The sequence below is a fragment of the Rattus norvegicus genome, chromosome 2 (assembly GCF_021556685.1).
Source record: "Rattus norvegicus strain SHRSP/BbbUtx chromosome 2, alternate assembly SHRSP_T2T, whole genome shotgun sequence".
In the NCBI taxonomy this organism is placed as follows: Eukaryota; Metazoa; Chordata; class Mammalia; order Rodentia; family Muridae; genus Rattus; species Rattus norvegicus.
This window is the reverse complement of record NC_141535.1, coordinates 112,937,695-113,009,783: the sequence shown is the minus strand read 5'-3', so window position 1 is coordinate 113,009,783 and position 72,089 is coordinate 112,937,695. Positions and strand designations below refer to the sequence as shown.

Below are 72,089 nucleotides of genomic sequence, written 5' to 3'. Positions count from 1 at the left end.
CCACCGTGTCCTTTGCCTTACAGAAGCTTTGCAGTTTTATGAGATCCCATTTGTCGATTCTTGATCTTAGAGCATAAGCCATGGGTGTTTTGTTCAGGAAATTTTTTCCAGTGCCCATGTGTTCCAGATGCTTCCCTAGTTTTTCTTCTATTAGTTTGAGTGTGTCTGGTTTGATGTGGAGGTCCTTGATCCACTTGGACTTAAGCTTTGTACAGGGTGATAAGCATGGATCGATCTGCATTCTTCTACATGTTGCCCTCCAGTTGAACCAGCACCATTTGCTGAAAATGCTATCTTTTTTCCATTGGATGGTTTTGGCTCCTTTGTCAAAAATCAAGTGACCATAGGTGTGTGGGTTCATTTCTGGGTCTTCAATTCTATTCCATTGGTCTATCTGTCTGTCTCTGTACCAATACCATGCAGTTTTTATCACTATTGCTCTGTAATACTGCTTGAGTTCAGGGATAGTGATTCCCCCTGAAGTCCTTTTATTGTTGAGGATAGCTTTAGCTATTGTGGGTTTTTTGTTATTCCAGATGAATTTGCAAATTGTTCTGTCTAACTCTTTGAAGAATTGGATTGGTATTTTGATGGGGATTGCATTGAATCTGTAGATTGCTTTTGGTAAAATGGCCATTTTTACTATATTAATCCTGCCAATCCATGAGCATGGGAGATCTTTCCATCTTCTGAGGTCTTCTTCAATTTCTTTCCTCAGTGTCTTGAAGTTCTTATTGTACAGATCTTTTACTTGCTTGGTTAAAGTCACACCGAGGTACTTTATATTATTTGGGTCTATTATGAAGGGTGTCGTTTCCCTAATTTCTTTCTCGGCTTGTTTCTCTTTTGTATAGAGGAAGGCAACTGATTTATTTGAGTTAATTTTATACCCAGCCACTTTGCTGAAGTTGTTTATCAGCTTTAGTAGTTCTCTGGTGGAACTTTTGGGATCACTTAAATATACTATCATGTCATCTGCAAATAGTGATATTTTGACCTCTTCTTTTCCGATCTGTATCCCTTTGATCTCCTTTTGTTGTCTGATTGCTCTGGCTAGAACTTCAAGAACTATATTGAATAAGTAGGGAGAGAGTGGGCAGCCTTGTCTAGTCCCTGATTTTAGTGGGATTGCTTCAAGTTTCTCTCCATTTAGTTTAATGTTAGCAACTGGTTTGCTGTATATGGCTTTTACTATGTTTAGGTATGGGCCTTGAATTCCTATTCTTTCCAGGACTTTTATCATGAAGGGGTGTTGAATTTTGTCAAATGCTTTCTCAGCATCTAATGAAATGATCATGTGGTTCTGTTCTTTCAGTTTGTTTATATAATGGATCACGTTGATGGTTTTCCATATATTAAACCATCCCTGCATGCCTGGGATGAAGCCTACTTGATCATGATGGATGATTGTTTTGATGTGCTCTTGAATTCGGTTTGCCAGAATTTTATTGAGTATTTTTGCGTCGATATTCATAAGGGAAATTGGTCTGAAGTTCTCTTTCTTTGTTGTGTCTTTGTGTGGTTTAGGTATAAGAGTAATTGTGGCTTCGTAGAAGGAATTCGGTAGGGCTCCATCTGTTTCAATTTTGTGGAATAGTTTGGATAATATTGGTATGAGGTCTTCTATGAAGGTTTGATAGAATTCTGCACTAAACCCGTCTGGACCTGGGCTCTTTTTGGTTGGGAGACCTTTAATGACTGCTTCTATTTCCTTAGGAGTTATGGGGTTGTTTAACTGGTTTATCTGTTCCTGATTTAACTTCGATACCTGGTATCTGTCTAGGAAATTGTCCATTTCCTGAAGATTTTCAAATTTTGTTGAATATAGGTTTTTATAGTAAGATCTGATGATTTTTTGAATTTCCTCCGAATCTGTAGTTATGTCTCCCTTTTCATTTCTGATTTTGTTAATTTGGACACACTCTCTGTGTCCTCTCGTTAGTCTGGCTAAGGGTTTATCTATCTTGTTGATTTTCTCAAAGAACCAACTTTTGGTTCTGTTGATTCTTTCTATGGTCCTTTTTGTTTCTACTTGGTTGATTTCAGCTCTGAGTTTGATTATTTCCTGCCTTCTACTCCTCCTGGGTGTATTTGCTTCTTTTTGTTCTAGAGCTTTTAGGTGTGCTGTCAAGCTGCTGACATATGCTCTTTCCTGTTTCTTTCTGCAGGCACTCAGCGCTATGAGTTTTCCTCTTAGCACAGCTTTCATTGTGTCCCATAAGTTTGAGTATGTTGTATCTTCATTTTCATTAAATTCTAAAAAGTTTTTAATTTCTTTCTTTATTTCTTCCTTGACCAGGTTATCATTGAGTAGAGCATTGTTCAATTTCCACGTATATGTGGGCATTCTTCCCTTATTGTTATTGAAGACCAGTTTTAGGCCGTGGTGGTCCGATAGCACGCATGGGATTATTTCTATCTTTCTGTACCTGTTGAGGCCCGTTTTTTGACCAATTATATGGTCAATTTTGGATAAAGTACCATGAGGAGCTGAGAAGAAGGTATATCCTTTTGCTTTAGGATAGAATGTTCTATAAATATCCGTTAAGTCCATTTGGCTCATGACTTCTCTTAGTCTGTCTACATCACTGTTTAATTTCTGTTTCCATGATCTGTCCATTGATGAGAGTGGGGTGTTGAAATCTCCCACTATTATTGTGTGAGGTGCAATGTGTGTTTTGAGCTTTAGTAAGGTTTCTTTTACGTATGTAGGTGCCCTTGTATTTGGGGCATAGATATTTAGGATTGAGAGTTCATCTTGGTTGATTTTTCCTTTGATGAATATGAAGTGTCCTTCCTTATCTTTTTTGATGACTTTTAGTTGGAAATTGATTTTATTTAATATTAGAATGGCTACTCCAGCTTGCTTCTTCTGACCATTTGCTTGGAAAGTTGTTTTCCAGCCTTTCACTCTGAGGTAGTGTCTGTCTTTGTCTCTGTGGTGTGTTTCCTGTAGGCAGCAGAATGCAGGGTCCTCGTTGCGTATCCAGTTTGTTAATCTATGTTTTTTTATTGGGGAGTTGAGGCCATTGATATTGAGAGATATTAAGGAATAGTGATTATTGCTTCCCGTTATATTCATATTTGGATGTGAGGTTATGTTTGTGTGCTTTCATTCTCTTTGTTTTGTTGCCAAGACGATTAGTTTCTTGCTTCTTCTAGGGTATAGCTTGCCTCCTTATGTTGGGCTTTACCATTTATTATCCTTTGTAGTGCTGGATTTGTAGAAAGATATTGTGTAAATTTGGTTTTGTCATGGAATATCTTGGTTTCTCCATCAATGTTAATTGAGAGTTTTTCTGGATACAGTAACCTGGGCTGGCATTTGTGTTCTCTTAGTGTCTGTATGACATCAGTCCAGGATCTTCTGGCCTTCATAGTTTCTGGCGAGAAGTCTGGTGTGATTCTGATAGGTCTCCCTTTATATGTTACTTGACCTTTTTCCCTTACTGCTTTTAATATTCTTTCTTTATTTTGTGCGTTTGGTGTTTTGACAATTATGTGACGGGAGGTGTTTCTTTTCTGGTCCAATCTATTTGGAGTTCTGTAGGCTTCTTGTATGTCTATGGGTATCTCTTTTTTTAGGTTAGGGAAGTTTTCTTCTATGATTTTGTTGAAGATATTTACTAGTCCTTTGAGCTGGGAGTCTTCACTCTCTTCTATACCTATTATCCTTAGGTTTGATCTTCTCATTGAGTCCTGGATTTCCTGTATGTTTTGGACCAGTAGCTTTTTCCGCTTTACATTATCTTTGACAGTTGAGTCAATGATTTCTATGGAATCTTCTGCTCCTGAGATTCTCTCTTCCATCTCTTGTATTCTGTTGGTGAAGCTTGTATCTACAGCTCCTTGTCTCTTCTTTTGGTTTTCTATATCCAGGGTTGTTTCCATGTGTTCTTTTTTGATTGCTTCTATTTCCATTTTTAATTCCTTCAACTGTTTGATTGTGTTTTCCTGGAATTCTTTCAGGGATTTTTGCGATTCCTCTCTGTAGGCTTTTACTTGTTTATTAATGTTTTCCTGTGCTTCCCTAAGTGTGTTCATGTCTTTCTTGAAGTCCTCCAGCATCATGATCAAATATGATTTTGAAACTAGATCTTGCTTTTCTGGTGTGTTTGGATATTCCATGTTTGTTTTGGTGGGAGAATTGGGCTCCGATGATGGCATGTAGTCTTGGTTTCTGTTGCTTGGGTTCCTGCGCTTGCCTCTCGCCATCAGATTATCTCTAGTGTTACTTTGTTCTGCTGTTTCTGACAGTGGCTAGACTGTCCTATAAGCCTGTGTGTCAGGAGTGCTGTAGACCTGTTTTCCTCTCTTTCAGTCAGTTATGGGGACAGAGTGTTCTGCTTTCGGGCGTGTGGTTTTTCCTCTCTACAGGTCTTCAGCTGTTCCTGTGGGCCTGTGTCTTGAGTTCACCAGGCAGCTTTCTTGCAGCAGAAAAGTTGGTCTTACCTGTGGTCCCGAGGCTCAAGTTCGCTCGTGGGGTGCTGCCCAGGGGCTCTCTGCAGCGGCAGCAACCAGGAAGACCTGTGCTGCCCCTTCCGGGAGCTTCAGTGCACCAGGGTTCCAGATGGTCTTTGGCTTTTTCCTCTGGCGTCCGAGATGTGTGTGCAGGGAGCAGTCTCTTCTGGTTTCCCAGGCTTGTCCGCCTCTCTGAAGGTTTAGCTCTCCCTCCCACGGGATTTGGGTGCAGAGAACTGTTTATCCGGTCTGTTTCCTTCAGGGTCCGGCGGGGTCCTGCCGCTCCTGGGCCCTCCCCCACGGGAGCCCAGAGGCCTTATACAGTTTCCTCTTGGGCCAGGGATGTGGGCAGGGGTGAGCAGTGTTGGTGGTCTCTTCCGCTCTGCAGCCTCAGGAGTGCCCACCTGACCAGGCGGTTGGGTTTCTCTCTCACCGGGTCTGGGAGCAGAGAGCTGCTGCGGGCCGGGATCCGCGGGTGGGGGACTTCTGGTAAACACAGAACGTGCTGGGTCCTAGAGAAATTCTGCTTCCGTGTGTCCCAAGCTCACCAGGCAGCTTTCTTGCAGCAGAAAATTTGGTCTTACCTGTAGTCCCGAGGCTCAGGTTTGCTCGTGGGGTGCTGCCCAGGGGCTCTCTGCAGCGGCGGATTTTGCTAATTTTTAATGTGTGTGTGTGTGTGTGTGTGTGTGTGTGTGTGTGGTGTGTGTGTGTGTGCGCGCGCGCACGCAGGGAACCATAGAAGGGTCATTAGATCCCTAGGAACTGGTGTTTCAGGGGGTAGTTACCAACATGGGTGCTAGTAACCCAACTGCAGTCCTCGCAGGAGGAGGAAGCTCTTGTAATTGCCGACCCATCTATTTATCCCTAGAAACAACATCTCAAAATAACCAAACAGAAATCCTGGAGCTGTAGACTATAGCATGGCATGGAAAACATACACTGGACAATGCCAACAGGAGACTTGATTAAAAGAATGTGTGAACTAAATTCAAGCAAGTCGTCTAAAGGAGAGGGAGGAAGGGATAAATAGCAAGAAGGGTATTTGAAAAACACCACGGGGAAAACAGATTCTGTAAGCTTTTAAACATACCATGTGAGGGTTTTGGCTAGGTAGGACACGGCAGCTTTGGTGCATGAGAGGGAACAGTATTATAGTTGCTTGCGGCTCTATCCTTTGAGACTGATGAAGATTGCATGGATCCTGGGTTGCGAAGGCTGTGGGTGTCCATAGTGGTGTGCACAGCAGCAGGGACACTGCCGGCCTTTAATAGAGAAGGCCACTGGAATTCTGATTGCCTTTCTCCCATAGCAGAATTCATGATTGGGGTGTCTCTTGGTGCTGGGTCCAGCTCATGGGCAGCAATTGTGCTAGCATCTGATGAGTGATTCTTATGCAGTGGCTACAGAGCCACGGCATGGGGCATGGATATGCACAGATGAGCTGTAGAGGGAGGTGGTAGTACACGTGTCTGGAAGGCAGGCTCCCTTACTGCTGAGCTTGTCACGCTGTGCAAAGACCATGTGCTCATAGGGATATGGTTGAACAGCGTAGGTGCACACAGCCAACAGCTTTGGAGGCTAGAATGGGCTCATGCCTCATGTGTTAGAACATTCAGTTCAGCCATCGATTCAGAGTCTGGGTCACATAAATGGGCAGAGACAACGGCTCTAGGCACCAGGTGCAGGCTACCTTGCCGCAGCAATGATGACGATGTCTGAGGACCGTGGCCTGTAGTCTGGGCATTTTCCGAGTGCTAACGGTTGTATGGCCCAGGGTAAAGCTCTCCCGGAGCAGCAGTAGCTCTAGTGTCTGCAGCATGGGTGTGTGTAGAAAAGCGAAGCTCCGGGTCCCAGGCTCCACATGGACCTGGGTAAGGTGTCCGTTTCAGTGGCACAGAGAGTGGCTTCTTCAGATAGCATCAGCTTCTTTGTGGAGCAACAAAAGCTTTTGGTTGTCTCAGGCCATGAAAGCTGCCAGTTCTTTGCTGTAGACCAGGCCACTGGGGACTGTGGTGACATGGGTTGATACCAACAGCCCTCCCTTTCCTCTGTTCTTCACCAGATATCATTATCCACAAGGACAGCCCCATCAGTCTGTTCCACGCACAGCTTCCGCTTCTGCTCCACTCGATTGCCGTGATTCTTAATTGGACCCTTGAGCCCTTCTGTGATTATTTTCATTCATGGATAACTATCTAATTGCTTTGTTTTTGAAAGGAGTAAAGCTGGTGTCTCCCACTGTGCCATATGCACGTCTTAAAAATCATAGTTTGTATGTTTAGTGGAAAACAGGGAGGGCTAACTCCATACATTGAGAGGTAGATATAAATCAGATATCGTACTTTCCGTATGGCCGCTAAATATTAACTCAAAGAAGTATAAATAAGAGGCGGTAAGATTAAATTTTAAAATTAAACATTTTTTTAAAAGTACATTAAAAAGAGGCCAGACGATGAGGTGATCATAGCCAGTAGCTAGGAACGTTGGACACGGAAACCCTGGCTCTGGGCAGGACCAGCAGGAGGGAACAAACAGGAAACCATGGAGTCGTATACCAGTGTTCTTGTTTCAGTTTCTCTGTCTCTGCTGCATCATCGAGGGGCTGGGGGAAGTGGAGAAGAGATGGAACATGTCCAAATGAGAACTCTTTTGGCTGTGGGTTCTCCACAGAGCCGTGATGTTCATTATTTTCTCCCTCATTTGCTCACACCCTGCCACTCAGAGGCTGGGAACAGCCTTTTGGCCACTCCACTCCTCTTAGCCAGAGCCTAGCTTCGGGGTAGAGGTAGCTTTCAGATACTCCTGCTCCCTGGAGGAGAACCCAGTAGCAGCAGGCAGTCCTACTCTCTGGAGGAAGATGTCCCCAATTCCACCTCTGAACAAGGACTTCTGTCCTTCTATGACAGACGTGTTCCCCAGGGCCTGGGGGAAGTGATTTTCTCCCAGTTGTCAATGCCACTAAGAGCACAGGGTTGCCACTCCCACCTTAGTGCCCGCTATGACTGCTATCCCACACCCACCCAGAGCTCAGACCTGTTACTGCTGATCACCAGAGCACCTAGCACCTCATAGCCAGAGAGAGCTCCGTTTCCCTTTTATGCAAAATATATGTGCGCATATATGTATATGTATATACATATATATGTATATATATATAATTCTATTAGTTCTTGTATTGGCTAGTTTTATGTTGGAGATCCAGCTGTAAGGCATTTTCTTAATTGGTCACCAGTGGGGGAAGGCCAGGCCCATGTGAGCAGTGTCTCCCCTGGCTTGGTAGTCCAGGATGAGCAAGCCACGAGGAGCAAGTCAGTAAGCAGCGATCCCCCCATGGCCTCTGCATTAGCTCCTGCCTCCAGGTTCCTGCCCTGTCTGAGTTCCTGCCCTCACTCTTTGATGATGAACTGCTCTAGGGAAATATGAGTGAGCCCCTAACCCCCAAGTTGCAGCAATAGTAACCCTAACTTTGACAGTTCTGTTCCTCTATATTATGACTAATATACAGGACCCACCAGGTAGGAACTGAAGCAGAGGCCATAGAGGAATACTTCTTCCTGGCTCTTCTCCATTGCTTAAGCCTGCCTGCTCAAGGATGCCCCTTGACATGGGTCCTCCCATACCAATCATTAATCTAGAAAATGTCTCCACTGGCTAATCTGATGGAGGCGGTTCCTCAGTTGGGAGTCTCGCATCCTGGGTGCCTCTACTTTGTATCAGGATGGAAAAACCAAAGCAACACACCGATGTGAGGAATGCAGGTGATGCATCACCACAAACTTTAATATGAGGAAGACAGCCAGAGAGTGCTTCTGAGCGGCTTCATGGTAAGCAGAACAGATGCTTCCTGTGATAACCCATGTCCTTTATTTGTATCAGTGTACATTTGTGTACAAAGCAGTGTGACTACTCACAATCATAATCATGCTTTGCCGAAATACGTCAGGTAATTCGGCTATATTTGCGCCCCATGACTTTTATTCCACACACTGACAGTTCTGTTCCCTTCCTGACAGACCTGGTCTGTGTGTAGTCTTGATTTCACAGACCAGGGAGAGGTTCTTCTGGCCAGGCTTGTCTTGCTTAATATGAGGACCTCCAGTTCTATCCATTTTCCCGGGCATGATAGGATGTCACTTCTCTTCATAAATGAACAAAATTCCTTTGTGTTTCTATCCCGCATTTTCATTATAAATTCACCTGCTGATAGATGTCTGTGCTGGCTGTTGTGAGTGGTGCTCTGAAAGACGTCAATGGATAAGCATCTCTAGAGGATGCTGATGGAGGCTCCTTGGAGGATATTCTCACTAGTGGTTCAGCTAACTCACATTCAGTTCTCTTAGCTTTTAAGGAGTAGACGTTGGGCACTTCTGTTCTGTTCATTGTTTTGAGACAGGGTCTTATTATGTAGCCTTAGATGAAATGGAGCTTACCACAGAGACCAGAGATCCCTCTGCCTCTGCCTCCCATGTTCAGGGACTGCAGGTGTGCATCAGCATGTCCAGTGCTTGTTCTTGCCATTCTGAAGAACCTCCGTACTCATTCTGGTGGTGGCTACACTAGTTATGTTTGCTCCAGCCATGTAGTGTGCAAATGTCCTTCTCCCACATCCTCACCTGCACTAAAACAACAATAACCATTCTGATAAGTGAAGGTGGAGATCAGTGTAGTTCCCATTTGCATTTCCCTGACACATAGGATAATGGTGGATTGTCCATGCATCAGTTGGCCATATCCGACTCTGTCTTTTGAGAAATGCCATGTCGTGTGCCCTGTTTGTGGATTAGAATTCAGGGTTTTGGATTCTGCATTCTGAATATTAATCCTCCATCAGTTGTGTAGGAGGCTCTCTCACTTTTTGTTTCCTTTGCTCTACTGGGGAAATTTTAATTCTATAAAATTCCATTTGTTACAATTGGAATTGTCTCCTGACCATTAGAGTGCTTTTCAGGAAGCTCCTGCCTGTGCTATAACCTGAAGTGGTTCCCTGTGTTTTCCTTCAGCAGTTTTAGCCTTTCAGGTCTCGCGTTTAAGGCATTTGCTCATTGTGAATTGATTTTTGTTCTTAATATGGACGCACTTTTGTTCTTCTACATGTGGAAATTGAGTTTCTGCAGCAGCGTATGTTGAAAAGGCCATCTTCAGTGCAGGCTTTTTGTCTTCATCAAAAACCAAGTGGTTATAGCTTCACGAGATTACTTTTATGTCTTTTATTCTAGTTCATTGGTCTAGGTGTCCCTGCCATGGTGACTTTGTCCTATATCTTTGTAATGTGGCTTGAAACAACATACTGTGACAGATCCTGAAGGACCCTAGTTCTTACTGTAGTGTAAGAGCTATTAAGAGGCTTGGCCTGGTAGAAAGCAGGTAGGTTTTGGAGTTCCTGTGAAGGACCCTAAGGGCTTTTGCCAGCTTTACACTCACCACCTCAGGTCAAGGTTAGGCCGAGTTTCATTTTCTACCCACAGCTCTCGGGAGTAACAGGGACATTCTTGAAAATCCAAAGAATGTACTGATAGTCACCTGACCCTCTGGTCCCAGATAGAGTTCGAATGCATGTCCTATGCTTGCTGGCCAATAGATTCAAAGGTCAATATGTTTAGCCAATAAGTTTAAACTGTAACCTTGCTGATGCAACTTGTACCTCTAAAACATATAAAAACTGCTTGTTTATAGCCATTCAAGGTTGCCCTCCAGACACTTACCACTGATTGAAGGTCGACCCCAGTGCACCGGAAAATAAACCTCTTGTGTTTGCATCGAACTCCATTCTCCTGTCTCACTTTGGGGGTCTCCTGGTAGTTAAGACTCATTTCAAGCCTTGCACTCTAGTGTTGGCTCTTTTTACTCAGGAGTTCCAGGGTGAGCCTCAAAGCCTGAGAGGCAGGAAAGCTGATAAGTAAATTCTAGTCTTGGGCTGAAATGCAAAGCAGAAGAAAATCACCCTCCAGATCAGAGACAGGCAGAGAGCAAAGATTTCCCCTAATACAGCATTTGGTTAGAAAGCATCTTGGGTAATTATGTAGAGCTGTGTCATGTTGAGATAAACATTTCAATCAATAACATTGAATAGAGAAGATTTCCCTCTGCCTGTCTCATTCAACCCCACAGAGACACACATTGATATTCAGACCCATCTTGTGTCCTGTGGAGTCCTTCTGCATAGGAATCAGTAGGCAAAGAAGGCTATTAGTGTTGCCATAGTGATTATTCCTAAAGACTGAGAGGAAACTGAGTGCTGCTCTATGCTAGCTGCAAATGTTTTGTCTTAAATTCACCGGGCCATGACTTACACATAAAGAGTCCACCTATAAATATTTGGAAAGTATTTAAAAAATGTCTCGAGCAGGGAAAAGCTTTGGGGGTAAAGTTGGGAAAATTGATAGGCACTAAACACAGATAAATGGATTTTGTATTTGATGAAACATTATCTAGGTATGTTTATGACTATGTCTCTGGGTATATTAATACTTGAAATATTAGAATGATTTGTCCTCCCTGAGGAGGGTGCATCTCACCTAATTGAAGGCCTGACTAGAGCAAAAATGTTTCTGACCGTCTTTGAGTGGAGACATCCGTCTCCTCTGCCTTTAGACTTAAAATTGGCTTTCCAACTTTTCAGGCCTATGGATTCTAATTATCATTATCCCTTTGATTCTGCTTTTCTGGATAACCATTGTATATATTCTTCCCAAACAAGTTTACAAAGCTAGCATAAACCTAACATGCTACGTATAAAGAGCTTTAATCTCTTATAGAGTAAGAGTCACAAACATCTGTAATACAATATTAACACATCAAACCCAGCATTATATGAAAACCTGTGTATATGATGTGAAACAATCTCACAAAACATGAGAAATCATTTTTTATTTTAGGATTAAAAGTCGGTCTAATATTTTAAAACCCATATAATTCACCATTTTAGGAGAGAAAGAGAACACTATGAAATAGAAAAAGCATATGTCGACACACTTCATTTGTTGCCAGTGAAAAACTATTAGAAGCTACAAATGAAAGAGAACTTCCACATTATTACTGACATATTAACATCTTGGAGCTAGCACCCCTTAATTATACAATATTAATGTTTTCCCCAGAGAGAGATAACTAGGCAGGTAGTATACCCACTGTCCTTTCTAGTCTCTCTAAGGCTTCCACCATAGCAATAAGGCAAGAAACAAATGTTAATGATAAAAGGACAAGAGAAAACCTTTGTGTTTTCTGTCCTCTGTCTTTCCCTCTCGGCTTGCCCCACCTCTTTGTGTTGGACATGTGACTGTATAGAAATTGGAGGGAATTTACAACACCACTATCATCAGGGTTTCAATACACAAAGCTTGTGTGTAAAGAATCATATGTGAGCTGGGAAGATGGCTCAGCAGTAAAGGTACTTAAGCCTGGTTACCTGAGGTTTATTATTCCTTCTGACCCAAATGGTGGAAGGGGAGAACCAACCCCTGCTATTTGTTCTCTGTCTGCCACATGTATGCTGTGGCATGCACACACATATAGCTTAAAATGTATTCTTATATAAGCAATATTTCTGGAAAATTAATTTTATTTATATATTCATTTATTTATTTTTGTTGGCTATTTTTTTTCCGGAGCTGGGGACTGAACCCAGGGCCTTGCGCTTGCTAGGCAAGCGCTTTACCACTGAGCTAAATCCCCAACCCTGGCTATTTTTTATTTACATTTCAAATGTTATCCCATTTCCCGGTTTTCCCATCCATAAACCCCCTTATCCCATCCCCCTCCCCCTTCTTCTATAGGGGTGGTCCCCCACCCAACCATCCCCCTTCCTGCTGCCCCACCCTGACATTCCCCTACACTGTGGGGGGGTCCAGCCTTGGCAGGACCCAGGGTTTCTCCTCCCATTGGTGTCCAACAAGGATATCCTCTGCTACATGGGTCTGACCATGTGTACTCTTTGAGTGGTGGTTTATTCCCTGGGAGCTCTGGTTGGTTGGTATTGTTGTTCTTATGGAGATGCAAACCCCTTCAGCTCCTTCAGTCCTTTCTCTAACTCCCTCAATGGGGATCCTTGTCTCAGTTCAATGGTTGACTGCTAGCATTCACCTCTGCATTTAGCTGAGCCTCTCAGGAGACAACTATATCAGGCTCCTGTCACCATGTACTTCTTGGCATCAGCAATATTGTCTAGGTTTGATGGCTGTATGTATATGGCCTGGATCCCCAGGTAGGGCAGGCTCTGAATGGCCATTCCTTCAGTCTCTGCTCCAAACTTTGCCTCCATATCTCCTCCTATGAGTATTTTTGTTCCCCCTTTTAAGAAGGACTGAAGAATCCACAGTTTGGTTATCTTTCTTGAGTTCCATGTGGTCTGTGGATTGTATCTTGGGTAATTTGAGCTTTTAGGCTAATATTCACTTATCAGTGAGTACATATCATGTGTGTTCTTTTGTGATTGGGTTACCTCACTCAGGCTGATATTTTCTAGTTCCATCCATTTGCCTATGAATCTCATGAAGTCATTGTTTTTAATAGCTGAGTAGTACTCCATTGTGTAAATGTACCACATTTTCTGTATCCATTCCTCTGTTGAGGGACATCTGGGTTTCTTCCAGCTTCTGGCTATTATAAATAAGGCTGCTATGAACATAGTTGAACATTGTCCTTGTTACATGTTGTATGTTGGAGCATCTTTTGGGTATATGCCCAGGAGTGGAATAGCTGGGTCCTCAGGTAGTACTATGTCCAGTTTTCTGAGGAACCTCCAGACTGATTTCCAGAGTGGTTGTACCAGCTTGCAATCCCAGCAACAATGGAGGAGTATTCCTCTTTCTCCACATCCTCGCCAGCATCTGTTGTCACCTGAGTTTTTCTTCTTAGCCATTCTCACTGGTGTGGGGTGAAATCTCAGGGTTGTTTTGATTTGCATTTCCCTGATGACTAAGGATGTTGAACATTTCTTTAGGTACTTCTCAGTCATTTGATATTTCTCAGCTGAGAATTTTGTTTAGCTCTGTACCCGGTTTTTTAATAGGGTTATTTGATTCTCTGGAGTCTAATTTCTTGTGTCCTTGTATATATTGGATATTAGCCCTTTATCAGATCTAGGATTGATAAAGATCTTTTCCCAATCTGTTGGTTGTCCTTTTGTCCTAATGACAGTGTCCTTTGCCTTACAGGAGCTTTGCAATTTTATGAGGTCTTATTTGTTGATTCTTGATCTTAGAACATTAACCACTGGGACTCTGTTAAGGAAAATTTCCACAGTGTCCCTGTGTTTGAGGCTCTTCCCCACTTTTATTTCTATTAGTTTGAGTGTATCTGGTTTGATGTGGAGGTCCTTGATCCATTTGGACTTATGCTTTTTACAGGTCAATAAGAATGGATCGATCTGCATTCTTCTACATGCTGACCTCCAGTTGAACCAGCACCAATTTTTGAAAATGCTCTCTTTTTTCCACTGAATGATTTTAGCTCCTTTGTCAAAGATCAAGTGACCATAGGTGTGTGGGTTCATTTCTGGGTCTTCAATTCTATTCCATTGATCTGTCTGCCTGTCTCTTTACCAATACCATATATTTCTTTAAATCACTATTGCTCTGCAATAATAAAGCTTGAGGTCAGGGATAGTGATTCCCCCAGAAGTTTCTTTATTGTTGAGGATAGTTTTGGCTATCCTGGGTTTTTTGTTATTCCAGATGAATTTGCAAATTGCTCTAACTCTATGAAGAATTGAGTTGGAGTTTTGATGGGGATTGCATTGAATTGTAGATTACTTCAGGCAAAATGGCCATTTTTACTATATTAATCCTGCCAATCCAGGAGCATGGGAGACCTTTCCATCTTCTGAGATCTTTAATTTCTTTTTTTCAGAGACTTAAAGTTCTTGTCATACAGATCTTTCACTTGCTTGGTTAGAGTCACACCGAGGTATTTTATGTTATTTGGGACTATTGTGAAAGGTGTCATTTCCCTAATTTCTTTCTCAGCCTCTTTATCCTTTGGTAGAGTAAGGCTACTGATTTGTTTGAGTTAGTTTTATATCCAGCCACTTAGCTGAAGTTGTTTATCATGTTTAAGAGTTCACTGGTGGAGGGGCTGGGGATTTAGCTCAGTGGTAGAGCGCTTACCTAGGAAGCGCAAGGCCCTGGGTTCGGTCCCCAGCTCCGAAAAAAAGAACCAAAAAAAAAAAAAAAAAAAAAGAGTTCACTGGTGGAACTTTTGGGGTCACTTAAGTATACTATCATATCATCTGCAAATGGTGATATTTTGACTTCTTCCTTTCTAATTTATTTCCCTTTGACCCCCTTTTGTTTTCTGATTGCTCTGGCTAGGACTTTGAGTACTATATTGAATAAGTAGGGAGAGAGTGGGCAGCCTTGTCTAGTCCCTGATTTTAGTGGCATTGCTTCAAGTTTCTCTCCATTCCGTTTGATGTTGGCTACTGGTTTGCTATACAATGCTTTTACTATGTTTAGGTATGGGCCTTGAATTCCTGATCTTTCAAAGACTTTTAACCTGAAGGGGAGTTGAATTTTGTCAAATGCTTTCTCAGAATCTAGTGAGATGATCATGTGGTTTTTTTTCCTTGAGTTTGTTTACTTAGTGGATTATATTGATGAATTTCCACATATTGAACCATCCATGCATCCTGGGATGAAGCCTACTTGATCATGGATAATTGTTTTGATGTGTTCTTGGATTCGGCTTGTGAGAATTTTATTGAACATTTTTGTGTAGATATATATAAGGGAAATTGGTCTGAAGTTCTCTTTCTTTGTTGGGTCTTTATGTTGTTTAGGTATAAGCCTAATTGTGGCTTCATAGAGGGAATTGGGTAGTGTTCCTTCTGTTTCTATTTTGTGGATTAGTTTGGACAATATTGGTATTAGATCTTCTATGAAGTTCTGATAGAATTCTCCACTAAACCTATCTGGTCCCGGGCTTTTTATGGTTGGGAGACTTTTAATAACTGCTTCTAATTTTTTTTAGGAGTTATGGACTATTTAGATGGTTTATCTGATCTTAATTTAAGTTTGGCACCTGGTATCTGGCTAGAAAATTGTCCATTTCATCCAGATTTCCCAGTTTGTTGAATATAGGCTTTTGTAGTAGGATTTAATTTTTTTTAAATTTCCTCAGATTCTGTTGTTATGTCTCCCTTTTTATTTCTGATTTTGTTAGTTTGTCTCTGCCCTTTGGTTAGGCTGGCTAAGGGTTTATCTATCTTGTTGTTTTTTCAAAGAACCATTTCCTGATTTTGTTGATTTTTTTAATATAGTTTTTTTGATTTCTACTCTGTTGATTTTAGCCCTGAGTTTGATTATTTCCTGCTGTCTAATCCTCTTGGGTGTATTTGCTTCTTTTTGTTCTAGAGTTTTTAGGTGTGCTATCAAGCTGCTAGTATATGCTCTCTCTAGTTTCTTTTTGGAGGCACTCAGAACTATGAGATTTATTCTAAACACTGCTTTCATTGTATCCCATAAGTTCATCGTATCCCGTATGTTATGCGTTCATTTTCATTAAATTCTAAAAAGTCTTTGATTTCTTTGTTTATTTCTTCCTTGACCAAGTTATCATTGAGTAGAGCATTGTTCAGCTTCCATGTATATGTGGGCTTTCTGTCATTTTTGTTGTTATTGAAGACCAACCTTAGTCCATAGTATCTGATAGGATGCATGGGATTATTTCTGTCTTCCTGAATCTATTGAGGCCTGTTTTGTGACCAAGTATATGGTCAGTTTTGGAGAAGATACCATGAGGTGCTGAGAAGAAAGTATATTCTTTTGTTTTAGGATGAAATATTCTATAGATTCTGTTAAATCCATTTCATTCATAACTTCTTTTAGTTTTTCTATGTCTCTGTTTAATTTCTGTTTCCATGATCTGTCCACTGATGAGACACAATAAATTCTCCCACTATTATTGTGTGAGGTAAAATGTGTGCTTTGAACTTTAGTAAGGTTTCTTTTATGAATGTAGGTACCCTTGCATTTGTAGCGTAGATATTCAGGATTGAGAATTCATCTTGGTGGACTTTTCCTTTGATGAATATGAAGTGTCCTTCTTTATTTTTTTTGATAACTTTTGGTTGAAAGTCGATTTTATTTGATATTAGAATAGCTACTCCAGCTTGTTACTTGGGACCATTTGCTTAGAAAGTTGTTTTCTCCCCTTTTACTTTGAAGTAGCATCTGTCTTTGTCACTGAGGTGTGTTTCCTGTATACAGCAAAATGCTGGGTCCTCTTTTTGTATCCAGTCTGTTAATCTATGTATTTATATTAGGGAATTGAGTCCATCGATGCTAAGAGATATTAAGGAATAGTGATTGTTGTTTCCTGTTATTTTTGTTGTTAGAGGTGGAATTGTTTTTGTGGCTATCTTCTTTTGGGTTTGGTGCAAGAAGATTAGTTTCTTTTTTTCTAAGAAAGAAACCCTCTTTATGTAGTTTCCCTCTTTATGTTAGTTTTCCATCTATAATCCTTTGTAGGACTGGATTTGTGGAAAGATATTGTATAAATTTAGTTTTGTCATGGAATATCTTGTTTTCTCCATCTATGTCAATGGAGATTTTTGCTGGATGTAGTAGCCTGGGCTGGCATTTGTGTTCTCTTAGGGTCTGTATGACATCTGTTCAGGATCTTCTGACTTTCATAGTCTCTGTTGAGATGTCTGGTGTAATTCTGATAGGTCTGCCTTTATATGTTACTTGACCCTTTCCCTTTCTTTGTTTTGTGCATTTGGTGTTTTGCCTATTATGTGACAAGAGGAACTTCTTTTCTGGTCCAATCTATTTGGAGTTCTGTAGGCTTCTTGTATGTTTATAGGCATCTCTTTCTTTAGGTTAGGGAAGTTTTCTTCTATACTTTTTTTGGAAGAAATTTACTGGCCCTTTAAGTTGGGAATCCTTGTTCTCTTCTATACCTATTTTCTTTAGGTTTGATCTTCTCATTGTGTCTTGGATTCCTGGATGTTTTGGGTTAGGAGCTTTTTGCGTTTTAATTTTTCTTTGATGAGTGTGTCAATGTTTTCTGTGGTATCTTCTGCCCCTGATATTCTCTTCTTCTATGTCTTGTGTTCTGTTGGTGATGCTTGCGTCTATGACTCCTGATCTCTTTCCTAGGTTTTCTATCTCCAGGGTTTTCCCCCTTTTTGATTTCTTTATTGTTTCTATTTCCATTTTTAGATCCTGGGTGATTTTGTTCAATTCCTTCACCTGTTTGCTTGTGTTTTTCTGTAATTCTTTAAGGGATTTTTGTGTTTCCTCTTTAAGGGCTTCTAAATGTTTACTTGTGTTGTCCTTTATTTCTTTAAGGGAGTTATTTATGTCCTTCTTCATCCTCTATCATCATCATGAGATGTGATTTTTAAATCCAAATCTTGCTTCTCCTGTGTGTTGGGGTATCCAGTATTTGCTTTGGTGGGAGAACTGGACTCTGATGATGCCAAGTAGTCTTGGTTTTTGTTGCGTAGGTTCCTGCAGTTGTCTCTCACCATCTTGTTGTCTCTGGTGTTAGCTTGCCTTGCTGTCTCTGACAGTGGCTTGACCCTGCTCTAAGCCTGTATATCAGCACTTCTGGAAACCTGCTTTCTCCCAGCGGGATCTGGGTACAGAGAGCTGTGGGACCAGATCTGCTTTGGGCACAGGCAGAATCTGGAAAGGTCCTGTCCCAGACTGCTTCTGGGTTCCTGTGTCCTGAGGACTCCACTCGGGTCCTTTGGAGCAGAAGTGGTGGTCTTACCTCTGTTTTCAGATGTGTCATTACTCCTGGTGACTGGTTTTCAGCTCTGCATGCAGGCAGATACCAAAGGTATTCTCTCCCTGATTTCCTTTTATCTAGAGGGCTCTAATTTTACTTATAATAACATAAAAACATAAGTACTTAGGAATTAATTTAATAAAGTCATCGAAGACTTTGGGAAATGAAAAAAAATTGCTAAAGTTAATTTACATGGAAATACATCTTATGTTGGTGGATTAGAATACTAAATATTATTAAAATGTCAATTCTGTCCACACTGGTAATAGATTAAATATAATTCTAGTCAATTCCACCAAGCTTTGTGTAGGATTAGCAAATACTTTCTGAAATGTATTTGAGGTTGCAGAAGATCTAGAATATAAAAAAAATCTTGAAAAGGAGCAAATTGGAAAACTTTCTGCTTAACTTTCATATTTTTTATAAGGTAATAGTAGATCATGTTTCTGATATAGATTTACAGGTGACTGAAACACCAAGTACCAGCCTTGACTTGGGGAGGGGTTCCTGAGAGAAGGGGTTCCTGGGAGCGGTGAAACAAATGACTCAAAATCAAATTGTGGGTCCAAGCTGATGGCCTATGTGCTGCTCGAGACAGCTTTCTAGATTGAGTCCCTCTCCCCATCTGTTCTGCTCAAGACAGCTTTTCACACTTCTTTGTCTTTGTTCTGCTGGAGATAGCTCTCTCTTGTTGTTCTAAAATATCTCTGGATAGCTATTCAGTCATTACCCCAGGTTTCCTTTTATCTATCCTATGTATCAGCATCCTATGACCCCAGCCCCTTGAATCTTAGAGACAGACACAAGCACAGACAATAAAATACTTGGGTGACACCTGCCCTGAAATTACCATTCCTACCATACCTGGGCCTGGACTGAAACTCCTTCTGTCCCAGGCTGACCTTGAGCTCAGGAATCTGTCTGCCTTTGTAAGCATAAACAAAAAAATTTAGCTGGGTGGTATCTTACCTTGCAATCACCACTCCCCAATCTCTCTCTGTTCTTAGTACCTTTCGGACCAGCTGACTCATAGTGCAGCTGCCTCTGTTCCTTTACATCTGTGCGGCTCCTTCTACAATTCATACTGCATCCTTATATTTTGCATAGTTGAGAAGTTATATATTTTTGAACTCATGTTTTTAGCATTCTTTCCCACAGCCATGAGGGCTGTCCTAAAGATCTCAGTGTTTATCATTTTGCTGAGACATTAGACACACTCTTACCTCCCAGACTCTTGCTGTCTCTGATTTTTATAATCTTAATAATATAAAAAAATGTACCTTATTATACAAACAAGCCTTATATCCACAGCAACCATTGACACTTATGGAGGTCCACACACCGTTGGCCAGAAACCATGTTATGCCATCCCTTACACAAGGTAAAGCAGGTCTTGGCACTGAGGCAACACAGAGAGAACTCGCCCCATCCCCCTATTTTGAACGAAGTTGCCAAAATAGTTTTTAAAACCTACACTTCAAATTTGCTTTTTATTTCATGTGTCTTGAGTATTTTGTCTGAATGTATGTATGTGTATCACATTTGCAGTGTCTGCAGAGGCCAGCAGAGGGCATGAAGATTTCTAGAACTGGAGTTAGAGACGTTGTGAGTTGCCACGAGGGTGCTCAGAACTGAACCTGGGTCCCCTGCAATGTGCTTTTAACTTCTGAGCCATCTCTCCAGAGATATTGTTTTAAAAATGTGTATTTGTGTGTATCTGTGAGTGGGTTTGTGCCTGTGAGTACAGGAACTTTGAGAGAGGCATGGGTTTCCCTGGAGCTGCAGTTCCAGGTGGTCCTGGATTGCCTGGCCTGTCTGCAGAAAATCAAACTTACTTGGATCCTCTGCAAGGGCAGTGTGTGCTCTTAACTGCTGAGCATTTTTCCAACTCTCTTAGGGCAAAGCTTTCAACTACTAATTTTGTAATTACTGAATATTCACAAAACTGTAGTGCCTGTCTCACATCAAATACAGAAATTGAGACCAACCATTCATAAGCCTTATACATGAACCTATAAAAACTTAAATTTAAATATAATATTAAATTTTAAATATATTTAAATTGTCTTTGGGGGTAGACAAAGGCTTTTTGGGAAGGGTATGGAAAAAGTAATTGCCATTAAAACAGATTAATTCAGTTACATCGTAGTTAAATGTTTATCACTGAGAGTATAGAAAAAGTAGTATAGTTTTAGATGAAAGAAAACAATCGCATGCATCTATTTGATAATTAATCACATCCCTCAAGGTCTGATAAAGTAGTCCCCTGTCCCAGAGGCCTCTGTGATCTCCCCTGTTTTCAAGTACAATATGTCATAACATTTTTCTCTACATCTTTTTATGTGCACTTTAGAAGCACATGTATTCATTTGCTTTGTTCTACAGTACATGTAAAATACTCTCCGGATTATAATATTGATGAGATTACACACAGTACACCAAGCTCACCAAGGGTGCTTAGAGTATTGTCCATACTGCAGTTGTCTGCTCTGTTTTATCACCCTGGTTGACAGTCAGGCTAATCTGTTTCAATTTGATTATACATCTTAAAGGAATGCCGGTAAGAGAAAACACTTGTTTTGCAATTCCCAGCATTACGGCTGACTCAAGCAAGACTCATCAACCAATGGTAAAACCTTGTATAAAAATGTGTTAGCTGTCCTATTCCTTTGGTAACACACCTCTTATGACACTAGTTTACAAGTTTTGAGGTCACACCTTAGCCAAATGACCAAGTAGCAGCACCGGAAGTAGAACAGCCTAGCACTGCATTTCCTGAGATGCTGCAGTTAGAAGTGCACAAACTCAGTTGTGGAAGATTCTTGACAAAATCTCCCACACTGATTTAATGTGGGGTGGGGGTGGGGTTACTGGACAGATCCATAAAACAGGCCATTTTACAAGATGGCTGACCTTAAGAACTTTAGTGTCGCGGGAGGCCCATAAAGTAGTGAGAATATTCTAGATTGAGAGAGACTTCCAGAGCACATCAGCAAGTACCAAGGAGGAAGCTTTACTGGATCCTGGTTTACAGCTCTCAAGCAAAATGATAGATGTCCTGTTTGTGGCTGAGCATTCCACAGATACTTAATCTCTGTGTTTCGACTCCTTGTGAACTTTAGTGTTAACTACCATCCACTCACTACACAAGGTGCTTCTCGGATAAGGACCTAAAGCCTCACTTATCCTGGGTAAAGAGAAACATGGTACTATGTCCATTAACAAAACGGAAGTGTTATTTTTCATGAAAATGTGTTAGATCTTAGACAGATTTAAAATTACCAGGCTCCTGTTTATTCCTTCAGAGCCTGCCTTTAATTAGAAAGTGCCTGGTTACCCAGTAATTAACATTCATGACACCTTAACCTCTGTAGTCTACTTGCAAATGTTTAGCCCACATAGGCCAATGTACCAGAAAGAATATGGAAAAATAGCTGATAGCCGTGGTTGAAGGTGTAAAAGTGTTTATTGTAGTCTTTCCCATTCTATGCATGTCTGAACTTTCAAAGAGCCTTCAGGACTATGGGGTAGTTCTGTGATGCTGACACCAGGGGGTGCTAGTGCTTCTCAAATAGAGCCGAGCAGGCAAGCCACGGATGAAGATCCCTTAGGAAACACTGGGGTGGACACAGACTCCAAACCCTTAATTTTGCAGCCCTCTACTGTTGTTTGCATTAATATCTTCTTGAACTGCAAGGATGCAACGGTTCTTTTAATACGTGTTCTTATTTATTTATTAAAGTTTCTGTGGGTCCCTTCTGACCCTTCTTATTCCTGGGCTTCTATTGTCATCTCGCAAGGTCTAGTGAAGTAATTCCCTGTCCCAGCCGCCACAGAGACTCATACCATTGTAGAGTAACTTTTTTCCTCTGTCCATTCCAGTTTCCCTAGGAGTAGTTCCCACTCTTCAGCAGAGGTAGGGTTATGATAGCCACTCTGTGAATTTCCCATCATTCCTTTTCATTAGGCCTGCTTCTCCTGACACCCCAGGCTGTCAGTGTGCAGGGCAGAGGACAGCTGTTGAGAGCTGCTTCTCTTCTTCCTTCTTTTGGGTTCTGGGAATTGATTCAGGCAGTCAGGCCTGGCGACAAGCACCGTTACCCACTGCCTCTGACAGAAGGATGCACACCTAAGGCTGTCCTCTGAAGAGATGCACACCTAAGGGCAGCCTCCGACCCTCACGCGCGTACACACACACACATACACACACACACACACACACACACACACACACACACACACACACACAGAATAACAAAGAAAAAGACCCCACTTGTCTGCTGCAGCCACTGGCAATGAAAGCACGGCTGTCCGGCACCCAGTCTTTTTTTCACGCATGATGGCTGGCCACTTACAGTTCTTCCTCCGTGAGTGTCTGTTGTCTGTTATGGTTTTTGGTACCTTTCTGAGTTCTTTCTGCATATGCAGAGGTGGAGAAGGCAGGGATTAGAGTAATACTTCGGGGTTCTGACTGGTAGAACTGTTTTTAGATAGTGGAGCTCAAAAGCAACTTTTCAAATCATAGTAACGTGTTAAACCTTCTTGAGGAATTACAGAGTATGGAGTGTTCCTACGAATCCAGTGCACTTCATTTTTGAAAAAATGTCATTTTATTAATAATTCGTCTACACTTCATTGCAGTGGGACCATATACTCTGCAGTGCTCAGAGTCATTTGTGCTAACGACCAGCGGCTCTCTCCTTCTTCGAAGGGGAAGCTGCAACAAATGAGTGGTGTTTATTAATGTGTCTGTGTATCTGGGGCTTTCTTATCAGCAGTTCATCCACAGACGAGAAACCCAAGGCTGGGAGGGCAGGGCTCAGTTCCCAGAGCTGTGAGGGCGTCATTCAGATTCCTCCAAGGACACTGGACAAGCATTTGCCAGGTTGAGAGAGAGAGAGAGAGAGAGAGAGAGAGAGAGAGAGAGAGAGGGAACCCATGAGCATGTTTGTGCTACTGCTGTCATCATGGGACAGTAGATGTGCCCATCTGAAGGTGCTGACAGGATAGATGTGCTACAATTATTTACAGGGGCCTGAGAGATGCCTCAGTTGTAAGGGCATCTGCACCAAGCTTGGTGACCTGAGTTTTATCCTCTGGTCCTAGATTTGATCCCCTCTCCTCACATGTGACATGGCCTGTTACTCCTCAAATAAATACAATAAAACTATTTTAAAGGCTATCTGGCACATAGTAAACACCTAATTTATACACTGGTTGTCTTAGAAGTGAACTCAAAGGCAACTAAATGGTTTGTTAAAAGTCACCCTGGGACTGAAGGAACGGCTTGTAGTGATCTTACCGAGGACCCAAGTTCAGTGCCCAACACCCATGTCAGGCAGCGCACAGCCTTCAGCTCCAGAGGGACCACCACTGTTGGTCCCTGGGGTGCCATATATCCTGCACCCATACATATACATAATGTAAGAAAAATCAGATCTTTACAACGTCCCTCTATGGTAGGCTGAAATTGAGCCCCTATAGATTTTTATGTGGAATATATTCCCACCTGAAAATGGAAGCAAGGTGGTGATTCCAGTTCCATTTAGCGAAGTACTATCCAACATGAAAACTATCTAAAAGTAGGGAGAGAGAGGTGGTTTTTAAAATAGCTTACCTCTGCCCTCCCCCGCCCTGACACACACGCCCTGGAGTTTCAGATGACCGTTTGCTACAATATTGGTGCTAGGAAGCAAACGTGAGCCCTTTGCAAACGCAGTAATTGCTTTTAGCAACTGAGGCCTCCCTCCAGCCTGTATAGACTGTATTCTTCAGTTATTTATTTATTCACTGAATTTCAGTTTCAGAGCAAAGATGCAGCCTTTGCCTTCTACAAGCAAGACCTCCCTCCCTCACAGCGTTCCCCACCAGAGTGCAGTAGACCAACTAAACTCACTGACAGGTCCTCATCGCCCAAAGGCCATGGGTTATGTTGGGGTTCACGTTTGGTGTTATGTAGTCTGTAGCTCTAGACAAAAGCACTGATATGATATGTATCTAACAGTAGAGTATAGTATGGGGTGTAGTTAGTTTTAATGTCCTAAACATTCTTTGTGAGTGAGATCCAGTGGTTTCACAAGACAAAACAGCCAGACACTTGGTTGCAAATGACCTGGGTAAAAATCCACGAGGAGAGATCCCAGGCCTTATCTGGACAGCGAGTGGACTCTGAGATGCACCGGGAGAGCACATGGACAGCAGCACAAGCAGCTTAGAGTGAAACTGTTGATCAGCAAGCTCAACTGCAGACTTCAGATTAGCATCAAGGTGCGTGCATATTCACTTGAATACTGCGGAGAAAGGAGCATCCCCACAGCAGCTCCCAGATCAGACTCTGCTCCCCAGCAGGGAACTGGAGGCCACCTTCCATTGCTGCTCTTGCACCTACCAGAAAGATTCAATTTAGACTGTGATATCGCAGTCAGGACCAGCCGTCTGGGGTTGGGGAGACAGCACAGCAGTAAAGTACTTGCCATAGGAGCTGAGATAGGACCCCCGGCGTTCACTGAAAAGCTTTGGTGCAGAGGGCCCACATCTGCACCTCCAGCAGTGGGGCTGAGCATGCGTGGAGACCGGTGAGTGTCAGCATTTGCTGGCGGTCAGCCTAGCTGAGATGGTAGGCTTCAGGGCTTGTGAGAGACTGTGCGTCCAACAAGGTGGAGTGCAACAGAGGGCGATCGGTACCGTTGGCCTCCTCCACACTTGCATGCTCCACTGTGCTCGCACCCGGTCCCCCAACACACACACCGCCTTCTATCAAACATCCTTCAAAATATTTTCCTGTGACGAGGATACATTGAAAATAAGACAGAAAGAACCATGCGACATTTTATTAAGCTCATTTCCAAGGCTAAAGTGAATAAATGTGCTTGCCACCGAGTAAGATCGTCACGGTGGGTTTCCCAGTGACATTTTGGATTAATGGAAAACTATTTGGCTTTGGAATAGGTTTTGAAGTGGAAGTTGATGTGTTTTGATCGGTTTTGAATCAATTTACAATTCATGAAGCCCTCAGATGGCATAAAATAATGACTGCTGTGTGAGGCCGCTTGGTGAAAGTCACAGGAATCATCAACAGAGATTAAAAGTGTCTCAAGGCAGAGGACGGCTCTGGTAGAAGCCTAGAACTGTGGTAAACAGGCCATTTGTTAACAGGGAAGGGCTGGCTCTGCGACAGGTCTCTTTCCTGCACAGTATTTTAATACTCAACATGTAACCAACCGGTTTCATGTAACTGTAGTTTATTCTTAGGGGATATTGTTTAAAATAAATTATTTGTAGTAAAATAATATAAAAGCTTGGGCTTATGTGGAAATTTCCACTGGAGAATTGGAATTAGCATTGTATAGGATACTGTGTAGGAGAGGGATGTAGCGTGGTAAGGGATACCGTGGGTTATAGTATTGGATAGAATACCATAGCACATAGTGTAATGTAGACACCTATACTACTGCAACATACTATATTTTTTATTTTAATAAACAGCCCGGGCAGGAAGTCTGTCTAACTTTGACCAGGAAATGATTTTATTTCCCTCATTTCTTGGTGATGGTCAGTTTATGCTAGTCCAAGCTCAAATCCGAGTCTCAGAACCGTGGTGCCCCTGATCTAGAATGGATCTTAGTGACCGTCTGTCATCTGATGCTTCCCCCTTCCCATTACAGAGCTCAGGGTTCCCCCAAAGTCTCAGAACCTAACTGATACTAGGCACCATGCTTATTCTACAAAACGAACATGTTTGCAGAATACTGAGGAAGGTTTAGGAGGAGAAGCTCTATTTGTGATGAGGTAATGCTTGCAGTAGTGCAGGAGGCAGCTGAGGGCCTTTTCATGTGATATGGTGAGTCCTTTGTGTACATAAAGGTGAGGACTACTGGGAGAAATGGGATGCTCTGCTCCGGGACACTCCAGGAAAGAGAGCTTAGAGCCTGTTTTCTAGAAAGTAGAACTCTAGAACAGCCCTAAAGGTTGAATAGGCATGTAGGGGGTTGGACTGTTGCTGCTTCTATTCAAATGCTAAATACTGTACCCCAAGATCTGTTTTTTCCAAGACCAGTGAATCCCCACAGGTATCAGCTTTTGTTGTGTAAACCTTGTCCCCCAAGCTGTCCCTGATTGGTTAATGAAGATGCCTATAGCCGAGGCTGGAGTGAAGAAAGGTAGGCAGAGCTTCAGGTCCCAGGTTTGTGGGTCCCAGGATGGACCATGAGGAGGAAGAAGGAGAGGTTGCCATGGGGTAGGTACATCATGAGCACATGGTCATGAAGGCAGGCTTGCTGGAGTAGGAGGGGCCTAGTAAGAACATTGCAAGTGATATCTTGGGGTTATTGACAAAGAAGAAGCCAAATTAGCATAAAAGATTGATGTTTGATGTCTGCCCAGCTCTAGTGACTCTAAGCTTGTGTGTGTGTGTGTGTGTGTGTGTGTGTGTGTGTGTGTGTGTGTGCACGCTTGTATCTTTTATTTGGGAACTATATGGTTTAAGTGGAGTAAATCCCCCCAAATAAAAGTAACCACAACATGGGCCACCAGAAAATTTGTGTGTGTGCCAGGCAAGGAAACTGTAAAGGAACACAATAAAACTTGATAGGACACATTCATACACACACACACACACACACACACACTACACTCTTGCATACACATACTCACGTACACATATATACACATGCATACACTCACACACATATACACACTCATACATATGCACACATGCATTCACACATTCACACACACACAGGACATGAAACCAAGTGGGAGGCCTGGGCTGCTAAAAAGAAGGGGCTCAGAGGGAGAGAGCATAAGAGGGATAAATAAGGGGAGAAATATGACTAAAAAATCATTATATATGCATGAAACCATCAAAGAATAAAAACAAATACAATACAATTAAAAAAACCTCAAGAGTCTATGTAACCTCTCTCTGTCTTGTTTGTTTTTAAATGTTTCATGCGTAATGATATCTGTAGACATGCTGCCAGAGGAATTTGAGAATACTTGTGTTTACCATGGATATTGTCGGTGATTATGTCGTTACTACAGCTGCTACAGTAGACCCGTGAGGGAAGAGTCATACAGTGACCAGTTGTCTACAAATATCCCCAGATAAATGCACTAACCAATCTGTAGGAGAAATGTCCGATCTGAAAAGATCACAGAGCCTGCTGCAACCAGGTAATTAAACCACAACACCGACACTCATGTTCTAGAACCCTTAAAATTCATAAGGTCAGTTGCAGCATACTACAGGAGAAAGGAGCGAGGGACCTGAGAGTCAAAGGACTTCAGTTCAAATCCTGCTTGGCTGTGTACCAGTTGAGAAGGCTGCTCCCTACTGCCTGTAACTCCAGCACGTCAGCACCAGGGGCTCGGATCTCTCTCTCTCTCTCTCTCTCTCTCTCTCTCTCTCTCTCTCTCTCTCAAAAATAAAATTAATTCTTTTAAAGAAAAATCTAATAGTAGCAGAGTCCAGAATGGTGGCAGTGTGGGAAGGACCGCGCGTGATAGCGGTGCAGGCTATATTTCATAAGGCAAACCCGTTTTCATTGCTGGAGACTTCAACACTTCCATCAGTAATCCTCAGAACAGGTTAGATCTCAGTCCTTACGAATAATCAGTAAGGATGTGGAAGACCTGACCAACATTTTCCCACTGAGCCCATGGTACCGAGCATTCAACAGTCTCCCTGCCAGGGCCAGGGTTAGTAGACGTTTTATTTGCATCTGATTTTGATGCAATTAGAATGGACATTTGGTACAGTTGCAGAGCGGTAGGAAAACTGTTCTCGTTTCGCGTTATGTGCAGCCCGTCTTCCCTTCCTACCTTGGTCCTTCCATGCTTGCACTGTTTATATATCTTCAGGGAGCTGCCAGTGAGGGCAGTTGCTTCCTTTATGTCTCTGTGGCTTTTCCTCCTGAAACATGAGGTGAGAAAGGGCGGGGCTGGGGGCGCGGCGGCATGTTTGAGGATGAGCACTGGCTTCTAGAAATATTTCTGTGATATCAATCACATGAGAGAATCACCAGTCATAGGACTGCTGCTGCTTCACCCAGCGGCCCTTCTCAGAAATCCTTGCCACCAGTTAGTCTGCCAGGCCAGCAACGTGGTGTTAGGTGGTGCAGTAGTCAAGTGCTTAGGGCATCCCAGCTTGGCCTCTCTGTGTGTGAAACCAGAGCCTTTCCAATTACGACAAAGAATGAGACAATACAGAAAAGTTTATATACCATAGGTCAAAATACACGTAATATATCATGTGATATGCAGTACGTACATCAGCACGTATGCTTTTGAATAAATGAGGAGGAGAAAATGAACCATTGCCCTGGAACCCCTGGACCTCTGCCTGCTGGAGCCCTCATGGCGACACAGGCAGAGTTGGAGGTGAGTAAATAAGGCTGGGGCTGTGTGCTTTCAACAGCACAGCACACGTCAGTTCCAGAAAGTACTCGTGAAAAAAGTGCTTGAGTGTTTCGAATTAGGAACTAAATTACTTTTAGAATTAAAGGATCAGGATAGTGGTAGCTCCAGTTACTTATTTGACAAAACAGGAGAGAGCTGATGGAGCTCGCCTTAATGTAGGAAAACAACCTCTGGGTCCCCCGCTGACAGGACACTTTTTCCAAGTGCTATTAATTAGAACGCATTATTAGCTGTCAGCAGGGAGCACACACCCTTTGCATGTTAACTAAAGTGCAGTCACCATTTAGCTAGTGGGGCTTGCTCAGTGTTCAAAACACTCTTAATCATTAGTGAGTTAGTTAAACTATAACATCATGAGATAAAAATAATCACTGTCGTCACTTGGGAACAAGTTTGAACTGGACTGGTCAGATGTTCTCAATCTAGTCAGTGCTGACTGTGTTGATTGCTGGGGTGGGGGGGGCAGTCAGCTATGGTCACATCTGGAGTAACCCAGCTCCAGATGTAGCCACCTCAACCTGCCCTCCCAAGGTTGCACATTATCCTGAGAGCAGAGTGACCGCTCATTCCTGCTTTGTGCTGAAGTTGGTGGTACTGGGGGCTCCATCTTCAATTCTCAGTCACCCAGAATTTACAACGTATAGCTGTAATTCATGTATTTCTGATGTCTTATTTTCTTGTTAATTATTATCGACTCTACCTTGGGAGCTGTTCAAACGATGAGAAAGCTCACTCAAGCCTCCTTGGTAGATTTGCTTCAATATTAGCCCAGAGGTTGTAAGGAGAAGCTAACATTTTTTTTCAGGGGTATCTCTTTTTTACTTTTAAAAACATTGGGGATGTGTGTAAGATATATACAGAGATGAAGAACAGTGTGTGTGTATGTGTGTGTAAGAGACTGATAATGTGTGTGTTCTTCATATCAACATTTGTCACGTTTGCCTTCCTTATTCCAGTTAATAAGATGATCCCCATTTTATTTACTTTCCAGCAACCGGCATGTGTCCATCCTCCTGTATGGTGGAGATGATGCTCCCATGCATATGCTTGTGGGCACCACATTTGTTTATCCATTCCTTTTGGATGGACATCTGGGTATTTCCTTGTCTTGGCCATTGCAAATACCCTTCTATAAACATGGATATCTTCGTATCTCTGTGATATTCTGTCTTAGATTCCGTCTTGTGCATATCCAGGAGTGGGATAGCTGGATCATATAGTAGTCTCACCTCAGATTGTTTTGGCGAATGTTGATAGTCACAGTGTTTACATTAATGCATGCTCACAAGGGGTGTGTAAGAGATTCCTCTCTGCACACCCTCACACGGGCCTTTGTTTCTGACTTGGGGGAGGTGGAATCTCACTGTAGTTTTGCTTAAACATTTTTTTTAACATATGTATTTGTTAGGCATTTGTATTTGTTCTTTTTAAGCATTAGTTTACCGGGCTTAAGTTACTCAGTACTTAAGAACACCTGCTGCTCTTGCTGAGTTTCGTTCCCAGTGTACATGTGGTGGCTCATAACTGTAACTCTGGTTCCAGGGGATCAATGCCTTCTTCAGGCCTCTGTGAGCAGCAGCACGCGCATGTACACACACACACACACACACACACACACACACACACACACACACACACACATTCAAGGAAAAGCTCATATGGGTAAAATAAAATAAACAATGTCTAAAAGCTTAGCTTACACAGCTTTACAGCTTTACCAGTTTTCTTGGGGGCATTGATACATCCTTCCTTCTCTTAGTTCCCTGCTCCCTTTCCCGACCTCACCTCTGCTTCCAGCAGCTCTTTTCGGTTTATATGCCATGCAGTCACCTTCCTCCTGCTGCCGTTCCCTTAAAGTCTCCTCCCCGTCTCATGGGCTCCTTTCTAGTTTTCTGGCCTTTCCCCGCAGTACTCCCACCTAGACACACATTAAATGACCAAAGAGACAATACACAGAGGAATGAGAACAGAAGGTATTTGTCTCTCTGAGCCCTGATCGCCTTGCTTCGTTTGTCCATTCTCCCACAGGTTTTATTTTTCTTCATGCACAAATAAAAATTCTGTCAACCCAATACTCAAATAGGCCAATTGTCTGCATAGCGTATGGATGAAGTTCTGTACCATTTGTTATGAATGGACCACCCACCTCTCTTGCCAATTCACATTCAATATTCCAAATTCAGTTAGTTGCTCTGGTACAATGTGTTCGTATGTGGGGGAACTAATCTAAGAAGGGCAGTGTACTTGTTAGAAAGCACATGTGCTAGAAGTCTCTTGTTCTCCCCTTCGTGTGCACACAGTGAGAAGCTGGCCACCCACAGGATAGGCTGAGAGCGCACACTTGGTCTTGGACGCTCCTGCCTGCGCAACTGTGAGAAACTGTTCAGTGCTGTTCTGTTAGTTTTGTCACAGCAGCACAGGCTGGCTGATCCACCATTTAGGGACAAAATTACCTGCACATACACAGCCATACTTGAGCTAATGCATTCTTTGAGGGTGATTATTTGGGTCTAAGCATGATTAATGCTGTCTTTATTTTCATTTCACACAGGAGTGAGTGACTGAAACTTGAGACTTTGCGACTTGCCCAGAATGACTCGGCCGAGAGCTCCATGTTGAGAGCACAGCCCTGCAGTGCTGCTGGCTCTGTGGGGAGGGCGCAGCCCTGCAGAAAAGCATATTTGGTGCATACATGTGGGCAAATCGCGTCTTTACAATCTTTAAGAATTATAAGCAAGGTTTGATTTTTGTCCTGTTATTGCAATCCTTTTATACACATTACATTTAAATACAATATATGGCATTTTACTTTGTATATAATATTATCCAAAGAAATAATATTAAACCTAGATCCCTTAATATAGCATAACATAAATTTTTATGTTATATTTTAAAAGCATGTTTTTAAAAACAAGATAAAAACTCTTCCAGACTAACTTGGAAATACTGTACTTAGATCTAGGAGTTAGGTTAGGATCTTCTGTGGCATTTTATCATTGACTTGTTTTGCTATATTTTTTCCTTGAAGTAAGAGAATATTACCTTGTACTTATAAACTCCTGCTATTTGAAAGAACTACTGGAGCTGTCTTCCACGCCACTACTTTTATCTAGATGGTCTTTCTTTCTTTCTTTCTTTCTTTCTTTCTTTCTTTCTTTCTTTCTTTCTTCTTCTTCTTCTTCTTCTTCTTCTTCTTCTTCTTCTTCTTTAGATTTCTAAAAATTTATTTTTTTCCATTTTTTAAAATTTGGGTATTTATATTTCAAATGTTATTCCATTTCCCAGTTTCCTATCCATCAGCCCTCTAACTCCTCTCCCTCCCCTTCTATAAAGATGTTCCCCTCCCCAGCCACCTCCCATTATCACTTCCCCCCAATAATTCCCTACACTGGGTGTCCAACCTTGGCAGGACCAAGGGCTTCCCCTTCCACTGGTGCTCTTACTAGGCTATTTATTGCTACCTATGAGGTTGGAGCCCAGGGTCAGTCCATGTATAGTCTTTGGGTAGTGGCTTAGTCCCTGGAAGCTCTGGTTGGTTGGCATTGTTGTTCTTATGGGGTTGCAAGCCACTTTAAGCTCTTTTAGTCCTTTCTCTGATTCCTCCAACAGGGATCCTGTTCTCAGTTCAGTGGTTTGCTGCTAGCATTTGCCTATATATTTGACATGTTCTGGCTGTGTCTCTCAGGAGAGATCTACATCTGGTTCCTGTCAGCCTGCACTTCTTAGCTTCATCTATCTTATCTAGTTTGGTAGCTGTATATATATGGGCCACTTGTGGGGCAGGCTGTGAATGGATGTTCCTTCAGTCGCTGCTTTAAACTTTGCCTCCCTATGCCCTTCTATGGATATTTTTGTTCCCATTTTTTAAGGAGTAAAACATCCACATTTTGGTCATTTTTCTTGAGTTTCTTGTGGTTCGTGCATTGCATCTTGGGTAATTCAAGCATTTGGGCTAATATCCACTCATCAATGAGTGCATATCATGTGTGTTCTTTTGTGATTGAGTTACCTCATTCAGGATGATATTCTCTAGTTCCATCCATTTGCCTATGAATTTCATGAAGTCATTGTTTTTGATAGCTGAGTAATATTCCATTGTGTAGATGTACCACATTTTCTGTATCCATTCCTCTGTTGAAGGGCATCTGGGATGTTTCCAGCTCCTGGCTATTATAAATAAGGCTGCTATGAACATAGTGGAGCATGTCTTGACAGCATCTCTTGAACACAGTTCTAGGTGCCATTGTGGAGCACCCCATATGCTCGGCCCTGTTGTTCGCACTCAGGACAGGTTTGCTGAGGTAGGAAAGGTCATCCTTTCCATCTTCCATAAATGCAGCTGAAGGAAACCAAAAGGCATCATGGCTCTTGAACCCCCTTGTCTATCTTAATTTGCTGTTAGACTGTAAACTCCCTAAAGTGTGTGCGAACAATGTCTCTCTACAACACAGAATGTATTACAGAGTAGAACATGCCCAAGACAAAACCCTCTCCCAAGTGCAGACAGTAACAATGTGTTGCAGTTATGTGGCCAGATGGGGAAGTCTAGTTGTGTTTCAGAGAAGGAGAGAGAAAAGTCATACTTGTATGAAAATACTTCTACAAAAACAATACTTGGAAATTGAGTTTCCTGGAAATTAATGTAAGAGCATCAGTTATGTTATTTACCATTAAAGGCCAATAGTTTGATGATGGTGATGGTGATATCAACGAGTACATTTGTCTTTATTCACTTTTTGTTTTTCTTTAATATTTCTTCAGCAAACACAGAGAACTGCTCATTGATACTGGTGGTTCTGCATCCACAGAGGGAGTTTTAAACCGCACCTTCAATGAGCATACATTCATGTTTTTCTCACCATTAGTCTCTAGACAATAGAGCACAATGACTATCTGCATAGTGTTTGCATTGTCTTTCAAGTGATCTAGAGATGACTTTTGCCTGTGGAGGATGCACCATTCTGTCCAAGGCCTTGAGCATCTGCTGATCTTGGTAGGTGCAGTGGGGGATGAGGAATGCCCATCCCAGCCAGGAGCACAATGTAGGCTACTTACATTTCTCTGAGGCAGAAAATGTCAGGATTGGAATAGCTTGAATTTGGGGTCAGTTAAAATAAGCGGGTACATCTTAAAAGTGATCTTTGGGGGTTGTTCTTTTGGAAAACTTTACTACTTTATTCTTTTAGAGAATGGGGCCAGGGACCACGAATTGATAGAAAGCACATTCATCCATGTAAATTCATTAAGTTTCTGTCTCATTTGTTGGGATTTGAACTTCCCAGAGGCTGTTGGAATTCTTCACTGGAGGATGAGAGCCCCTGCCCTACTTAGAGAGCTGCGTTTTTGCTCCGCATCCACAGTATAGCACACAAATCTGCTGAACCACTCTAGCTCACTTTTTGACTGACTTCTGAAACTTCAAATTAAAAAAAATCCCCCAAACCATTTCCAAAGGAGAAAAACATCAAAGTAAAACATATGTAGAGAAGTAATTTCATGCTGGTTTAAACTGAATGTATATATGTGAACAAGTTTGGCCAAGAAAAACCCAAAAAGCACTAGAAAGGTAAAGCTTGGTGGTGCATGCCTGTGCCTCCACACCTCGGAGGCAGAGGCAGGAGGATCACAAGTTTGAGGCGAGCCTTGACTTCATCTAAGGTCCAGATCATGGAAGACTACAGAAATTCTTCCATAAATAAACAGAGAGATGGGACAGAGAGAGGGACAGAGGAGAAAAGAAGAAAAGAAGGAAGAGGCAGCAAGGTGTTCAGTGAGGGTTTCATGTTTCGGGAGTGCTTTTGTTGAAAAGTGTTTTTCACTGGGTGGGTTTGGTGGCTCATGTCTGCCCTGGCCCTTGGGAGGTCAGTGTAGGAGTTCAAGAGCCCAGCCTAGGATGCACAGGACTCCAACTTGACTCCCTACGTCAAATGAAAAGTTAAGCATATTTCTTCAATATTCATCTGTCTGTCCATCTGCCCACCTACCCATCCATCCATCTATCCATCCATCCATCTATCCATCCATCCATCCATCCATCCATCCATCCATCTATCCATCCATCCATCCATCCATCCATCCATCCATCCATCCATCTATCCATCCATTCATCTATCTATCCATCCATCCATCCATTCATCTATCCATCCATCCATCCATCCATCCATCCATCCATCCATCCATAAATAATTGATCTTCTCGTCTACTTTGTAAGGAAAACAATTTGGAGACATTTTCTTTGCCTGATAAGCATCAGACCTGTGTGTTCTTAACTATAATTAGGGACAGTGCTGCCACTCTGCCTGCACAGGTTAGTGCCAGCAATAGGGACCTGTGCATGGTAAAGGTAAAGAGAACCAGGTAAAAGGGGTGACTCTGACATGTTGGGAACCCAGAGAAATTAAAGAGGAGGCCTGAGAGTTCAACGTCTTTTGAGATATCAGAATGTTAAAAAATGAACAAATAGAGCAGCTCTTTATTCCAGATTTCCCTGTGATTGGTCCAGTTTATTAGATTTTGGAGGCAATATGCAAAATGCCTGACTCCTGATGGTTTTAAGTGTGTGCCATGGGCAATTAAAAAAAAAAAACAAGTAAAAGTACAATACAAAGGACTGAAATGGAGAGTAACTAACATGGTTTAGATGCTAATATTAACTGATAATCTAGACTCAATGGCTAGGAAAAACTCGAGCGTTTAACCTTACAATATACATCAAAGAAACTGAAACGTTTTCTCTCACTACATGAAGATTTTGGTAGCTATAAAGAAGAGGCTTTTCATTACAAATATAGCTTAACATACTCAGGAGTTCTCTATAAAAATGCAGAAAAATAGTTTAAAACAAAACACAAAGTCTAGTACATGTGAGAGAAACCGAGGTGGGTAACAGAGACGTCAGTTTGAGTGTGAGCCTTGCCAGCCATAGGTCCTTCAGCATCAGATCTGTGGCTAAGAAAATTCCAATGGAATTATATTTAAATATATAGATATCAGTTGTAGCTTCAGATTTCTTAGTCACGTGCTTTTAAGAGCAGTGATATGTTGAAAGCTCTCCAATTTCAGTAGAACCAGGCGAGGAAGCTTATAACGTGCTTTCCCTGTAGAGAAGCAGAGCAGCCTCTGGTTTACTGAAGAGTTTTACCATCCAAAATAGATTCTCTAAGTTAAAAAAATACTTTCTTTGGTAATGATATATGTTGACGTTTCTAATCGGAGTCTGTACAAATTCTTCAAAAGGAATAAATGATCCTCCTGGGTGTAGTCCTACACTCATGAAGGATTTGAGTTAAGAGGGAGCGCATGGTTCCCTTCTGGTCTGTTCCTGGATTTTAGGCAGCTCATCCTCACACAGTCTCTGAAGACCCCAGGAATTCCATTTGTACAGCGGCTTTGCGTGGTGGGGCCGAACCACTCTTCTTCCGGAATTCTGCAGCAATTTCGTCAAAAGACTTTCCTTTGGTTTCTGGAACTTTAAAAAATGTGAACAGGGTGAAGACCAGGACCACCCCAGCAAAAAGGAAGAACACGTAAGGCCCGAGGAAGTCCTGCAAGAGAGCAAACAGTAGAGTCAGCAGCTGCATGGCTCGCCCTGTCCTCGTGGACTCGCACAGTGTGGGCACTTACCGCAATGTACTGGAAGCAGAGGGCGATGATGAAATTGCAGACCCAGTTGCTGAAGGCAGCCAGTGCCAGAGCCGTGGGACGGGGTCCTTGGCTGAAAAATTCAGCAACCATGAACCAAGGGATTGGACCTGGCCCAATCTCAAAGAAACTGACGAAGAGGAAGATGGCCGTCATGCTCACATAACTCATCCAGGTGAACTTATCCTGAAGACAAAGAGAACATCTTAAGTGAGACGGGCAGAGTTTAGCAGCTTCTGTGTTCTCTCAGGCCAGGTTCAGAGGTGGACGCAGTTCTTCTCATGTGTTCATTTTCCATCAAGTTTAAATGACTTCAGTTTGTGACGAGTTAGGCTGACCCACATCTTGCTTCTGCATTAAGAGATCCCGCCCAGCCAATCCCTTGCTTTAGGGCACCTTGGCTTTTCTGTTTTAGGAAGTTCTGCCTAGCCAACCTCTTGCTTTAGGGTCTTTGGGTTTTGTTCCATGGCCACTCTTTCTCCCTGTGACAAGCAAGAAGGTCCATATCCCTAAAGTCTTCCTACCAAGATGGCCAGACAGAGGTTGTGACTCCAGCCGAAGCTGGATGAGGACACTGGACTGAGAGGGGAGGTTTAGGTCCCAGCCCATGGTTATACCAGCAGGTAGCCATGGAGACTGTGCCCTGACCAAACACGCAGCAATGCGTAATGACAAGCCTGTAATTCCAAGAGTATAGTTCCCCTTCCTTTACATTTCTCCTCTTCCTTTATTTCATAAAGCCAGTCTGGAGAGCTTGCTACTCACAGAGCTCTTTACCCCAAAGGCCCAAGATTTAAATACCAGTCCCGGGACCAAACTCACCAGCAACACCAGTCCCAGCGACATGAAGACGGCACAGAAAAACATGCCAATCATCCCGGCCAGGAACAGGGTCCGCCGCCCCGCCTTCTCCACAAGCAGCACCTAGCAAGGTTTACAGAACGTGATGTCAGCATCCATTGTATGGATGGGGGCAAGGCGGTGCTGTGACCCCATTTTACAGATGCACAACTGAGGTGAGACATGATGCTTGTGTATGATGGTGGTGCTAGTCTTCATGAACAGTGGAAATTAAACGCTGGCTTAATTTGACCATATTGATTTGAGAAGTGCAGTCTTGAAATAGACTAGGGTCTTCCCAACACCCTGGGGTCATCCCTTTGAATACAGCAGTGAGAGGTTCTATATCCTGCTCTCTCCTAAGATTATCTCTACTATGAGGTTGTGAATGATTCATCAGGGCTGAGGTGGTAGCTCACATCCTAGCCTCACATGCACGAGGCCCTGGATTCAATCCCCAACATCACAGAAGAGAGCCCTGTTGTGCTAAAACCAAAAGGGTGGCCCTGGTTTTTCTCAGCTGCTGGTTTTAATCCTAAGAGTCTGTATGCCACAGATGTTGGAGACAGTGCGACTAGTCAGGTGTCAGCCAATCTTATGCAACTCCTCAGTACTTAACGTCAAATGATGACCACTTACCCGGGTGACATTTAGAATTTGATCATTGGGTTAAAATAGTGAGCCCTGTATTTTCCTGCTGTGCTGATAGGTGCAGGCTGTGGGAGTGAATGTGTATTTGGAAACAGAAGACATCACAGCAAGACATTAGGGTGCTTCTGCGTCCTGAGGGAACCTGGCACTGAGTTATGAACCCTTGTATCAATGGGCGAGGTTTGCTATTAACCAAGATCAATATTTGTTGACTAGAGTGTGACCCATGGAATCTTGTCAATGCTGGACGGATGGATACACACACACAGACACACACAAACACACAGACACAGACACAGACACACAGACACACAGACACACACACACACACACACACACACACACGAGTAAACTGCTCATGCTCATCAATCTAAGTAAGTCCGCAGCAAACCCACACCCTGCACACTGAGCTCTGTGTCTGCAGGTGTCTGTGGCACGTTTATTTGTCTTCGCCTGCAGTGAAAGGCCTTTCTCAACTCAGAGGTTTTAGATCACTCTAGAAAGGACAAGTCAAGAGCTTACATTTAATTACTGAGAAGTAACCAAGAAAAGAGTTCCTATATATTTCTTTAAAATTGCTATTTTATTCTCCCCGTGTGGTGCTGTATGCACGTGTACGTGTCTGTACCATATTCCTGCAGTCCTTGCAGATCTAAGAAGAGGCATCAGATGCCTTGGAACTGGAGGTAAAGAAGGCTATGAGCCACTGTGTGAGTGCCGGGAATTGAACTCAGGTCCTCTGGAAGAGCACTTGGTGCTTTTATCCACCGAGCCACCTCTCTAACCCTCTTATACATTAAAAAAATATTTTATATCAATGTGTGTTGGTGGAGGGTGTCAGATCCCCTGGAACTATAGTTACAGACAGTTGTGAGTTGCCATGTAGGTGCTAGGAATTGAACCTGGATCCTCTGGAAGAGTAGCCAGTACACTTAACCACTGAGCCATCTTTCCAGACCCTACATATTTTTTTTTTTATTCTTCTCACATACATCCCTTCTGTAGTTTCTCCTCTGACTGCTTCCCTTAGGTCCCCACCTTCCCTTTCCCATCACGTCCACCCCCTCTGCCTGCCTTCAGAAAAGGGCAGGCCTCCCAGGGACATCAAGCAAACAAGACATAAGCTACAGTATGACCAGGCATGTACCATCAATCACATCAAGGTTGGACAAGGCAACCCGGTAGGAGGAAAGGGGTTCCTCAAGTAGGCAAAAGAGTCAGGGACAACCCAACTCCCACTGTTAAGATTCTCACAAATTCACCAAAGCTACTCAGGCATACCACACATGCAGAGGACCTACGTCAGACCCTTACAGGCACCCTGATCTCTGTGATTCCCCATGAGTTCCTGTCACTTGATTCTGGCCTGTGTTCCTGTGGTGTCCTTGAACTCCCTGGTTCCTCTGACGCTTCCCCCCACTCCCTCCACAGGACTCCCAGAGCCTCTTACACATTTTTTTTTAACTCATTCAAAGCTGGTGGGATGAAACATGGTGTTGACATAGTATTGTCAAGTTATGGGGAAACAGGGATGTTTCTGCAGGAACAAAGGCTCTTTCACATCGGTTTCCTCTGTCTATAAAAATATTAACTAGATAATAAATGCTAAAAATGCATGTTTTGAAAACTGAGTCACATTTTCTCCTGGAAGGTAGGTGACACTTGAATGCACTCGAGAGCTGGAACATCTGCTGACGCTAGGCAGCCACTGCCTTCTTCCAAGAGCCATACTGCTTCTCAGGTCCCTCCATCTTTCTGCCTGTTTCATTCTTTTCTTCTGTGAGCTCATCAGTATGGATGAAAACAGAGCCAGGCACGGTTCCCATCACCGTGGATGAAGTCAGGAGCCTCGGAGCCACAGAGTATCACTGGGAACAGCTGTGCCTCAAGCACTCTGAGAAGGGGCACTGAGTGGTTTACGTTGCTTCTGGGTTAGTGAAACAAACCACAGCTCTGATTCTTCCTACACCAGTCAGCATGAATGTTGCTTTCAAGTGCAGAGACACACACAGAAAAACGTCTTCATTGTGTTTTGATATGGTTTGGTTTGCTACAGTGTCTTGCTGTAGAGCCTTGAGATCCTCCTGCCCCTGCCTCCTGAACGCTCGACCAAACTAAATAAAAAAACCTCCAGTGCTTTCTCTAATTGTGGAGTGTTAATGAACTGATTGTGTGTGTGTGTGTGTGTGTGTGTGTGTGTGTGTGTGTGATCTGCTTTAAGTTTTTGTAAAAGAAAGGAATGAGATAAAAAAATTTCATATTCAAAACAATGAAATACTGATTATAATTACAATTTGTGATAATTATCAATTAAACTGCTCCTCCATTCAAATAAGGCAGAGTTCAGGGGGAAGAAATAAACTTCTACATACATTTTTTCCTGTGGCTCTTTTCCCTCAGAATTTGGGTTACCCAATATTAACAGCTTGATGCTTTATATAGAAAATGCTATTATAAGCATTTTGTTTTAGTAATAATGACCATTTTGTGTGTGTATATATATATATATACACACACAAAGGACAAAGAGTCTCTTGGATTGCGTCCCAGCAGTGGCCATTATTGACTGAAGCATCCTTTGGCGTGAGCAGGTACTGTCTCTAAAGTGGAGTTGTAGAGCCACGACATTGTGATTTGTTTGTGTTTCTTTGCTCTCTGAGATCTGGCACTAGTTAATAAGATCTGGGGAGCCAGGCTGTAATTTATTGACCACCCCAAGATAAACGTTAAAGTCCATGTACAGAGAAAAAGCACAAATGACCAAAAGAAGAGGAGTGCAGTAAGTCTTATGGCCAACATGAAAACTCAAAAGCACTTTGAACATGTTGTATTCAAAGATAAAAATAAGCCAAGTTAATCTCATTTTGAGTGAATTTCATTTTATATCAATGTGCATTGGTGAGAGGGTGTCAGATCCCCTGGAACTATAGTTACAGACAGTTGTGAGTTGCTATGTAGGTGCTAGGAATTGAACCTGGATCCTCTGGAAGAGCAGCCAGTGCACTTAACCACTGAGGCATCTTTCCAGCCCCTACATTTCTTTTATTTTTCTCTCATATATTACATCTCTACTGTAGTTTCCCCTCTGAGAAATCTTTGTACTTTTTCTTATTGTGTTAAACTATCAACTACTCACAGGCTTTAAGAAATAACTTACTTTCTTTTGTTGGAAGTAGGAAAATAATAACATTTCATAATTTATATCCATTCTCCCCAGACCACATAATTTGTATGCATCACTAGGAACCATACAAACCCCCCTGGAAGTCTTGCCCTGTGAGCTAACATCATAGGAATTTGCCCTTTGCTTAATTCCATTTACAGGTTTAGTTATCTATTAGCTTTTGAAATGGTTTCCCCCCAGATGCCAGAATGAGATATCTCCAGCAGGCAGGGAGGCTGGGGAATGTGCCCTATGTTGTTACAATGGCAGTCTGTGCACAGGCCCTGAGGTATTTAAATAGAGTAGAAGGACCGGAACCCAGTGTCTGCTACAGAGAGAAAGTCTTGCCAGTTATTAATTTGAGTTATTAATTCACCAAATGAGTAAGTGACTGGCATCCTGTACAATGGAGAGCCGGTGACTCACCACCTCAGGCAGCCTCTGTCAGCACTGGCAGTGGCTGGGGTGTGCACAGGACATTCCCACTATTTACTTATCGCACCTATCTCTTATGTCACGAACACACACAGTGCACGTGGACAAAGTTGCCGATCACTGTTTGACATGTGCCACCGTACCACCTCCACTCCTGGGCAAAGGAGCAAGCAGAGTGTTCATCAAGCTAATGACTTACAGAGACAGCCGTGAAGATCATGTTGATGGCACCAACGCCGATGGTTGCATACACAGGCTGGCTGATGCCAGCTGTCTGAAAAATGCTGGTTGAATAGTAAAATATCTGCAAAATAAGAACCGGCCAGCCTTAGGCAGGGAACTTCCCACTGAAGTCCTGGAGGTGAGACACATGGCTGCTTATTTTTAGGGTATCACGATCCCTAGAGTCTTCTAAGGGTGACCCCACCCTTTCCTTAGACAAGTCTTCCATCAGTGTTGAAGGCTCTAAGTTCTTGGCTTAGCCTGAAAACTCTTATACATCCTTTCCTTTGTTTAATTTCTAAAGCTTTTGTTAAAGTATACCATGTCTATAACGGTACACATAAGCAAACAGCTCAATCATGTTCAAAAGCGATTATACCCATGTAAGGAGAGCTCAGGTCAAGGAACAACTCATTGACAACTCTGATGAACCCCTCTGCCGCAACATCTGCCATGATGGATGGATTTTGTCAGGTCCTGTACTCAGTATAAATGGAAATGTATTCCACATATTGTCTTCTTCTAGCTTCTTTTGCTAAACATCATCTCCATTAGAATCCTCGCTGTCCTGTGCTTTGGCCACTGTTCATCGGCACCACTATGTAGCATTCTGATATACCTGCACACTACAATTTAGTCACCTATTCTACTGGTGGCTTCTTAGGTATCTGATCTTTTAGGATGTTTATAAATAGTGATGCTGGGTATATACTTTTTTGTTTGTTTGGTTTTTCTTGAGAAAAGGTCTCAGTGTAGCCATGGCTGTCCTGAAACTTACTGTGTAGACCAGGCTAGCCTTGAACTCATGGAGATCTGCTTGCCTTTGCCTCCCAAGTGCTGGGATTAAAGGCATGCACCACTGTTCTGGCAGGCATATACTCTTAACAGTTATTTTGGTGGAGTATGTGAGTATTTACACCCAGAATTAGAATTATTGGGTCATGGTGTCTGTTATAAATTCAGGTTTGATATAGATGCTGCCTAACAGTTCCAAAAAAGTAATAAAGTTTTTATATACTCACTCATTTATTTTTTTTCATTTTTATTAACTTGAGTATTTCTTATTTACATTTCGATTGTTATTCCCCTTCCCAGTTTCTGGGCCAACATCCCCCTAACCCCTCCCCCTCCCCTTCTCTATGGGTGTTCCCCTCCCCATCCTCCCCCCCATTACCACCCTCCCCCCAACAATCACATTCACTGGAGGTTCAGTCTTGGCAGGACCAAGGGCTTCCCCTTCCACTGGTGCTCTTTCTAGGCTATTCATTGCTACCTATGAGGTCAGAGTCCAGGGTCAGTCCATGTATAGTCTTTGGGTAGTGGCTTAGTCCCTGGAAGCTCTGGTTGGTTGGCATTGTTGTTCATATGGGGTCTCAAGCTCCTTCAAGCTCTTTCAGTTCTTTCTAAGATTCCTTCAGTGGGGTCCTGTTCTCAGTTCAGTGGTTTAATGATGGCATTCGCCTCTGTATTTGCTGTATTCTGACTGTGTCTCTCAGGAGATACTCACTCGTGTATATAACAGTTCTGGTTGCTATTACCATCTATCTGTCTACTATCTACTATCTATCTATCATCTATTTATCTATCTATCTACCATCTATCTGACTATATATCTATTATTTATCTGACTATATATATATATTTATCTGACTATCTATCTGAAGTATACAATCCAAATGGAACCATGTACTCCTTTTTGTGTGGATTATTAGAAGTCTGAGATTTTACATTCTAAGAATATTCTAATTTAGGTTGGGGGTCAGAAGTAACTTAACTAGTGTTCTTTCTTGCCTTTTATTCGTTTCAGCCTTTGCCTTATACTCATACATGTATACCCCCACCTCTTGTGTTGGGTATATGCATGCAGACTGGCTTGTGTTTGTGCATGTGTGCATTTGAGTGTATATGCATTTGCATATAGAAGTAAGTGGTTGGTATTGGGTGTCTTCTCTTATTTTTTGAGACAGGGTCTTTCAAAATCTGAAGCTCATCAGTTTGAGAGACTGTCATGTTCATGATCCAGGAATCAGTAGATCTCCTACTCTTAAGTTCTGGGGCTTTATACACAGTTATAGCTAAAGTTTGCTTTGTATGTGGGTGCTGGGACTCTGAATTCAGATCCTTGTTTGCAGCAGCAAGCAATATACCAACTGGGCCCCAATGTCTCCTTCTTAATGGACCTAAGTCCTATTGTTGACATTTTTAAAATACTGAGCTAACTTTAGAGAACCATTGAAACAAAGCATGGGAAATCAATCATCATCAAACATATAATAACACTTGATGTCACTTTTCACAAATGCCTTTTAGTGACTTAAGCATGACTCTGTCTCTGTCTCAGTTCCCTTGCTCATCAGTGGTAGGCACTCTTACGCTTACCCCATTGATTCCAGAGAACTGCTGAGCCAAGTGTAGCATCAGTGCCACCACAATGGGCTGCCGATAATTCGGATCCGTGAAGAGCTGGATCACGGAGACCTTCTGCTCAGTCGACGCCTCTTCCTTTTCTTTCCTCATCTCATTAATATCTTTGGTGATGTCCTCAGTGCCCCTTAGTCTTTTCAAGCCTGTCCCCCAAAACAGTCAGGTTAAAGCAGCCCAGATCAAAAGAAATAAGTATTTTTATTCTGGTCACAAAGGCACTCTATTTGTGCATGCCTGTGTTTTTGACCTAACAGCATTGGTACTGGAGATTGTTGTTGACGTTGTTGTAAAATTAAATTTTGTTCTTTGATTAAAGAAAGAAAAGAAAAACAGAATATCTGACTTCAGAGAGAGAGAGAGAGACAGAGACAGAGACACACACACAGAGATACAGAGAGAGAGAGGAAGGGAGGGAGGGAGGGAGAGAGGGAGGGAGGGAGAGAGAGAGAGAGAGAGAGAGAGAGAGAGAGAGAGAGAAAGAGAGAGAGAGAGAGAAAAGCTCCTCCTTATCGCAAACCCACAATTCTGAGACGGGTCATTGGGAAGCCTCTGGTTAAATCTGGTAGGCTACATGTGAGCTCCTGCTGTGGGTAAATACACAGCTCACCAGTCACTTCTGGGTAAAATCATAATACAGTGGCTGTAGCTAACTCCTTTGTGTTCTTCAGAGCAAGTACAAGGTCCCATGTTAATTTATGAGCACCCACTCACCATTCACACATATTATTTGTTTTAGCTGGTAACCCCTCAATAAGAGAAAGAGGGAATTCCCTGCTACAGACTTACTTTTCTTTGCCCTGACTTCCTCTTCCAACTTTAGGTAAAGGTATCTGGGGCTTTCTGGACAGAAGAGCAGTAGCAGACACTGCAGGAGAGCTGGTACAGCAGATAGGCCAAGTAGGATGTGCCAGTAATCCTGATTGCCTAGAATGAAGCTGAGGCCAGCAATCTGAAAAGACAAGGAAGGAACCTATGAGCTGCACAGTACATTGGGCCTGAGGTCTACAGAAATTTATTAGTGATCCTTGACTATTAGTTCATGTCGGCAAAAAGAGGCGACTGTCATTTGTGAGTTCCATTCAAACCAAGTCAAGAACAATTTGTTAGTAAAGAATTCATCCATGCCTGTCTTTATTCACTCCAGTTGGATATTTATTCTGGAGATCAACTCAACTTTTATAAACACATTTAGTATCAGAAGCAAAACACACCATGCTCTTGCAGGCAACAAGGTGGAATTGTACTGTTAGAATGGCTACCAGGCATCATGATGTGTGTCTGTAACAAAGCCCCGAGAGGACACAGAGACAAGCAGATCCCCAGAGTTCGCTGGCCAGTCAGTGTACCCGAAATAGCAGGTTCAATGACTCTCTTAAAACCAAGGTGGAGAAGAACAGAGGAAGATGCCTGACATCACCCTCTGGTGGCTACAGAGACTCATGCTGTGCACGCACATGAACAAGTGTATCATGCACACACACGCAGAAGGGGGGATGTGTCACTTTGTGCTTCGCTTTACAAGCCCATCTTAGGTTATGCAGAGCTTAACTATTTCACAGAACAACCAGCTTTATGATCTCCACGTGGTAGTCCACAGACTTCCCTTTAGATATCTTAAGTGCAGGATTCCAAAGGTCCTCCTGAGGTCAGAGGGTAGAATGGTCAGAGGGTGTACCAGCTGAAGAAGAGTTTGAATTTCAATCACCAGATAACTCATTCAGAGCAAAGAAACCTCAACCAGTCAAGACTCTGGAGTTGGCTATTTCTTGGCATTCACATGTTAATTCTAGGATAGCCTTGGTACTTTCACATGCATTGTTAACCCCACCAGCAGCTCCAAGTTGGAGATGAGGAGTGGAAATAATTCACCTTTGAGCTAAAGGCCTGCTTTTTCCACCACCTCATATCACTGTGGGAAACAATGCTCCCCTCCCTCCCTGGCCATGGCTATCTGCAGTGTGGGATGAGAGTCAGGAAAGGGGAAATGAAGTAGAAGGTGGCCAAAGTAAGGGTGAGGAGAGTTTACCTGACTAATAAGAATGCCTGTGACAAGAGCCAGTTGGTGAAGAGTGCCCAGGGCACCCCTGAGTGTGGTTGGAGCAATCTCGCCAATGTACATTGGAACCAGTCCTGAAATTAGCCCTGTATGAGACACAAACATACAAATGTTAAAATGCAACCTGGGACATTTCAATAACTGTTGTGTAGTTCAATTATGATCAGCATCCTTACTGAAAGTTACTCCCTAGATGTCTTGGAGGAGCCCTTGTCCCCAAACATGGGCATGGTTTATGCAAAAAACTGGCTGCTATTAATTTATGGAGAAATCCTTGGTTAGTACTGTACTAAATGAAGGTGGTGTTAGAAGTATTAATGGAACGAAATGCTTAGTTGTATTTTGAGCAGTTTTTGTGATCTTACTTTAAAATGTTTCCATGTTAGAGTTTAGTTTGTATCATAGCAGCTTAGGTTGTCTTGAGAAAAGAGCCTAGAGGATTTTTAATAACCATCCAGACTTGTAGGATTAAAGGAAGTTAACATCAAGGAAGTTGACTTCTGGAGAGAGGCAATGCCTCAGTGGAGGAGAGGGCTACACATAGGTTCTATGCCTAGGTGAGTCCGAGCCACATGGGGATACCTGAGATCTCCGTTGGGTGTTATGGAGCTGCAGAAGGGGGCGAGGGTGAGGAACTCAAGGGCTCCTCCCAGCTGCCCAGTAAGGAAAACTTAGCTTCTTCATTGCATCAAAAATCTTAGGCTTCTGCCCCACATGTGACTGATACATATACAGCCACCCAATTAGACAAGATGGATGAAGCAAAGAAGTGCAGGCCGACAGGAGCCAGATGTAGATCTCTCCTGAGAGACACAGCCAGAACACAGCAAACACAGAGGCGTATGCCAGCAGCAAACCGCTGAACTGAGAACGGGACCCCCGTTGAAGGAATCAGAGAAAGAACTGGAAGAGCTTGAAGGGGCTCGAGACCCCCTATGAACAACAATGCCAAGCAACCAGAGCTTCCAGGGACTAAGCCACTACCTAAAGACTATACATGGACTGACCCTGGACTCTGACCTCATAGGTAGCAATGAATATCCTAGTAAGAGCACCAGTGGAAGGGGAAGCCCTGGGTCCTGCTAAGACTGAACCCCCAGTGAACATGATTGTTGTGGGGAGGGCGGTAATGGGGGGAGGATGGGGAGGGGAACACCCATAAAGGGGAGGGTTAGGGGGATGTTGGCCGGGAAACCGGGAAAGGGAATAACATTTGAAATGTAAATAAGAATTACTCAAGTTAATAAAATAAAAAAAAAATCTTAGGCTTCAAATGCTCACAAAATCTAAGAACTCATCAAAAAAGTTCACCATGATTGAGTAGGCCTCATCCCAGAGATGCAGGGATGGGTTAATGTACAAATCTCTGTCAATTTAATCCACCATAAAAAAAAAAACTGAAAGAAAAAACTCACATCATCACCTCATTAGATGCTGAGACAGCCTTTGACAAAATCCAACACCCCTTAATGATAAAAGTCTTGGAGAGATCAGGAAGAACAGACACATATAGAAGTCTAAAGAAGGCAATTTACAGCAAGCCTCTAACTAACATCAAATTAAACGGAGAGAAACTCAAAGCAATTCCACTAAAGCCAGGAACAAGACAATACTAACTATTCTCTCCACAGCTATTCAAATATAGTACTTGAAGCCTAAGCTAGAGCAATAAAGACACCCAAAAAAGACAAGGGGATACAAATTAGAAAGAAGTCAAAGTATTACTATTGCAGATAATATAATAGTATACACAAATGACCCCAAATTTTCTACCTGGGAACTCCTACAGCTGATAAACACCTTCAGTGAAGTGGCTAGATACTTAAAAAAATCAGTAGCCCTCCTATATGCAAATGACAAAGAGGCTGAGAGAGAAGTCAGGGAAACAGTAATCTTCACAGTAGACTCAAGTAATATAAACTATCTGAGGGTAACTTCAACCAAGCAAGCATAAGGACCTCTATGACAAATACTTCAAGCCTTTGAAGAAAAAAGTAGAAGAAGATCTCAGAAGGTGGAAAGATCCCCCATACTCATAGGATTAACATAGTAAGGATGGCAGTCTTACCAAAAGCCATCCACAGATTTTATTTGAAAAAAGGACTTAAACTCAAAGATTTTGAAAAGTCCTGAGCCATTATGCTTTCTATATCTTTTTTTATTACATTGATTGATTTATTTGTTTGTTTAGACTCTCTCTCTCTCTCTTTCTCTCTCTCTCTCTTTCTCTCTCTCTCTCTCTCTCTCTCTCTTTCTCTCTCTCTCTCTGTGTGTGTGTGTGTGTGTGTGTGTGTGTGTGTGTGTGTGTGTGTGTCCATCTGTCTGGGTGAAAGTCAGAGGAGTCTGTTATCTCTTTCCCTGTGGGACTCAGCAATTGACCTCAGGTTGGCAGTCTTAGTGGCCAGGGCTTTGACTTGCTAGGACATCCCTCTTGCTTTGTTGAATTTTCCTATCTCTATTCAGATTCCTGCCTCTGAAGGTTGGAAACTTTGTCTCCAAAAACTAGTACTTCTTTTAGCTATGAAGTTCAATGGAGGGCGGAGTCCATTATCTGTTTCTGTCCAATTCCCTCTTCCTATGGACACCACAGTTTTACTGCTCTAGACAGCCATGTCTGGAATGAAACAGGGTTAGGTAGTATGGTCTAAGAGGTCAGGCCTTACCATATCAATGAAAGACAGAGACACCATAGCATAGGCCATCAGTGCAAGGCAGGATCTGAAGAGAACCAATTGTTGGTTGCAACGCAGGGGCAGTAGTAACAGCTAGTGTTTATCTGGTTTATATCCACCAGATGCTATGCTCGACAGTTTACATATACTCTCCCCATTCCACTAAAGGCTGATGTTATTGTCATCTTCATTTCACAGATAAGGAAAGAGAATCAGTTACATAATTCGTCTGAGACCAAACAAATACTAGTGGTATTCCTGGGGTGGGCAAACACAGATGATATCACAACTTGCTTGTACTGTGCCACAGACAGTGTCACCACTGACTTTTATTGTGTCCTATTGTTTTCCTTCTGTGATGATGTGTTCAGCTTCATAGATCTCTGCCTAGACTAACATTTATACAATGCTCTCTCTCTCTCTCTCTCTCTCTCTCTCTCTCTCTCTCTCTGTGTGTGTGTCTGTCTGTCTGTCACTCACCACAGTACAGTCCTGATACGCTTCTTCCAGCAATGATGAGAGCATGTGCCGGTCCAAATTTGGAACACCCCATCAAGAGGGCTCCAGTCAACGAGAGGCTGTTTGCAGCCAACATGGCTTTGATCCTGAAATTTTAAAAAATAAATAAATTCAACACCAAAATGCGAAGAAATTACTTGTTTTCAGACCATGTTGAGACTTTTACCTATGAATAATTATTTTTATTTTTACTGAAAAGCTCTTCATTGAAGGATGTCTGCTACTTCCTTGTCTATGATCTGATGTGTGGAGCTGTGAGTACTGTTCATGATGGGAGACTTCATCCACCTATCTCTTATTTTCATGAGAGGATTCCTTTGCTTTGCTCTTTGTTTTTGTGTTTTGGAGGTGAGGGACTCACTCTCTAGCCTGGGCCAACTGGACCTTACTCTGTAGTCCAGGTTATCCTGGAGCTCTCAGAGTTCCTCCTGCCTCAGGAATCTTCCAGAATGCTGAGATTACAGGCCTAAGTTTACGATGACACTTCTGATACTTAATCCTTATTTGATTTTTTTTACAACTCGTTTGTTTTAAGGAGCAGTGTTTTTGGTGGCAGAACTGATTTCTACAGTTGCTTCCCATCATTTGCCTCTTTATCATTTTGTTGACAGTAAAGGTTTGTAGTTGCTGCTTTGAACTCAGATTTCCTGTGGTGAGAATTGTTTGGATAAATTAAAATGTCCTTCTAAAGCTTGACACAATTATAACTATCCTCATTTTCACCCAAAACCAAGATATTTCTTTGTAAAATTTATGATCAATATTAGCCAAATGTGAAGAATTACATTATTTTTGAGACAAGCTAGCATTCCAGAGTCTAGGCTAGTGCAGAATTCATTCTGTGGCACAGCCTGTGGCAATTCTTAAGTCTTGGCCTCCTCACTGTTTCAGGTGTAGACATGGGCCACCCCATGCTTCTGCTGTAAAGTACATTTAAAGCTGACAGTAGCAATAAAAACATCACTAACAAAAGTGATCATACGAAAATCACACATGAGCTTTCTTGAAAGTTAAGTCAAAAGTAACAAAGCCAATACAAGAATCTGAGCAGACAGGCTTGGCGGTTTTGGTGCCACAGTGAAACGTGACGTGTAAACTCCTTGCTGAGTCCTCCTTGTCATTCTATCAGTGTCTCATACTCTGATGACAAGGGAACTTTTTATAAGCAAGCATCTTCAAGTCCAAACATACCTTTTCCTTAGGAACAAAAGCTAGGTGTCTACACTGTAGCAATTGCCTAATAGCCACATGGTAGGCTGAATAGTGTCCTTAAGGAGCCCAAGTCCTAGCCCCCAAGCTCTGTAAATGTCACCATATCCAGCAGAAGAGGTCTTGCAGAGGTGATTACAATAACAGTCTTGGACAGGAAGAGTATCTTGGGATATTCAGGTAAACTATGAAATTGCAAGTGCAGAAGAGAAGGAGAAGCCATCATAGAAGTGGGGAATGGAGTGAGGCCCTTCTGAGATGGTGTGCTGGATAGTTCTAACATCAATTTGACACATGCTAAATTCATATGAGAGGCAGGAGCTTCAACTCAGAAAATGCCCCCATAAGATGGGGCTGTAGGTTAGCCAGTAGGGCATTTTCTTAATTGACGATTAATATGAGAGGGTAGAACCCCTATTGTGGGAGGTACCATCCTTGGGCTGCTGTTTCTGGATTCTGTAAGAGAGCAGGTTCGACAAGAACAAGCCAGTAACAGCATTCCTCCATGACCGCTGAAACAGCTCCAGGTTCTTGCTCTGTTTGAGTGCCTGTCCTGACTTCCTTTGATTATGAACAGTGGTGTGGAAGTGTAAGCTGAATAAACCCTTTCCTCCCCAAGGTTCTTTGGTCATGGTGTCTCATCACAGCAATAGTAACCCTAACCAAGACAGAAGTTGGTACCTCGAGTGTGGTATGACTGTGACAGATCCAAATGAGTTTTAAGAAGGATTGTGGAATGGCTTTGGAATTTTGGGATAGAAAAGTCATTGAGTGTTGAGAGTACACTGAGCTGCTCTGTAGGAGCTAGAAAGATAAAAATGATGAGGGCAGGGATTGGGGATTTAGCTCAGTGGTAGAGTGCTTGCCTAGCAACCACAAAGCCCTGGGTTCGGTCCTCAGCTCCGAAAAAAAAAAGAAAAAAAAATGATGAGGGCAGTGCAGAAGATGGAGGCCTGGTTTGTGAAGTTTTAGAGGAAAGTTTAAAGACTCTATTGGGGCCATTGGTTATTCTGTGGTTCTGGTTAATGGGGATGAAGAATCAGCTGTGATTAACAAGAGACCAGAACTACTAAAGCGAAACCTTTGCTTTGCTGGGATACTCAATGCTGGTCAGTCAGAGCTGGGAGATTAGTAGTGATTAAGGGGACCAGCATCACTGAGATGAAATCTTCAGGGAAGTGTTTCCTGAGAGGTCATAGAAGCTATGTTCCAGAGGCATTCAAGGTTGTACCTCATTCTGCAGCTGAGCTTGGTAGTGTAAGAGTCACTCAGGTAGTAGGGGATTTGAAGGCATGAAAGGGTCTTAGAGGTGGATACTCACAGCCAACCATTGAACCGAGAACAGGGTCCCCATTGGAGGAGTTAGAAAAAGGACTGAAGGAGCCAAAGGGGTTGGCAAACCCCATAAGAATGATACCAACCAACCAGAGCTCCCAGGGACTAAACCACCATCCAAAGAGTACACGTGGACAGACCCAGGGCTCCAAATGCCTATGTAGCAGAGGATGGCCTTGTTGGGCACCAGTGCAAGGAGAAGCCCTTTGGTCTGCTAAGGCTTGATTCCCCAGTGTAGGGGAATGTCAGGGAGAGGAGGCTGGAAGAGGGAGGTGGTTGAGGCGGAGGAACACCTTTATAGAAGAAGGGGAAGGGGGATGGGATAGGGGGCTTATGGACAGGAAACTGGGAAAGGGGATAACATTTGAAATGTAAATAAAAAAATATCCAAAAGGAAAAAAAAGCAGCTGAGGCTTGGCACCATGAGAGACCAGGAGAGGCCATTGGTGAAGGTGTAACCATAGTGGCCATTGAAGGCTCAGGATTGGAAGAGTAATACAGAGAAGTTGAGGTTTGGCACCACAAACAGTCTGTGTGAGGCTATTGGTGGAAGTGCACCCATGTGTAGCAGAAGTTTCTAGCATCATGTAGATGCCAGTAGCTGGGATGACCTCCCAAAGGATCGATAGGCAGCAAATGGCTGCTGGAAGAAGGAGATTTTCTTCTCATGTTAGGTTGCCATGCTCCTGAAAAAGACTCCTCCCCCATGCTCGTGTAAGGTACCTTAATTAAGCTCATTGGTTCACTAAGAAAAAAAGAAAGGAACAAAGAAAAGAGAGAGAAATTAGTTCATTAAGAGGAGGGGAGTCAGAGTAAAGGAGTGGGAGGTGGGGCAGGGAGACTAGAGGGTTGTGGTATGAACATGATGAAATACACCATGTACATGTGTGGAAATGTCATTTAAAGCCATTACTCTGAACATTTTAAACCACGTAGTGATCAGGTGTGGTAGCACACTTCTTTTTTTTTTTTTTTTTCCGGAGCTGGGGACCGAACCCAGGGCCTTGCGGTTGCTAGGCAAGCGCTCTACCACTGAGCTAAATCCCCAACCAGCACACTTCTTTTAATGCCAGTAGTAAGGAGGCAGAGGCAGGCAAACCTCTGTAAGTTCACATATAAAACTAGGAGTTTTCATAACTAAGGATATTATAATAACACCACAAGCTTTGTTATAGATTTGAAAAGGCATTTCCTTTGTGAATAGTCAGGGTTTTTAACCAGTTTTTGAATTTTATATAACTTCATAGAAGTATCGGAATTGTAATTAATGAGTCCAAGACTACAATTTATAGTAGGAAATGGAAAAATAAAACAAGTTAAAATGCAGCATTATTATGCTAATTACCAAATTGCTTTTTTCCTCTTTGGAAAATTTTTTGCACTTCCCATGTTTTGCATGTGCTAATTCTATTATGACAATCAAAAGTAATTAACAAACAAAAGTTGAAATTAATTAACAGGAAATCAACATGAAAATAAAAACACACTATTCTATCAGAACCCCTAATGACTTTGCCACACCCACTGGCAAGTGTATGACACAGCTGACTCCACTGATGCTTGCTTGTCTTGTTTTAAAGTTTGAGTATGTGTGTTTGTGTGTCTGGTGCAGGTATGTGCAAGTGTGAGTGTAGGTTCTCTTGGAGGCCATGAATGGGAGCTGGGTCACCTATAGCTGGAGTTACAGGCAGAGGATGCTGGAAACCAAATTCAGGTCCACTACAAGTACAGTATTGCCTCCTAGCCACCGAGCCAAGCCTTCCATCAATGACACTGGTGGTTTAAATCCAAAATGTGGCATAGGGACTGGAGTTGGGAAGTGGTTCATTAGCTTCTTCTCTGGGTGGGGCTTTGGGATAGCAGCAGGATAATCTCGGAAAGTGAAAGCCATGTGCCTTGTGTGCAGTGAATTGTCAGGATGTTACAGTGGCCGGAGGGCTTAACCAATACAAGTGTCAATTTTAATTTAAAAATGAAAATCATGTTTGAGAACTGATGGAACTTGGTAGAGCCTTCCTCATGGGTTTTAACATTCACACAGCTAGAGGATCAAACTCTCTGGAAATACACACAGAACTCATGTTTCTTCAAACACTTTTATAGCAACTAGGGTTACCAGGGGTTTATAACAACAGTTTTATTAATTTGGCCCAATAGTGACCTAGTTCAGAGGATTATAAATTGAAAAAAATGCTAATACTATGCCACAAATGGGAAGGTTTATAAAATCTGTTTATAAAATTTCCAGCAGTGACAAGATATCAAAGCTGTGTTCATATTTACTTTATAGAACTTACCTTCCGAGTTTGTCCCCAAGCCACCCACCAAAGAACGAGGCGACCATTCCGCCTACTGCAAAGCTGGACACAGACAGAGACCAGAGCATAGTGACTATGTGAGCAGATCTTTCAGTCTCTTCTTCTTCCCAGGCGTCTGGTGTCGTATGTGCTGGCGTGACTATGAGTGGGGTGTCTGTGCCATTGATGTCATAGTTAATGGTAGCTCTTCGGTCATCCAGAGGAACACCCAAAACATGTCGATAATGGGATATTATTACCTGAGGAAGTAAAACCATGACTTCAGAATTCCCCATACAGCATTTGATCTGCCCTTAAATGTCTGTGAGGTGTTTAAACAGGGTGTCCTAATTGTGTGAGTTGCCTAATACAGATGTGGGTAGACTGATTTCTACTCCGTCGTGTCCTATAAAACAGATGACAAACTCAGCCAAGGGGAGCGAGGTGGGAAGAAACGCCTGAAAGCGGCGTGGGGTACCTAGGAACAGCACCGAAACACATTGTCAACCAGCAGGAAGATGGGAGCAGGCTCTTGCCTTGTGGCACAGTATTCTCTGCTCCAACCAAGCAGGAAAACTGCAAAGGAAAGTGGCATTAGCAAGCAGACTTGGGTTTTATAATACCTGCCAGAGATGTTGGCTTTTATGAAAAGCTTTTTAAGATTTAAATGTTGGCAGTTATTTACTCTGAAGACATTCTTCAGGTAGAGTTGGTATACCAGTATTAATTTTGCAGAAAAGGTTTAATGGTAAAATAAAATAGAAAAGAACACAGCTAAGTAAAAACTAAAGTTAGGATTAGGTAATATTCTATTACTTGGTAGATGTGAACTATAAAGTGAGTCATAGACTTCCTAGCAGTTAGTGCAAATAGATCCAAGTGGTCAACTCTGGAGTTGATGAGTTTTCAAGATAGAAACACCTTAGATAGAACCGAGAAGGTATAAAGACTTCTAGGGATCCTCAGAGAGGTCAGTATGTCCCAGAAGGAACGGTCCTCAAAGTTAAATTTCTAGCCACATTTTATATGGTGCTTCTGTAGCCATGAAGAAGCATAAAAACAGACTCTATCAACACACCCCTCCTCCTCCCATTCCTAGCAGTGACCTGGTCCCTGTTTAGCCCCAGTAAACTGAGTAGCTCCTCCAGCAAGACTGGACCTCAGTTGTTCCCCATTCCCATTAAGAATACAGTCCTATCTGGTAAAACAAGCTAAGAAAGGGAGACGTGTTATGAAGGTCTGACCAAGACATCTGTGGAACTGATGGCTGCCCTATAGAGATAGTATGCATAGAGAAAAGACTGAAAGGAATTAGGCAAACCATTCTTAGCATGGTTTAATACATGATGCAGAAATAATTTCAGGTGATTTTTGTCTTCTGTTTTCTCAATGGGCAAGTGTAATTTTTATGCTCATGAAAAATTACGATTTAAAAATGCCTTTAGATGTTATTCAACCAGGAGAAAATGCCATCAGAAGTCCTTATTTTCAGTTCTGACTCAGGGGCTTGAGTGGAAGAAGGGGCAATCTCAGCCTAATCTTCCTGATAAGACTAGAAAAGGTGGTTTTGAGTAGGGTGGGACTTAGAGAAAGGAAGGGTGTCTAGGTTGATCCAGATTTTAGGATGCTTGCCAAATTTGCACATTCTTTCATTATCCATAGAAAGATGCCTGACCCTGGTCTCCTGGACCCTGATCATGGTCTCCTGACCCCCTGCATTATTCCCTCCTCATCAGAACAGGAGGTTTGACACACTTAGGATGATACACACTTAATGAGAACACTGTCTTTCAGCCAAGGAGCTTGAGGAGCAGTCCCTGTCAGCTAATGGACTGTGGTCAGCATGCATTCCAGGTATTCACACCTCATGACATCTGACATTTTCCTTAGAACTGTAAGAAAGTCTGATAAAATGATAACGCGTGATGAGTGTGCCTGTTTCCCAACACACCTTCAGTTCTCTTTCCTTACTGTACTTCTCCCAGATGTGCTTGCTCCCAGTTTGAGTTGGAGCACAAGGACAGGGTCCTGATTCCCTAACAGCTGTGGCAGCTAGGGAGTGTGAGATCTCTCTCTCTCTGTGTGTCTGTCTGTCTGTCTATCTGTCTGTCTGTCTGTCTGTCTCTTTCTGTTTCTCTCTCTCTCTCTCTGTCTCTCAATCTGCTACATAACAGAAACTAGATACACAGAATACACACAGAAATGGCAGGATCTGATGTTTCCTTACAAAGTGCTTGCCTGGGCTGATATGGTTGTGGAAACCCTGAAGTGTGTAAGTAGGTGCTTATGACTGCCTTGACTGCATTGTCTTTCTGTTGTTTACCCTTGATCCCTGGCATTTTTTCATCCATGCTAGGGGGACAGCCGTGACCGAATGCTGCAAGGAATTCCTGCCTTTAGACTTCCTGAGCACGAGGTATTGAGTTAAAATTTTCTCTGAGCTCAGAGCACAGCAGTGTCAGAGATCAAAACTTACGCTCTGCCCTTTTTTTGACTCAGAGGGTTGTTAACCCAGGAGTCAAGGCCAAATTATCAGCTGTGGACAAACGCACATTGTACCAGGATCGCCCCATGTCTCCCACGTGGACAGATTATCTCACTGAGGAACGTATGATACAGCAGGCAGTAGGAACTGAGAGAGGGCTTGGCCCCAAAAGAACTCTGTGTGTCTCACTTGCCTCTTGAGGTGCATTGATCACACCGATGTCATATCCGAACTGGAAGGAACCCAGCACAGCAGTGAAGACAGTGAAAGCCAAGGTTCCGGTGATCTGAGGGATAAAACAGAAAGCTGTAAACTTGGTCTCTGCCACTCTGACCTCTGGTCCTCCACTGCAGACTGCAGGGACTCCCTGCCAGCTCCCTGCAGGCTCTCTCTCCTTCTTTCCCTCCCACAGCCATTCACAGTAGCCCCTTGCTCAGAAGGCAGTTCATAAGGAGAATGGGAAAGCTGTTCACCATTTTCCTTATATTGCTAAAAAGGAAAGAAAACAACCAACCCAAAAAACAAGCAGCAACAATATCAACAACACTGCCCACCCCAGCAGAACAGCTTTTCCAGGGTACTAACTTAACTTTCTTTTTTGTTTCTTATACATATGTGCATGTACACACACACACACACCCCACATTGGGGATGGGAAAAGGGGGGTATAGAGAGGTAGGGAGGAGAGTTAGAAGGAAGCTATCAACCAGGCAGGTTTGAATCCCCTCTTCCCCCCAGTTTGTAGTTAAGGATGGCCTTGAACTTCTCTCCCCACCTTCACCCCCATATGTTAGAATTATAGGCATGTACCACCATACCCAGTTTATGGGCTACTAGGAGACAAACTCACAGCCTTCTTCCTATTAGGCGAATACTTCAGCAATCCAGTTTAATCCCCAGTCCCACATCAATATTTTTTTTCAATATTTAAACTCAGAGCTGAGAAATAGAATTGCTGCTACAGGGAAGAAGAAACGTCAGTGTAGACACAATCGTGCTGTTGTATCAGCACGAGATCAGAGCTTTACAGACATTTCCACACTACAGAGGTGCCCGCCAAGGGCCTAAGGGTCACCACCATTATCTGTCCCGCATCCAGGCATGGATACCTTTCAGGATTCAGCCCTTCATGGGCCTGAGCATTCGACTCACAAGTAATTACTCATCTAGTCATGTATACAGATTCACATATCAGGTACTTAGAACAGCCGGCTATAGAAAGAACCCAAACACCATTCAATAGGGGTGGTTAAATAGACCCAGTCGTAACATCATGATACACATTGCATATAACACACTAGAGAGCAGCTCAGAAAAATAATGTGAACAAATGTACTGGCCTCGGTTGTAGGTTTTATTTTTTTATTTTTATTATTATTTTTAATGGATAGCCTGGAATACACAATATAGACCCAGGCTGGCTTCAGACATACAGAGATTCTTCTCTGCCTCTGCCTCTGCCTCTGCCTCTGCCTCTCTTTTTGTTTTTGTTTTTTTTCCCCCTAAGTGACTCTGCCTATTTTCCTTATAGGCTCTTTAGTTTTTGCCTGAGTTGTGAGATTTTTAAATCTCTGTACTTGGGCATAAAGAATAAATAATTATCCCAGGCCCAGATTTTCTAATAAACCAACAGCTCAATGTTATCATCAATGAAGTATCACGGACATTCATTCTTTGGGAACCTAGAAGTTCTTCCCCCCACTGACTCTGAATCAAAACCTCCTCTGCTCTGGGGACTTAGCACATGAATAGCTCTTAGAACCCTTCCATCCCCACTGCAAGTCCTTCTGTTAGCTCAGAATCTCACTTGGGCATGTGGAATCTGCAGGTTACACAGCTCCCTTCTTTTTTTCTAGCTTTAAGTGTTGTTGTTGTTGTTTTGTTTTTTTGTTTTTTTGTTTTTTGTTTTTGCAGCCTGGCCCAGTCAGCAACTTTGTTCCTTGAAAGGACTATAGAACAGGTGTTCATTTTCTCTCTCTCCCACCCCGCCCCCACTGCTCCCTCCGACCCTCCCTCTTTTCCTCTTTCTCCTTCCCTCTCCTTCTCTTTTTTCACACTCTAAAGATACATACATGCACACATGTCACATGTTATGTATTTATTACAAATAAAAGATACACATTTACACATAACAATATCTTATGTACAAGAAAGTAATATTTAAGATATTCACGCACACACATACTATATGGCACATAGTGTATAGGATTATGCAAGGTTTTCAATGCCTTTCTAAACTGTAGTGAGACATCTAAAATAAAAGCTAAAATGGGACTATTTCCTGGGTGAGTGGTTTGTCATCTTGAGTCATCTTTCCTTCAAGCTGTTTTCAAGGATCAGGGTTTCTTTTTGTTTACAGAAAGTAATTATCAGCAGCAGCAAGGGACCAGATGCACTGGGCGGGCTCTAACACACTCTCCATCACCGAAGTGTGGACACTGATGGGAGGCGCAGCACAAACACAGCCTCAGAGCCCAATGCTGAGGATGCTTCCCGCATGCCTACTCGCTCCTTCATAGGGATTATCTCATTTATTCCTGGCATTAATTTTCCACTGACGCTACAAAAATTCCTAGCAACCCAATGCAACCCAATTTATCTTACAGGTCTTCAGGTTAAAGGTCTGGTCTGAGTTCCTGTAGACTAAAATCAGTATGTTAGCTGACTATGTTCCTTTCTGGAAACTGAAGAAGAAAAATTTTAGTTGGTCATAGAATTCACTTCCTAGTGGTGGTAGGATGCTGAGGTGTAAGGACTCTTAGTTGACTGGCTGTAAGTGAGGCCTCTTGGTTGCAGAGACCAGTGTACTCCTTGGCTAAGAATGGTCTTCCTCCACCGTCACAGCCAACAATGGCTGCTGTGTCCTTGACACATTGTACCCCTCAGGTCCTGACAAGTTCATCACTTTCAGGAATGCATGATATTAGATTTAACACCTCTGGATGAGCCTAGAGCATGCTGCTCCATCTCAAGGTCCTTAGAGATCCTATACCTGCAGAGTCATCTGGGTGGTGTGGCTGTCTACTTAGTCTAAAAAGGTTTGGTCATGACAGGAAAATTTTATGAAAACCACTAAGCACAAAAAGTCCCAACTACCCCCATTACCCAGTCTAATGGCAAAGAGCTTGCTAAAACTAAGAAAAATATTGAGAATCCAGAGGGGACCTCATTCAGTTGAGGCCTTGGATTCCTAAAGGGTTTACCTATTCTCTCAAAGACCCTGCTGTTAGTCATTGTTTGAATAAGGGGGAATGGGGAAATGGATAGAACTTGTACAGAAGGCAAGTGGAAAAAAATCTTCTTTTTCCTAAATTTCTTCACAGGCCATGAAATAACTAAGCTAAACATATTTTTAATAGTCAAATTTTACTTGGGGCTTAATACATTTTGGTTAGAGAAACTAGTTCCTATTTCCTATTTAAAATATAATGCAGATAGACATGGAAGGATAGAATAGGAAGAAACATGGGAGATGCTCAGTGAGATGGCTCAGCAGCTAAAGGCAGGTGACTCCAAACTTGATGACAACTTGTGTTCAATTCCTGGGACCAACATGGTGGAAAGTGAGAACTGACTACTAGAAGTAGTCTTCTGTGCACGTGTGCACTGTGACAGAAGCACATACACCACACACACACACACACACACACACACACACTCACACACACACACACAAACACACACACAAACACACACACACAAACACATACACACACAAACACCACATATTCCACACCACACACATAACACACCACACACAGACACACACCACATACTCACCTACAGATACACATACATCACATACATTATACATATACCACATATACACATTATACACAGGATATACACCACACACAGACACACACCACACACCACACATCACATACACATACATCCCACAAATTATACATTCACCACATACACACACACTACATACACACACACCACACACACAGACACATACTACACACACAACACACACATTATACATATAATATACACAGACACACATACCATGACACATACCACACATCATACGTACCACACACACATCGCATGTATACACAGACACACTCACATGCAAACCCACATACATACACTACATACACACACAAAGAATAAAAATGTTAAATTGAATAAAAAAGTAGCTGAGTCTTAGCATGAGAGAAAATGTGGCATTTATTTTGTGGCTTAGATGTCATGTGGCATCTGTTGGCATGGACAAGTAGTTGAGAAAGTCAGAAGAGTGGGAAAGGGATCCTAGATGGCCTCCAGTATCCCTGTGCCTCAGCTCCTTTAGCTATGAAAGAGCAGTGACCACGGGTGACAGAGGACTGACATACTATGTCTGTTGTCTGGAGGCACCTTGCATGCTGTTCTTTAAGTAGAGAGCACACAGCGAAGGCTTTTTAGTCATATGACTGTCATGTCATGACCTGGGCTTATCAATAACCATCTATCAACTTTCCACACAACATCAATAAGATACAGAACCACGTGCAAAGTCTGAGAGAGGATGTGCACTCTGTAGCTGAGGAAGCCATGCTCAGGATGGTTAACCAGTGGGGCAGACATCCTCGTAAGGAACATTTAAATTCCCACTGCTTAATCAAAGAACAGACTCTCCAGTGATGACTGACTGACCAGGAAAACATATGATTTGCCTCCACGTGCTTCCGAAAACCAGGCCAAAGGTGAGTTCGCATCTAACTTTGAAAAAGGCCAGCTAGTTCGCATTCCATAGGGTTTTCAGTTGGAAAGGAATTTAAGAAGTGACAAGCTTATCTGGCACCTCCATTTTCCAACAGAAGAAATGGAGAACTTAGAGTCTGCCCCTCATCTGAATTTTCTGTGCCTTGCGGGCTTGTCCACACTGACACCCCTAACTTTCCTGAGCCCAACCCCTGCCTGTGCCTTTAAACTCCAGTGGGTCCACAAAGCTGAAACGTGCTATTCTTTATGTTGGTCCCCACACCTTCTGTGTTCTTCTAGGTAGATCTTTAGCTCTTGAGGAAGATCTTTAGTCTCTGAAGCACAGGGAAGTTACCAGAGCTTGAACTGCTCTGGACTGGCGCTGTTAAGCATAGTACCTTCCTCCTGACAACATCATCTAGGCATCAGGTCTATGACTGCTGCCTTTCCACAGTTCCTGAATCTGTACAACATCCCTGTAGTTACCAATTTCAGAATCGTTAGTGAGTCATTACAGTTTTTCCTGATGTAGCTGTATCCTGAGCTATAGTGCTCACAGAATCTCTATTTCCATAGAGATTCTTTAAATATGTGTTGTACAAATACGTAACTGACATTTAAACATTTGCCCTCTAAGCCTTCCTCATGTTGTCTTTTTCTTACTCTGAGCTCCAGAGAGATGGCTTCATAATGCCTGGACTGCCCATATCATAGCCCAGGAGTCTTTACATTGGCACAGTGTAGACAACACAAAGGTCAGTTGATTTAGTCTGACTCTCAGCAGCACACAGCATTAGAACCCACCTTTGAGCCTGGCTGATTCCACAACACGTGGTGTCCTTCACCAAGGGGCACTCAGCTCAGTCCTCACGATGTCAGTGTGTGAGAGCCCCACTCTTAACAGGGCTAAAGATTTATCAACTTCTATTATTGTATGCAGGGGTTGGGGAGAGCTGGTAAGCACAGAGAATGACACACCTGTTTGAAGGTTTTATTTGCAAAGGATTCTATCTACAGAGACATTGAAGTAACAGAGAAATGAGAACCCCACAGCCTTCACTTTGCTCCCCAATGATTACCTAACTCTCACCGCATTGGTTTCTTACTGTGGATTGATTTGGCTGAACGAGCTACAGAGTATCCGTGCCACCTCATTTCTATGACTTCAACAGGGACTCTGCTTAAGAACATAGGCATCTCCCTGTCTGATTGCAATGCTGTCACACCCATGACTACACTGCAGGCTATGGTAATATTAGGTAAGAGTCAGCCCAAAGTCATAATCCCCCAGATGGTGCTTCATCTAATCTTTTCTTCTTCCCCATGGTCCCAAGTAATCTGCAACAGTCAGTTCTCAGTCTCCTAGTCGAGAATTCTCATTCATTCCTGAGCATTTTTTAACAATCCAGATCCATGTTCATGATTGGATTCCTGTTAACTTGCCCCAGCTCTTGGGGGCGATAGGCACATTCAGTAGCAGGCTATTCAAAACAGCAAGTATCCTTAGACCTCCGATTATTGAATAAGAAATGTGCGATTTACTTAGCAGCCAAAAGGATAAGTAATTGGCCAAAGAGGTAGCCCAAATCTGTGGTAACTGCACTCTGTGTTAGCATATAAACTGAACAGACTCCCTTGTCTTGAACAGATTCCCAACTGCCTCAAAACCAAAGTCAAAAGAACCCAAGGTTGCTGTACCTTGTCTTCTGACATGTTGTGTGCGGAGTTGTTGTCTCAATCCAGGTCCTGTTCCGAATGTGGATGAGTAGCTGTCCTCAGCTCTGCCTGGTTATACATTGTAGGAGGAGGAGCAAGCGGAGGTGAATTCTGACCTTCTTAACCAAGGCTGCGTATTGATGGTAATTCAATCAATATACCTTGACCTGTGGCTTGAGAACAATAGGAGGTCTCATAAGTTACAAGCCAGAGGCAGAACCATTTTAAGGGCTGATGAATGTGGCAGAAATGGGATGGGGACAGGTGAGAGGAGCAACCTGTGGGGTATCTTAGAGAAGCCGAGCCATGCTGTGTTGTGGGGAAGCCAAAGTGGGGAGGGGGGAGGGTGCAGAGCAGTTTGCGCTGCAGAGAACTAGTGCTGTGGGCTCTGTAGCCACAGACTGTGGAGGCATTGGTTTTCTATCTGAATGAGGGCCGGAGGGGTCTGCACTGTGACTTTTCTGTGTCTTAGTTTTCTATTGTTTGGTTTCTGACTTGACCAAATAGAGATAATAGCACAGGCATTCTGTTTTGTTGAGGGGATTAAACGAAATAGCACGATAAATGTTTGGCATACAAAAAAAGTTCTTGGTAGATGGTGGCCACATGCTTTCTGTTGTTATTAACTCAGTGTATTTCAGGATGAGACACGCAGCCGGATGGGGTGACACATCTGTAATGCTCACACTGGGGAGGCTGGGACAGGAGGGCTGAGTTGGAGGCTCATTGGATGGCATGGGAGTTGCAGGACAGCCTTGGCTATACATAGAGACCCTGATTGGGAGAGGGAGTGTGTTTGTTATAGCCTTGGGTTTCCAATAAATTCTACTCACATGTCTTCATCTTGTTTCTTTCTAGGAATCCCCTCTGGCATCTGATCCAAAAATAATGAGGGAGATACCAAAGTTAGTGTAGCTTCACTGTGACAGGCGGCTGTGGTTACTGGCACCCACAGAGTCCTTACGGGGCCAGTTCGCAGCAGAGGAAATGTGAGAGGCGATGGTAAAAGACAGAACCATGATGGCCAGAGGGAAACTGGAATTAATTGACCTGACTTTCCCACCTTTCCTCATCCATATCCCCCCCCTCTCTCCCTCTCTCCCTCCCTCTCTCTCTCTCTCTCTCTGTCTGTCTCTCTTCTCTTCTCCTCTCTCTCTGTCTCTCTGTCTGTCTATCTCTGTCTGTTTCCCTGTGTCTGTCTGTCTCTGTCTCTTTCTCTCTCTCTCTCTTTCTCTGTGTCTCTTCCTCTCTGTCTCTCTCTCTGCCTCTCTCTGTCCATCTATCTGTCTATCTCTCTGTCTCTCTCTCTGCCTCTCTCTGTCCATCTATCTGTCTATCTCTCTGTCTATCTGTCTGTCTCTCTGTCTCTCTGTCTCTGTCTCTCTCTGTGTATGTGTGTTGTATGCATGTGTATGTACTGCTCTGTGTGGAGGCCAGGGATTGGTGTTAAGAGTCTTCCTCCACTACCCTGTACCTGTCTCTATTTGAGGCAGGACCTCAGAGAATCTGAAAGCTACATGCATGACTTTCACAGGTCAGCAGATCCACTTCAGTGCAGGGATGATAGGCACTGCCAGGCCATGCCTAGACTTTACGTGTTGGGGTCTTGAACCCAGGTCCTTTTGCTTACCCATTGAGCTCCCTCTTCAGCAGCTCATTTCTGTAAGTTGACAAGAAGAGAAGCAAACAATTCAGTTCAAAGCCCAAACTTCAGTGGAGCTCATCATGGTCATATGCTCTAACTTGTCACCAATGAGACCCAGTCACCTCCTGCCAGGACTGAAGTGGGGACGCAGCATGCAGTGTCTTAGAAGGCAGGCGCTGAGAGTGCTAATAGCAGTGACATTAATCTTTATAGCATGCTTTTCAGTCCCAAGGTCTGCTCAGTGCTTCTCAGGGCTTGACTGGCTTACTCATCACAGAATACTGGTGTGGTGCTATTAGAGAGAGAGAGCTGCTGCGTTCCGCTTTGGCACCGGCTTTCCAGCACCCCAAGATGCGCTAAGGGTTCCCGCGTCCAGTCCTATGCAGCACCACTGACGACCCAGAGTGGAGATGCCCTGTCAGTGTTTCCCACGGACTTGGCTCTGCAGAAAACACACTTATGCCACGGTTAGGAGTGACGGCTGCCTTGGGTTGTTTTTCTACCTTTGTCCTTTTAAATCTGCTTTGAAGTCATGGTGTTTGTCTTCATCATGGCTGTGCCAGGGAGTCCGAGACTGCTGTGCTTCTCTCCTGCAGGTCGCCAGAGGCCAGGGGCGCTGCTCTTCCCCCACTGCAGGCACAACTCCCTTAGACTGTACAGCTTCTGGGGTGGGCTAAACATACCTGCAGGCTGAGGCTGGAGGGAGGATATTGCACAGGCTGATTTTACCAGGTGAATTCAGGTCACAGACCGACCTCATGCGAAACTGCTACAGTGGCTTCAGGGCGCACAGAGGAGCTGCGGGTTTCTGTGGGATAATGTCTGGCAAGGAAACCTGGCTCTTTGTACTTTGCCCTGGGATGACGTCTACCTACTGAGTTCTCAAAAGCACTCAGAGATTCCTGCTGCACTGCAAAACCAGCTCTGATTATGATTCCTCTGTCTCGGTGCCTCGGTGCCCCTGTGCCCGTTCTATGCAGGCACAACCCGTACTGGGTACTAGAGATTGAGTTCAGGTCCTTGTGTTTGCAGAGCAAATGTTCTGACCCAGCAGGTGTCCTCCATAGACCTGGCCTTATACTTTAAAACCTTTCAGGTCACATCCTGATTACATCGTTAATTAAGAGAGGAAACACCTAGAATCGGAAATGGTAACCTCGCCTCCCTTTCTCCCCTTCATTGTCTTTTTTTTAAGCAAAGCTACAGGAATGGGTTTTTAAATTTTGTTTTGTCTATAAATGAGAGGAAACAGCTCAGAGAAGCCTGCTGCGTTCTTCTCCTGTTGAGTCAGATAAGAGCAGAGGCAGGAGTGAAAACCAAGTTCTTCACGGGAAGAACTCCGTCCTGAAGGTCAGGTCCCCCTGCCTGGCCTCTCTGGTCCTCTAGTCCAATTGCACGTTTGTGATGTGGAAATCAAGATTGTTAACTCACACTATGAAACCTGCTTGTCAGTCTTCACAGTCCCCCACCCAAGCAGCTAACTCTCACTGTGCACCTTGGCCTAAGGGGCCCACTTGAGGTAGGTCTGACTCTGAGGCTGTCTTTCTTACTCAGGGTTCAGTGGTTTACATCGAATTTGTCTGTCATAGTACTGGGGAGACAGACAGCAGCCATAGGTATGCAGGACCTCGGAGACCACCAGGGTGGGCTAGAATTCACATGAAGGGCCATGGGAAATCGCCAGAGAGAACAGGCAGCAGACTACTGTGATCTATTGTTTGTTTTAAGATTGCCTCTAGTGGCAGGCATGTAGCCCAGCTGATAGAATGCTTGCCTGACTTGCATGAAGCCTCAGTTGAATCTGATTCCCAGCACCTCAGAAATGTGCACCAGTACGGCGGCGTGTGTGTGTGTGTGTGTGTGTGTGTGTGTGTGTGTGTGTGTGTGTGATAGAAACAGGAGAGTTAGGAATCCAGTCATTCACAGCTACTTAGGGAGTTCCAGAACCTTTAGGGTACAGGAAGCCCTGTCTCAAAGAACAGTACTGACCCCAAAATAGAACAAAATATAGTCCCTGCTGTTTTGTGATGGGGGATGGGGGAATCAGCCAAAAAGAAGAGAAGTAAATTGTCAAGAGAGCAGTGACCACTCATGCTCGCTCCTGGCTAATGGTAGGGAAGAAGAGGAGTAACAAGCTCAAGGTGCATTTTGGGGCACAAAGAAAATGGTAATGTTTTTAAGAGAGGGGGATGGAAGATGCCGGACTGTTTTCCTGCTTGCTATCCTGGGGTAACAGACATGCCCTTTGCAATTAGAGGTGCTAGGCCTTTAATCTGGAGTAGCCATCCAGAGCTCCCTCCCAGTCCCCACAAAAATGTATCAGGCCCATTCTTCTCCATTTTCCCCTAAGATTAAGCATTTTGAGGCATTTGCCAATCTAGGTGCAGTTCTAAGAGACAATGCAGAGAGCCTATGTGCTGTCTGCCTTGGTTTCCCTAGTGATAACATCTTTTAAGACCATGGCTGAAGTCACAACCAGGTTTTTGCTATCAGTGCTCAGCTCACCCCTGGTAGATCTAGGCAAGTCTTCCTATAAAATTAATCAGAATCATGTGTGTGGCCTGTTCCTACTCAGCAGAATCCCCGCAAGATTTATCCAGTCCTATGTGTCGATAGTTTCATAGTTGCATAGTAGACCATGGTTTAGATCTGCTGCTATTGACACATTTGTCTTTGATGTACATCTGAAATGTTTCCAATATTTGGCAGTTAGGAATAAAGCTGTTATATATGTCATTGAAAATACGTTTCATGTAAACAAACATCCTCTTTTCTCTAGAAAAAAATGCTATTGCTGAATGATTATTTGTTTGCTTATTTAGGTTTTATTTATTCTTTTTTTTTTTTTTTAGAAATTAGAGGACTGTTTCCCAGCAGAAATGAACATCTTCCCTCATTTTCTCATAAAGCTTCACTAAAATTTGATATTATTGGCTTAAAAAATTCAGTCGTTGTTACTTACATGTAGTGATACCTCATTCTGGCTTTAATTTTAATTTCCATTATTATTTTGTGGGTATGGGCATTTAGTCTGCACGTATTGCTGTGCACCCCATGCCTAACTTGGTAGAGAAACTCTTCCTTCTCGTTTAGCTTGTCTATTTCCTGTCTGTCTATCCTGCTTTTTTACCGTGCTCTACGTTTTGATGCCAATTGTTACCTAGAGCTCGTCTCCTTGACGATGTCATTGAGGCTTTGGTCTCATTGCTCTGTCTGTTGAATTGGGGATGCTTAAGTGTACAGTTACAACAATGGACTTGCTCTTTATTGCCAAGTGGAGACTGAAGTCCCAATTACCGATGGTTCTGCCCTTTTTGATACCAAGGTAGGCTGAGTAAACATGGCCTTTCCAGCTCCCAGCATGGTGTTTAGGGACCATTGCAGAGATAGCCATCTTAGTGATGGGCGAATGGTGTGTTCCTAACTCTCTACCGTACCTCCTCTGACAGCTCACCCAGGAGGAAGAGATGGGGTGCTTTGTCACTGTAGATGGAAGTAGAAGTCCAGTTTCCCAGTGGTTTCTGGTATTGGCTGCAGCTATACTGGGGTTAAATACACTGACTTCTGCTGGCTTGCTCTGGCACTATCCTGGCTGTGATTTCAGGTCTCGTTTTTGTTGGTTGTTGTTTTTGTTTTTTGTTTTGTTTTGTTTTTGTTTTGTATTGTGGGTTTTGAGAATTTCATATATGAATAGAATGTGTTTTGATCAAATCCATGCCCCTCAACCCTCCCCTCTGATTCTTCTCCAATCCCTACTACCACTACTTTACCCCCATATTTCACACGCTTTTATAAGATTGAAATTTATTCTATTTTTATGCATATGCATGTTTTAATGTCATGTACATATGTGTACCCACTGTCTACTGGTATCTGTGGAGGCAAGAAGAGGACCTTGGATGCCTTGGAACTAGACTTACAGGATGTGTATTGGGTGTGGCTATTGGGAACTAAACCGGAGCCCTCTGCAAAAGCAGCCATTGCTCTTAACGGTGAGCTACCTCTCTAGTCCCAACTGCTTTTTTTCCCTTTTCAAATTCACTGAGTTGCTGCCTGACCATGGGTTTAGGATCACTACAGGAAAATGGGTAGCCTCCTTGGGTCCACACCCCTGAAGAAACTCGACTCTCTCTGCAACAGCTTTCAATTGAAATAGTTCTCCAGCTGTGGGTGAGGCTTCACGAACCCTCCCCGGATCCATCGCTCTTGTGTAAGCCTTTTACATACAGTCACAGCCACAGCTGCTGAGTTCATGTGTACAATAGCACTGACCTGTCCAGCAAAGGCTGTTTCTTTATAAACATTCATCCCCTCTGGGTCTTACAATCTTTCTTTCTTTTGAAACTTTCCCAAGCTTCAGGGGAAGGGGTGTGATACAGATGTCTCATTTAGAGTTGAGCACTCAGGGTCTCCTACTCTTTGCATGTGACCAGTTGTAGAGGTCTGTATTATTAATATTGTTGTCACCATCTTCATCATCATCGTCGTCATCATCATCATCTTGCTGTTGCATCCTCGTGAGTAGAAGTCTAGACTCCCTTGGGCCTAGACACAGGTCGGGCTCATCGTGTTGTATTATATATTATCTTTGATGGCAGTTGGCCAGACTAAAGCAGTTATTATATAAAAGAAACTAAAAAATATACACCTCAGTCTTCTTGTCTCTGTCTTACATTGGTGTCCTAGGTGTTGTACTTAGCAGAAGAGGTGGGTCAAGGACATCTGTTCTAACCTCCCAAGAATAGAAGTCCTATTATTTTTACTCTCTAAACTCCTTTGGGGAGGAAATTTAATTATCTACAAACCCATGAACAAATAAAAGACTAAGTGGGAAAAAATTAACCAAGTTTAAAATGCTGTATGTTGGGGCAGAAATGGATCAGTGGTTAGAATTCTTGCTGCTCTTCCAGAGGACCAGAGCTCTGTTCTCAGCGCCACCTCACCCAGCTCCAGGCTGTCTGATGCTTTCTTCTGGCTCCCATCAGTACTAAACATGGTACTAAATATGTGCCATTACATACACAGGTACATATTTAAATCCACGAGGCTAAAAACAAACACACATGCATTTTAGCATAAGTATTTATAGTTTTCTAACCCAACTTTCCCATGTTGCAACTTCAGGTCTCCCTATTCTCCTCCCCCATACCCCTATCTCATCCATACCTCAACTGGAAAACAGTTGGTTTTGTCTTCTGTATTTTGGTCCATTATGCAAAAGCAAGATGTAAGGGAGAGAAATGGTCAAAGTAGTTAGTCAAGTGTGAGCCCAAAGCTATCTCCTTGAGAACTCAGGATGGTTAGGTATCAATAGCCAACTCAACATCATCACTTGAGGTTCTACAAGGTACCATCTTACTGCTATCCTAAGGGAGCAGAGAATTCTTAATACTATCTTATAAGATAGAAGAAGCCTGTTGTAAATGACAGGCAGTTAACAGAGGCAGTGACATTCTTATATGAACACAGATATAGTCTGTGCCTTCTATTGTATGTGTTATTTTGTTTTGTCTTGCTTTGCTTTGCTTTGTTTCATTTCAAGACAGAGTCTCAATGTGTAGCTCTGGCTTTCCTAGAACTCATTATGCAGACCAGGCTATCCTTAAACTCATAGATATACTTGACTCTGCCTTCCAAGTGCTGGATTAAAAATGTTCACCACTATGCCCAGCAGTATAAATAGTTAAAAAAAAACTTTCTCTAACAAATAACAAAGTTGCTTTAGGACAATGCATTTACATTTATTTTGTGAATGTCTTAGAAAGGCTACTAGAAATTATTTATTCCACTTTTAAATCAATGGCAGGTAGAATTAGTCTCAGGAATCAGTTCAAAGTATCACTTTGCCCACAGATAAAGAAAGGTTCAACGACTTTGAAATCATGTAATCTAAGTAGACTTAACTGATTAACACAGACTTCTTACTGGAGGCTCCATATTAGTACCTTCAACCCTGTGGGACATACATATCTTCTCTCTGTAGTCTTTGTCTGATAGTGAAAGGTCCTGATAATTGTTCATTAAGGTGAAAGGGAGCTTCATGAGCAAATAAATAAGAAACACTGAGAATCCTACCAATTCTAAACCACTGAAAGCGCACATTACAGTTCACAACTCCACTGTGCTGTGTTGAATTCAAAAATTAAATAAGTCTTGGAGGCAGGTTTGCTATACACCTCAATGGTTTACATTCCTGAATGAAAGACGCACATACAGCCTTTATATTTTAATATGCCTTAGTCATTACAATAGCTGGGTCACTGTCTAACCTCCATGAGGTTAATCCACCTACCACCAATAATCCTGAGTTATTACTTACTAATTTTATTTTTTACCTTAGCTGCCCTGGACCCAGTTTGGCAGCCCTCTGGGTGGCACTCTCCTGGCTCTTCACATGGCTGCCATGTCTCCCTGTCCTCTACGCTTCTCAGGCATGGTGTCTCTTCTCCTCCATCTCTCCCAGCATCGCAGATCTCCTTCTCCTCCCTCTCATTCCAAGCCCTGGAGTCCTCAAGTCCCTACTCTGAATGCCCAGCCCAGCCATTGGCTGCCAGCATCTTTATTTACTAATCAGAACCAAGTGAGGTTAGGTCCCTTTAGTGTCTTCTGTGTAGACACTCATGTAAGCAGTTTTGAGGACCAAAAATAACCTTAGAATACAAGCAGCATTAGGCCAAACCCACTCTAGTGCTACATCTTCATGCCCAGGCTAAGGATGTGAGATTTTCCTCTTGTTATCAGAGGGAAGTCCAAAGCTTTCCAATGTAAGGATTAGACCCAGGCTCTGAGTCTAATCAGTTGCAGTGCTTAGTTCTTCAGTTAGTTCTATAACAAATACACGCCAATTATCAACTCTGTGTCATGCTTGGGGACAGCAGTGACCAGGCCAGGAAGGATGCTGTCCTCTAGAATTTCACTTTCTTTAGGATTTGAGGTCGACATTTTAGATCCTGTCTTGAGAGTATTTTGAATTTGTCTAAGTGACCAACTGTCAGGGGCTGAGGTAGGTTGAGGATGGTTCTTAGAGGAACACATCAGAACAGTGAACAACTACAACTTTGAGGATCACAACTGTTTAATGAACACCATCTGAGTACAAGAGCTTGTATGATACTCCCAGCTGTAAAGAAGATAAATACAACCCTGAAGTTCAAAGACATTGTGAAATTGTTGGTAAGTTAAGTGTGCTTAAGTGCATGTCAGGGCCAGGCATATAGTGTAGAGAATGAGACTAGCTACATATTCTCTTCTTCAGCTTAGAGATGCTGTGTGTATTATTCAATTGCACATACCTATTACTTTCTCCATGAGTTGCTGTTACACATTTTCTTTTAAAAAATGCAAGGTCCTCTTCGTTTAATATTTATTTTCCCGATTTTGTTGGAGACAATCAACTTCATTTTCTTCTTTACTGAGAGGAAAATTACAGTAGCTAAGGAGCAGTAATGGTACCTCTGTGTCAGAGAGTAAGAG

The 72,089-nt window shown here is 42.9% G+C and overlaps 1 protein-coding gene across 8 annotated transcripts; it reads right to left on the bottom strand.

Moving 5' to 3' along the window:
- Positions 1–35,085: 35,085 nt before the first annotated feature.
- Positions 35,086–65,973, bottom strand: Slc2a2 (solute carrier family 2 member 2). 8 transcript variants are annotated; one of them, XM_087616369.1, is made up of 13 exons: positions 64,602–65,461; positions 63,805–63,845; positions 62,954–63,144; positions 56,757–56,849; positions 54,079–54,338; positions 49,199–49,323; positions 46,017–46,132; positions 44,777–44,939; positions 43,946–44,133; positions 41,544–41,648; positions 37,078–37,179; positions 36,238–36,441; positions 35,086–36,158 (listed from the first exon to the last, which is right to left on the bottom strand). In XM_087616369.1, the coding sequence occupies exons 3-13, from the start codon at positions 62,966–62,968 to the stop codon at positions 35,958–35,960; spliced, it is 1,572 nt and encodes a 523-aa protein (XP_087472495.1). In that variant the 5' UTR covers positions 62,969–63,144; positions 63,805–63,845; positions 64,602–65,461; the 3' UTR covers positions 35,086–35,957.
- Between the last annotated feature and the right edge of the window lie 6,116 nt (positions 65,974–72,089).

What these genes read in the sequence shown, in the direction of transcription:
- Slc2a2 (XM_087616368.1), bottom strand. An exon ending in TGATCAATGCACCTCAAGAG is followed by an intron (nt 54,339 to 56,756) that starts GCAAGTGAGACA and finishes TTACTTCCTCAG; the next exon opens with GTAATAATATCCCATTATCG. An exon ending in TCTGCTTCCAGTACATTGCG is followed by an intron (nt 36,159 to 36,237) that starts GTAAGTGCCCAC and finishes GCTCTCTTGCAG; the next exon opens with GACTTCCTCGGGCCTTACGT.